At 38.2% G+C, this 72,089-nt stretch overlaps 1 protein-coding gene and 1 pseudogene across 1 annotated transcript; both read right to left on the minus strand.

Moving 5' to 3' along the window:
* Positions 1 to 5,957: 5,957 nt before the first annotated feature.
* LOC145575460 (uncharacterized) lies at positions 5,958 to 8,134 on the minus strand (annotated as a pseudogene).
* Positions 8,135 to 30,490: 22,356 nt separating this feature from the next.
* Positions 30,491 to 56,481, minus strand: LOC145574741 (uncharacterized). Its single transcript, XM_081632595.1, has 9 exons — positions 56,421 to 56,481; positions 56,164 to 56,263; positions 53,900 to 54,080; positions 45,649 to 45,721; positions 45,376 to 45,555; positions 33,908 to 34,005; positions 33,669 to 33,757; positions 33,407 to 33,580; positions 30,491 to 30,968 (listed from the first exon to the last, which is right to left on the minus strand). Exons 1-9 carry the CDS (start codon positions 56,461 to 56,463, stop codon positions 30,797 to 30,799), a joined length of 1,110 nt encoding a protein of 369 aa, XP_081488721.1. The 5' UTR covers positions 56,464 to 56,481; the 3' UTR covers positions 30,491 to 30,796.
* Positions 56,482 to 72,089: the final 15,608 nt, after the last annotated feature.

The following is a 72,089-nucleotide window of genomic DNA, read 5'->3' on the forward strand; positions in this document are numbered from 1 at the left end:
CCGTCGTCGGGGAACATATCGGAGAAGAAGGGGAGTGAAAAATTTTGGGTGATTTTTGAATAAAAAGTGGGAAGGATAAGGGATTTGTGGTGAAATCGGGGGAAAAATCTACCTTTTATTGAGGTAGATTTATCCGTTACTATTTTGTATAACTGTAAAAATATCATATAAAGTCTAATGTACTAGCAAAATTATGGTCCAAATATAAATAGTTATAATTGTATAAGGTTATCACACTAGGAATACAAGCCATAGTGTTCCGAGAGCCCTAATATCTATAAAAGATCATGGATTCGAAAACGGAAAGAAACACAAAAACTACGTATAAGATCAAAAAATAATTAAGTATGGAAAAGGCTGCATCTTTTTGTCAATTTAGTTAATAATATGCATGCAAAGTTACTATTATGCAATTATAATAACTAAAATCAAATTTTACGTAAAAGATGAGCATGTAATAACAACGTGCATGAATCAAACAAAAAAAAACAAGATACCAACATGAATAAAACAAGGGAGGATAGTAATTAATTCATAAGTAAGAGATTTTTTCATCGTTGTTTTTGAGATATATGATACAGTAAATGTTTGAGTTTCTGGTATAAAGGATCCCAAATATGGGCAACTATAGAGCATGCTCCTCAATACATTTAGAAGTACATAGTATTTATTTGTTATAATTTTGAGAAGTAGATATAAATGTACTTGACTGGAAACTAGTGCTGATAATGTGTTAAATATTTTATTAGTAGAATAGATATTTGAGAGTAAATGTAGGAATGAAAGTAGTGTAATATTATTACTCTGGTTATTTTTACTCGAGCAATTTACACTTACATAGCATTCTTTATATAGCCATGAGTAATCTACTAAGAGTACAATAATTACATACTCATACATAGCCATATGAGTTCACAAGGGTTTGGACTTATATGAGCATTGTAAACTCAAATTAATTAATAATTGGCAATTTGGCATTCACCTTATCTTCTAACATACTGTTTTTTTCCACACAAACGTGATGAAGATCCATGCACATTCGTGCCGAAGTTGCCACGTCCGTGTAGGCATGTTTGCGGGCTCTCTCTTTGTTTTCTCCGTCCTTTTCGGGGATCATATAAATACCACCTTAGCTCCCAATGTACGCGAAAGGAAATTTTTCTAGGCTTTTCTCTAAGATTATAATTTAGAACTTCAAAAATTCTCAAATTAGTGATTAGATTTTAGCTCTTAGCTTGAAAATTTCAATTTCAATCATTGTAGAAGACAAGTTCCACCAATTTTATTCAAGTTTGAAGCTTCTAGTAACTATTTCTTTTTTTCTTCTTATATGTTCTCTCTATTTTAATTGCTCTTTGTTGCTTAGTATGTTAAATTCCTTAGTTTTAATCTTTGTTTTGTTCATTAATTACTCTATATTGCTAATTTCTTTCTCCTTCATGAATAGTAAATAGTTTAATTTTTAAGGTTTGGGTAAAACCCTCAATTTAGTCACAAATTACTTGTTGCATGCGCTAATAAATTTGGTTATTTTGGGGGTGTTAATTAGTTGAGCTTACAGGGTTTCATTGTTAGTTCATGTATATAACCATTGCTAGAGCTATTTATTCAAGCTTTCTCAATGAATGATGGAGAGATGAAGTTGAGTTAGCTCCCTTATGCTTAATTGACTTAAAATGGCATGAGAACATGAATTTCTAGTCAAGGGAGTGTTCTTGTCATCGTGCTAATAATTTAACACTCATTTCATGCTATTGGGTATTGCAGTTAGGTGGGGAAAGGGTGGGAAAAGGCTGGGGTTTGGGCAGTGGCGGTTGAACGTGGTGGTGTGGGTGGCTTTTTTTTTTATTTTTTTGGTATAAGTTTCCGACGGATTTACATTCCGTCGGAATTTTCCGACGGACTTTTACGGGCCGGAAAATCTCTTCCGACACATAAATTCCGTTGGAAATTCTGTCGGAAAAGGTCATTTTTCCTATCAATGCTTTTTCGACGACAATTTCCGACGGAAAATAGGGTGTTTTCGAAGAAAAAATTCCGTCGGAAAACGCTATTTTTCTAGTAGTGGTGCCATATATGAGTTCCCCTAATTTATCTCCCAATTTACCTTATCATGCACACTAATTGCGATATGTGATGAATTTGAGTGGTGCAATCCAAGCTATGGGTAATTTTAACCTGTCTTATAATAACTTAACGAAAGGTCGCCTTAATTTAGAATTTGTGAAAATAAATTATCTTAACCAAAGAATGATGAAACAAACTTATGTGAAGTTCATTTTTTAATATACTTCCTCCGTTTTCTTTTAGATGCAACACACCCTTTAGCGCGGTAATTAAGAAAGGCGGGGTTTACATGATATAATAAACTTTAAAATAGGATGAGTGGTTGTTAGGAGTGTAATTTAGTGGGCCATGTGCTTTAAGTAAGGAATATAGTATAGTTTTTGCCTAAAATATCTTTCCTTCTATAGTGTGTTGCAAGTATTGTGACATTTCCTTTTTAAGAAAGTGTTGCAAGCAAAAGAAAACGGAGGAAGTATATTTTATTTTTAATGAAAAAAATTTACTATCTTCATTTTTTTTTCTTAATTGCACCATTTGGTATGGGTACAAGATTTAAAAAAAATGTAAAAAATGGAGTATGTCAAAAGTGCCCATATGGAAAAAAAAAATAAAAATAAAAAAAAATAGAAAAGGTAGGGTAATAATAGTTGTTATCACATGTGAACAAAGGTAAAAAAAAAAAATACTAAATAAGGAAATTGTGCAATTAACATAACATGTAACTTCCCAAAAAGAAAAATGGTGAATTAAATCAAAACGGAGGAAGTATTACTCCATATAGTAAAGTTAGTTTAATTTCTTGAAGATATAGGGAGAAATTTTTTTTTTTATAGGGAAATATAATTGTCTGATAAAAAAGTTGCATGAGGAATTATTTCTAAACTCACTTATGTGTAATTTTATTTGATAAATATATAAAGAACTATTTATTGACTTGGATGATGCCTCAAATCACAATAAATTTGTAAATTAATTGACTTTGTAGGTTTTTGTAATCTTTAGAATATCATCCCTTGTTATGCAGATGCACGGGATATGACCTGACATTCTCGTACTTCTGATTTGGCTATTTTCTTGGAGGCTAAGACGACCTTTCGTCGTTTGGGCATTTAGCTTTGTGGGGAGTGTTTCAAGACGCATACTCTTCGTACGAAGTGTCGACATGGTCCTGGTTTAGATGATTTTGTGGCCCCATCGGACTTGGGCTATGGTGTTTTTCGGTTTGTTCTTTACGATTTTCCTAAATCGTAGGGTCTTTTGGAGGTATCTAATCTAGTTCCTAGTGTGCCTCGTGAGCCTCATTTGCTTACAATGTTGCTCTCCTTGATAGTTTACTCTCAAAGTCGTTTTGTTTAGTAAATTTATCCCTCCTAAGTGTCGCTTGGGTTTTTTGTTCTAGGGTTCTTAATTGAGCGCTTGATAAGGTGATTTGCAAGCCTGATGACATCTCTTTTTGGGTTCAATTGCTTGTGTTGCCTCTCTGTGTCCTTAAAACCTTTTCTTCGAGGAGTAGTCGGGAGTGTTCTTCGGGTGTCAAGCGACAGAGGTGGGAAGAGAGTATCACCGCTGCTATTCGTTCTTGGTGTGAGTCTGGTGATTATGTGCATCTTGTACGGGACACGTTGGCTGATGTGTCTTCACCTTTGTCGGATGTTGATGAGGACCATTATTTGTCCGAGCGTAATACTAAGCAATGTAAGAGAAAGATTTCTGACGGACATTACATTGTTGCGGTTAGGGTTCTTTCGTCTTCTGCTTTTACCCCTTACAATGATGTTACTCTTGCAGATTTGCAAGCTAAGCACCCTTCCTTTCTAGCTCCTATCTTACTGGATATTCCCATTGATCAGCACCTTAGTGCTACTCCTGCTGTTGTTTTGGATCGGATTAGGGGTTTTCCGCGAGGTATGTCATGTGGTAGAGACGGCTTGCGTGCTCAACACCTTATGGATTGCTTGAGTGGTACAACAGTTGCTATTTTGGACGAGTTGGTGGCCTCTATTACGCAGGTGTTTAACCTTTTTCTCGCTGGGAAATATCCTGCTGAGTTGGGATAATACATTGCTAGTGCTCCTCTTACGCCACTTATTAAGCCTAGTGGTGGTATTCGGCCTATGTTTATGGGTACCGTTTGGAGGCATCTGGTTTCAAAGGTTGGGGCTGCTTTAGTTGGTCCGCGTCTAGGAAGCTATCTAGGAGGTCTTCAGTTTGGTATTGGGGTGCCGGCGGGTGGTGAGGCTATTCTTCATGTTGTTAATCGTTTGGTTGAGGCACGTGGTGGTGATGTTGGCCTCTCTGTGTTGCTGGTGGATTTCAAGAATGCCTTTAATTCAGTTGACCGTACGACTTTGTTACGTGAGGTTCGTCTCCGTTGTCCAGCTCTCTCGCGGTGGGTTGAATTCTGTTACTCTACTCCAGCCAGGTTATTCTATGGAGAGCATATCTTATGGTCATGTCAAGGTGTGCAACAGGGTGATCCTCTAGGCCCATTGCTTTTTGCTTTGGTGCTCCATCCGTTGGTGTGTCGAATAAGGTTTAAAGGCTTGGTATTTGGATGACGGCACTATCATTGGTGACACCTTGGTAGTAGGGAAGGTTTTGGAGTTGATTTTGGTGGAGGGACCTCGTCTCGGCCTCCATGTAAACGTTGAGAAAACAGAAGTTTTTTGGCCCACGGAGGACCTACATAGCCGCCTTGTCGGTGTCTTTCCTCCAGATATTGCTCGTCCGGTGCATGGTGTTAAGTTGCTTGGTTGTCCTGTTAGTGCAGATTCCACTTTCTATGGTGAGCTTGTTTCACAAAGAGTGTCGAAGTCCTGTTCTAATGGATGTTTTTACTAAGCTTGATGATCTCCAATGTGAGTTGTTACTACTTCGTGTGTGTACTGGGGTTTCAAAACTCTACTTTGCTATGCGCACTTGTCCTCCTCGTCTTTTTGAAGTGGCCTAGATTTCTTTTGATGTGGCCCTTCGTGCATCTTTGGAGCGCATTGTTATAGTTTTGGGGCCTAGTTTTGGTGATTAGCAATGGCGTCTTGCCACCTTGCTTTTGCTTATGGTGGACTGGGTGTTTATTCAACAGGTGATGTTCGGCACTATGCTTTCCTTGTATCACGTTTGCAGTCTACTGGTCTTCAGGCTACGCTTCTTCGCAATTTTGGTATTGTTGGTCCGGGACCGACCTTCGATGGAACTCTTAGTCTTTTTCATAGGACTGTGGAGACTAACCTTAAGTGTAACCCTAGTGAGATTGTTGCCCCCAAACTCATGAAGAAATTGGCAGATATATATTTCACGAAGGTTACTTCTTCTACAACATCCACTTTCTCCTTATCTCCGAGTCAGGTTGCCTTATGGAAATCCCAGCAGGGGGATCACTCTTCTGCCTGGTTGCGGGCGATCAAAATATCGGGGTTGGGTCAGACTATGAATGGTAAGGCTTATCGTTCTATTCTTTGCTACAGATTGGGCGTTCCATTATTCTCAATTTCGGCACTGTGTTTCACTTGCTCAAGGGCAGGCCGTCCCGTTAAATTTCGGGGTCCTATTCTAAACTATAAAATGGGGCCCTAACGGAAAAAATTTTAATACTTAAATATCATGTTACAAGGATATATATATATATATATATATATATATATATATATATATATATATATATATATATATATATAAAGAAGTCTTACATATTCAGACTATTATTTGAATAATTAACAGCATCATATATAACTTCATGTAATCTAAACCTTTAAGTTATTTAAAAAGAGCTTTCTTCTAACACTTTTGGAAGCAAATTCATCAACCAAGTCTTCATATTGTATCGTCTCCAAAAGATCGTTTTCGATCGCTATTAATGTTAATCCATTAAGCCTTTCTTGTAGCATAGTAGATCAGTGGTACATTTTCAACAACTTCAATTTAGAAAAGCTTCTTTCTGCGGAAGCAACAGTCACAAGTATAGTTAATAGAATTCTATACGCAATAGTTGTATTAAGAAAACAGTCTAAACCTTTCAAAAACTTTAATATATCAATGGGTCTTTCTTTTTCATCAGGCAATATGTCTCTTAATAGCTTTAGCTCCACAAATAAATTATTCCCACTAATATCAGATTGCTCATTATACTTCAAAGCAAGTTCAAGATGACTGCAACATGACTTCAACGTTGCCTCATCCAATGATTGCAACCTGTGAGAGCTAAACATAAAACCAAATATACGTTCATACTCTTAATATTGCTCAAATATATTGTTTAGAGAAACAACAGCTTGGTCAACAAGATAAAGAAAATAATTAATTCTAAAAGAACCCTCTCCAGATAACTCCACTGATGAAGTATTGTGAATATCATCCACCTGCTTTTTTATCCGAATTATACGTCTTTGAGGGAATATTGGATCAACATCCTATTCAATAGCAATTATCTTAGAAATATACATTGCCTTGTGAAAACCAGTTTCCCTATACTCTTTGAAAAATGAAATATCATGGATAAAATATCAAACCAAATGACTATTGCCATAAAAAATTCAAAATCACCAAGCTCATTAGTTGCTAAGGATTTAGCTTCACTTTGAATTTTTGAGTCAAGATCTTTTTCTAACAATTCAAGTAAAGCCTCTCTAAAATCAGCCAATTGATATTTGATAGCTTTGACACTTTCTATGTGGCTCTCCCATCAGGTGGATGACAAAGGTTTTGGTGTCAAACCTTTTACATTATCTTTCAAAATGTCCCATCGTTCTGTAGAATTGGCAAAGATTGTGTAAATGCGTTGAATAACTCCAAAAAAATCTCTTGCTTTAGAGCATGAGTTAGCCATATCACACAATGCTAAATTTAAACTATGACAACCACAAGGAGTATAAAAGGCTCTCGGGTTTAAGTCTAAAAATCTTTTTTTCACACCTTGATGTTTTCCTTTCATGTTTGATCCATTATCATAACCTTGTCCCCTTACATCAAATATGTCAAGATCAAGATTTTTCAATTCATTTTGCAAAACATTTAAAAGTCCTCGACCAGTTGTATCATTCACATTTAAAAATCCTATAAAGGATTCTTCAGTGCAAACAGAGTTTGAAGACACATCCACATATCTAATGATCAAAGACATTTTCTCTTGATGACTAATATCGGGTGTACAATCAAGTATAATTGAGAAATACTTTGCTTGTCTGATTTTTTTAATGATTTCTGTTTTGATGGCAGAAGCAAGCAAAAGTGTTAGCTCATTTTGGATTCTATGTCCAAGATAATGAACGTGAATTTCATCATTTGTAATACGTCTAACATGTTCTTGGATAATGGGATCAAACTCTGCTATCATTTCAATTAAACCCAAAAAATTACCATTGTTATCTTGATACAATTTTTCATTAGTACTACGAAAGGCCAAAGTATGTTTAGCAAGGAATTTCACTATAGATATAATTCTTTTCAAAACCTTTTTCCAGTGCTCCTTTTCTTTCTCAATCAAATTTTGAACAGTTTTATCAATAGTTTCATTCTTTTGGAGCCTTAGACGCAACTCATACCAAGTGGTCATATTCTTAACATGTTTCATGCCCGACTCATGCTCCCTAAGCCTCTCACCAACATGTTCCCAATCACCAAAGCCCTTGTTTGTTAATAGGCCTCTACCAATCCCTTTTTTAAAGACTTTACAACAAAAACAAAATACTCTTTCAAGTTCTTTAGAATAGACAAGCCAATCTCTATCACATTTCTCCCCATTTGATAAAACTCTAGTATACAAATTAGCCGTAAAGCGTCTAGAGAATTTATCTTTAGGGCCCTTCATAATTGAAAACTCTCTTTTAGGACCTCTTGTCACTATTATATCAATCATTCTAGAATCAAGAGCATCCCAATTTCTAGGATCAAATATGTCAAACAAAAATTCAGATGTATTTGCTTCTTCTACATTGTCATTAGCATTATCTTGCAAATCATCATTTTCATTATCAAGAACATTATTGAAATCATCATTATGACAATTTTCAGGAAAAAGATTTTCAATGGGCTCATCACTAACATTCTCAGGTTCATAATTTTTATTCTCCATATTAACAGCGGTTTCTGTTTTGGGTGTTTTTATCCCTCGGGAGAGTTACGGCTCGAAGACTAGTCCAACTGCGCCTATACCTGCAAAACAACGGAGACTCGGGATGGTTGGAGCTCAGCCTCCGACGATCAAGTTAGAACGTGATGGAAAATACGAAAAGGTGCGGAAAAGTAGAGTGAGATCTTCTCGGGGTCCGAGATCAGGTGTTTTCTCTGATGTAAGAGAATGTAGGGTTGTTGTAATAAATGTCTCTGCCCCATAAATGGGGGAAATCTCCCCATTTATAGGGTCATTGGGAAAGGTGCCCTTCATTAGGTCATTCTGACCTAATATGGTGGGTTGCGCCGTAATACAGCTTTCTTGGGATTTGGGCCAGTAAAGCAGCCTTTTCTCCCATTTGTTTGGAGTGACATGTGGCGTTAGATGAGAGATCCATTTTGGGCCTCCTAGGGGCTAACACGTGTCAATTTCTGATAGGGCCACGTGTCTTGGGTAATTTTACCCAAAACATTTACCCCTCATAGATGTAATGTGGCTTGCCACGAGGCATCTGTGACATTTGCCGCGCATGCATTGGGTGGTTAGTTTTACTGATCACCCATCTGGGTAATTTACAGGGTTTCCCCTGGATTCATCCTCTATAAATATAATCATTGCCCCTCATTTTTCGCATATTCACGAAAAAACACTTAAGAGAATCTTTGACTTTTCCTTAAAAGAATATTTTCGCATGCCGCTTGTTTTCGTCCGCTTGACACAGCCGGCTCGAACAACTTTCAACAGAACCTTCACAAGGTAACCGCCTGCTCTTTCTCTCTCTCTTTACATTTCGTTTTTTCTGCCTGTGTTTGCTCTTCCCTTTTTATAAATGGTATCACAAACACACACGGCACGGCCTAGAATAGCTGTCAGCCAGTCACTTGGGACAGCTGAATCTAGGACTAGGGGTGCCACCTGTCCCAAACTGCACTCGTCCCCGAATCCGGCTGTGTCTGTGTTTGTGCAGGACACTATGGCCAGGACTAAAAGGACAGCTCGGCCGCCTAGTGATGACGAGGACAAGAGTCATATTAGAGTGCCTAGGAGTGAAATCTCCTATTATCCGTCAGGCGTTCCAACTACGCCGGATGACTCTATTTTGGGAGAATTAGAAAGTGAATCTAACGAAGAGACATCCGACTCCGGATAAGGGTCGTCCCGGTGGAATGCTATTTCAAGCGGACCTACAAGCAAAGAGAGGCCGCCTGAGAGTGCTGAAGAGAAATCTGAAGGGGAAGACGCCTCTGTGGAGCGAGGCCAGGAGGAAACTTCCTCTTCACTTCAAGAGAAGTACACCTCATACTTCACCCACATATCCGGTGCCACACAAAGGCTCATGCAGAAAAACTTGGAAGAAATCCGGGATACCTATGTGATGGGAGCCGGCTACAGAATAAACGTCCCTACCCTTGACGACGCAGTCGTCTAGCCTCTTGACCAAAGCTATGGGGATTCTTGCTTTGGGTTCTATGCGGCCACTATACAGGCAGGCCTTAGGTTTCCACTAGATCCAACTATTGAGGAGATCCTTGACGGGTACCGCTTGGGGGTGTGGCCGTTAGTACCCAATTCTTGGTTTAATATTTTAGGATTCGTGTCTGCCTGTAGGACGTAGGGTGTTGAGCCTAGCTTTGAGGCCTTCTCCCATATGCATTACCTTAGCAAAGCTCCCAAGTCATCCGGACCCATATGGTTCACTTTATCTTGTAACAAAGGTTACAAGATGACTTTAGGGAAAGAGAATAAATGGAAGGACTGGAGGAACAAGTTTTATATCATCTCTTCCCCAGACACCATCCGAAATAGATAATTTAACTCCTGGAACTAGAACTCTTATCTTTTGGGTCAAAAGGCAATCCTCCCGCCTGTATCTGATGAAGGTTGGGATCAGATTCTGACGCCTGGGTTGTTTAAGGTTGAGATAAAAACTGTTAAGGGGGGATCTTAGAAGGAAATAATCCCGAACAGTTATATCCCTAAGTTTGAATGGCTTACGGATCCCTTTTTCCTGGCCGCCTGTGGCCTAAGCACTGAAAAGGGAAGAGGTGGGCAACCGAATGAGTATTTTGTTTCGCTTTTTACTTTTTTGTTTTACAAACCACCCATTCGGCCTTTTGCAGAGGAAGCGATGTCTCAACTAGACCCTAGCAAGAAGCCAGGCAACTCCGCCTCTGCCTACCGCCAAATGGTTCGGCAAAAAAGCCAAATTTTCAAAAAAGATCAGTTGGAGCATGTAAGCTCTCCGTCAATTTCTTTTTGGACTTGGATTTTGTTCTTTTTTCTAAACGTTGTGCTTTTTCAGGAAGGATCTGTGAAGCCGCCTGTTCTGCCGACTCTGGAGCACATGCCCCCCAAACGGCCCTCTTTCGGGGAAGTGCCAACGCCCACTAAGCAGCGGAAGACAATTGCTCACAAACCTTCTGCGAGCCAATCCGAATCCCACCCCTCAACAGGCGGCAAATCGCTGGCTGCTATGGCTGCCCTCAAGTAGGCAGAGGAGTCCAAGTCTTCAAAGGACAAACCTCCGACTAGTACTGCCGGCGCTCTAGGCGGTCTTTTCAGCAGGCCCTCCGCCTAGGATCTGGTCATTATTCCAAGTACCTCCGCCTTTGACTCTTTGCCTTACCCATGTAGGGTTAAGACTTATAGCCAGTCGCCAACAAGTTCTGAAGCCAGCCGGTCTATTGGCCGGGTCTATACCAGCCTCTCACCAAATGTTGAATGTGCAGATGCTCCTCAGACACCGGATGTGCAGCAAATCGCCAAGGACATTGTAGGGCATATTTCAAGCATTAACCCAAACTTGAACCCCACTGTGATCATACACTTAAGCATGGTGGCGTCCAAAGGGAAGGAAGCTAGAGCAAAAGAGTCGCCAACAAGTTTTAGGAAATTGTAAACCGTTCACAAGGTGAAGATTACACCCCTTAACGATCCAGGAGATCGTCAACTCCAAAAGGTCTTGAACCAAATAGGGTTCGGGGATGAAGGTACAAATCCAACAAAAGAGATTGAACCTGCCCTAAATAGGCCTCTACTTCATTCTTCTCGTATTCATGTGCGTTTTCTGACTAGCATGCAATCAATAGGATTAACCCTAAACCTGTTTATCTATGTTGGTTGAACTTAATGCACGAGCAAAACTATTATTGGCGATCACTTGAATTATAATCATATTAGCCTAAACAAGATTATTAATTATCTTATTAAGCGCGATTACAAATACAAATTCCCTTTAGGCATGCATAAAAGGCGTGATCAAGCAATAACAATAATAATATATATCAAGCAACATAATAATCATCATAATCATCATTATAATCATGTTAATAATAAAACTTAAATATAATAGCAAGATCCTAGGCATGATACTAACAAGATTAATAACAAACCCTAGCATGTCACTAAGCAATAAAGATCAAATCTTTAGCCCTAACATGGTACTAACATGATATTAGAGAAGAGTAAAAGGCACCCTAAACATGATACTAGAAAGCAATAAAGACATCCTAACATGATACTAGGAATTAAACAAATTTAAACATGCTTTCCACAAGAATAGAGCAATAAGATTACATACTTTGATGCCTCGTATCTCTTTCTAATAACAAAATACACACATTAGTAACTTCAAGGAAAATATAAAATCAAACAATCAAATTAAATAATTGAAATAGAGATTAGGGACCAAACCCTCAGAAATTATAACCTTTCACGTCTAGGGCGAAAGCAACTTCGAACTTGGCTAGGTGTTTCTAGATCTCGTGAATGCGGACTTTTGTAAAGAGGGAAGGTTTAGAAAAAGAGAGAGAGAAAGCTTCTAGCTTTAGAGAGAAAGAGAGAGATTGTTGGTGATTGTAGATGATTGTTAACGAATAAAAACAGAGGTTCAGGACCCTATTTATAAGAAAACAGTCCGGAAATAGGTAGAATTTTATAAGGAATAAAACTCCACGCTGTCGCTGCAAAACCGACAATAGACCTTGTCGTGGCGACAGGCTGGATTTCTACGTGCTTTCAACACGGAGTCCACATATGAATCAAAATTGATTTGTAAAGTCCATATGAAAACTGAAATCGTATCTTTCATAAAATAATATTTTATTCCAAATAAAACTTTATCAAAATATAATTTTTAATTCTAATTCTATTAGGATTAAAGAGAACCTTTTAGAGAATTCTAGAAGACTATAATCAATTCTAATAACTTTATGAATAATAATTAACATTGGGCCCTCCCCTAGATCATTGGGCCGCTTGTAAAGATCAAACCGGGCCCAGTTTAGTGTTTTGGCCATAACTTCCTCATTATTCATCGGAATTGGGCTTATAATATATCGTTGGAAAGCTCTTTGCAAGCCCCATCCAACTACACTATTATTTGACCCTTGTTGTGGACCAAACTAAATTGGATTGGCTGTTTTCATAAAATAGAGTTGTTTTCAAAAATAGAAAGAAAGAATTTAAATAAAAACTAACCGCAACACTTGACCTTTCACACTTTCACCTCGTTCGATAATCATTCGACGCAAAAAGTATTCATCACTGGGTTTGGTTTTGGGGAGACACATTTGGGTGTCTACAGACATGCTCAGCGCCGTCTCTACTGAGCAGCGTGACTCCATTAAAGGAGTCGGCTCCCTCAACTTTAATTCCATTCTGGCAAATCTGGCAGAGGTAACTTTTCTTTTCAAGTTGGATTATTTTTCAATTACTGATTTGGCCGACTGCATATTAACCATCTCTTCTGCTGACCGGATGTAGGCCATGTTGAGAGTGAATGGTCATAAAAAGCCATTTAACGACAAGCAAAAAGAGGTAAGGGCTGCCAACCTAAGGGCCGCTTCCAATCTTGACAAAGCCATGTATGTTGTAAATAAGACTGAGTTGCTGACTCAAGATATCCTATACTCACAGGCGGCTGCAAATTTGCAAGTCAAAAAAAATTTGGAGGCGGCCCAGAAGAAGGTGACTGAGATGAGGGCGGAGCTGAAGGCGACCAAGTCTGAGTTGGAGAAGATTTAGGATGTTGGCAGGGAGACGGATATTCTCAAGCGCCAAAATGAGAGACTGCAAAACAAGCTTGCCAACCAGGATAAGCAGCTCACATCCAAGTGGACCGCCCAGGTTGAGGAAGAAAAAAAGCTGCTCATTGAGGAGAATAAGGTCGACTGCATCACTCGCATGAAGATGGCGTGGAAGTCTCTGTTCCCCTATGACGATTACTCCATCAGGGAGTATCGTTACGAGCAAGCTACTGATGAGTTGGATGCACAGGTAGACCAGGGGGCGGATGGCGGAACGAATGAGGATGAGGTCAAAGAGCATGATGAACAACATCCGACCAATGAGGAGATGGCGAATGACAATGAAGTCGAGTCCTCTCCAGAAGCTGATTAATTTTAGTTCTTTCTGAGGTCGGATGGCCATTTCAAATACATTTTCGGCCTGCGTACCGAGTAACTTTGTTTTTGCCGACTGGGGAGTCGGGTATATTCAACTATTTTTTCTTTCCCCCGGATGTATTCCGGGTAACAATATTTGACTTTACTGGCCAAGGGGTTAGCTTTCCATTATGAATCAACCGGCCATCTGGTCGGCCTTTGTTTAAGAGTTGATTTTTTTTATAAGTTTTCATGAATGACTGCATCTCATTAGATACAGGCGGCATACCGGATGTTATTTGCCCCTGGACGGCTGTATGCTTTGGTTCTAAAGTGGGCTGATTGACTTGGAAATTTTTGATACTTAAAAGAGTATGACGAATTTCTAAGTCGATTAATCACTATGGTGATTGCCCCAAACCAAGTGTACAGCCGGCCATTGACCATCCGGCTTTTTGAAACAGGCGGTCTTGAACCTTAAACGTATGTTATGCTTGTGCCTTATCCCTTAAGTTCTCACCATTACGCTCAAAAGGAGCAGGCGGACTTAAATGTTTTATCTGCTATTGCCCGCCTGCTTCGCATTGTTTCAAAAGCAGACGACTTTACAGCGCACTAGATGAAGCTGGCGGTCATAGAGGGGTCGCCTGCCTCACTTAAACAGCTATGAAGGTCATACTTAACCCTCACAAGTTGCTAACTCAGACAGCTATGAGTGAATCGTTTTGGCTACTTAGTCTAGGCCATCTGAGTATACATGATGCATTAACACCACCCGAATGTTTTTCTAACATTCAGATCGCTTACTCCAAGCGGAGTAGTTATTATCCAATTATAAACCTATTCGTCCATCCCACTGGGAATAATTGTATAGGTTAATAATTTCAAGCCGTAATCTAGGTAAGGGCATTATGCAGGTTTTGGATGTCTTATTGGACACGGCCTCACTCAATAGTCCGCTTGTGTTCCCTTTAGATTACTTTTCGTTAGATGGCTATGAATCGACCAATTTGATCGTTCAATCTTTGTCGTCTGTATGTGGTTGTAGAGCACTTTGTCACCCATATGGGAGTTACTCTCCGCGACGATTCCACCCGGATGGGCGTCGTCAGACGCCTTACTCATGTTGGAGAAGACGAATTATAAAATTTAATATCATCTGACCATAGGCCTCGTGCAAGACAGTTGTTTAGCCACTGAGTTTTTGATTCAGTTTATCATCCGGCCTGTGGCCTTATTTCATTCGGTTATTAGCAAGGTCCGTCTGTACCTTGTATAGGCGGTGCTTAGAAAGTCACGCATGTATAAAGAATAAACAATTTACAAAAAATTTACAAATCTCAGAAGTAGTACTTTTTCAAGTTGTCTACATTCCAAGTTCTGAACAGCCGTCTGCCGTCTGGAGTTTCCAGACGGTAGGTGCCATTGCTTACTTCTTCATAGATCTGGTAGGGGCCTTCCAATTAGGAGTTAGCTTTCCCTACTCATTGGCCCTACCGGTTGCCTCCATTTTTCGTAACACGAAGTCCCCAACTTTCAAGGGCCATTTGTATACTCGTTTGTCATAGGCACAGGTCATTCTCAGATAGTAAATTTCATGGCGCAAGGCGGTATTACCCCTGCGTTCTGGGAGCGAGTCTAGTGCTAGCCGCATGGCCTCCCAGTTTGCCTCTTCATCATATAGCATGACTCGTAGAGTAGGCTCATAGTGTTCGATGGGCAAGATGGCTTCAGCACCGTATACCATGAGAAATGGGGCTTCACCAGTCGCCCTTTTTTAGTTGTCTGGATGACCCATAGGATATGAATTAGCCCTTTAGCCCATAAACCACCGGTTCTTTCAATTTTCTTCTGATACCGTCTGAGATGAGTTTGTTGAAGGCTTCAACTTGGCCATTAGCTTGGGGTCGGCCGACTGATACAAAACAATGTAAGATCCCTTGATCTCCTAACCAAGTTTTGAGCTGAGGAGTCTCAAACTGAGGGTCATTATCAAACACCATAGACATAGGTACCCCATGCCGGGTGATGATGTTCTTCCAAATGAAAGAGATGACATCCTTTGTCTTGATGCCTTTGACCGCCTCTGCTTCCACCTACTTGGTGAAATAATCCACAGCCACCAGAATATAAAGCTTTTTGCCTGGTGTAGGCGAATGAGGACCTAGAATGTCCATGCCCCATTTAGCAAACGGGACCGGGCTGTGGATTGCTGTCAGGTCAGTTGCCGGCTGATGGATGAGCTTGCCAAATCTTTGGCACTTGTCACATTTTTTTACCATCTCCATAGCGTCTGCATAAAGAGTGGGCCAGAAGTAACCTTACCGCCTGGTCCTAACAGCCAGGGATCTGCCGCCTATGTGAGAGGCGTAATATCCCAAGTGTAGTTCTTCGAGAACTTATTTCCCCTTTTCCGGGGTAACACACTTCAACAAAGGTTTTAGGAAACCCGCCTTGAAGAGCTCTCGGTCTTTCATCTTGAAGCTTGCAGCATGCTTCTTTAATACGGCCGCCTCCTAGGGTGAATCAGGAAGCGTACCGTCTATAAGGTATGCCCGGATGCCATCCATCTAGGTAGAACTTTGGTCAAGTACTCCAATGGGCTCTTCTTCAGTAATACTTCGTTTTTCCATAACTTCCTAGAAGACTCACCGAGGCGTATCACAGGAGCGCGGAGGATGCCAATTTTGACAGAGCATCCGCCTGGTTATTTTCAGATCTGGGCACTTGACTTAGATGAAATTCTTCAAGTGTCCCATCCTCAGCTTTGACCGCCTGCAAGTATTTGTTCATTGCCGGATGGGTGGCTTCATAATCACCATGGTATTGGCTAACGACCAGCTGAGAATCTAAGCAGGCGTCGATTTTTGTTGCCCCCTGCCGCCTTGCACATGCGGATCCCGGCTAGCAAGGCTTCATATTCCGCCTCATTGTTTGAGGCTTGGAACTTAAACTGTAGTGCATATTCATATGTATCTCCTTCTGGAGACTGACAGATTATACCTGCACCACAACCGTTCATAGTAGAGCTCCCGTCTACATACACTTTCCAAACCTGATCAAGGTTGTCCGGAGCAACCGACCTTGTCATTTCGACAATGAAGTTGGCAAACGCCTGACCCTTCACTGCCTTCCTTTATTCGTAGGTGATTTCAAGACTTTGCATTTCAATAGCCCATTTGAGCATTCTGCCGGATGAGTCCAAGGTTGTCATTTGCCGCTTGAGGGGTTGATCTATGTAGATTACCACCGGATGTGCCAAGAAGTAAGGCTTCAACTTCTTAACAGCCATGAAGAGAGCAAGGCCAAAATTTTCAACCATGGGGTACCGAAGTTCAACATTTCTAAGAACATGGCTAATGAAATAGACCGGGAGCTCAATGCCGTCTCTCTGAACAAGGAGAACGACGCTGAGGGCATGATCTGAGACGGCTAGGTACATGTAAAGCGTCTCCTTTGGCAAAGGGCTAACAAGCCTTGGCAAGGAGTGTAAATGTTCTTTCAGTTTTTGAAAGGCCGCCTCAACATCATCCCCCCATTCAAATTTAGTCTTCTTCCTGATTGCTTGGAAAAAATAGAGACACTTGTCACCTGACCGGCTGAGAAATCTTCCCAATGCCACCAGGCAACCGGTTAACTTCTGAACTTCCTTGACAGTGCGGGGTGAATTCATGTCAATTACCGCTTGTATCTTCTCGGGGTTAGCCTCTATCCCCCTTTGATCAATCAAGAATCCGAGAAACTTCCCAGACTCAACACCAAAGACGCATTTCTTGGGATTTAACATAACCTTATGCTGCCTGAGTGTGGTGAAGGTTTCTCGGAGATCAGCAAGGTGATCTGTCTGTAGCTTGGATTTGACTATCATATCATCAATGTACGCCACTACATTCCTCCTGATTTGATTAATGAAGACTGTATTAATCATTCGTTGGAAAGTAGCAGGCGCATTCTTCAAGCCAAAAAGAATCACAGTATAACAGAATAACCCCTAAACAGTGACGAAGGCCGTCTTCTCTTGATCTTTTTTCCACAGGGGTATCTGGTGGAAGCCGGAGTAGGCATCCATAAAACTCATCAAGGCATGACCGACTGTAGAGTCGACCAGACTGTCGATCTTTGGGAGCGAGTAACTGTCCTTTGGACATGCCTTGTTCAAGTCAGTGTAATCTACACACATGCACCAGGTACCATTCGGCTTCTTTACAAGCACCACATTCGCAACCCAATCGGGGAAGTTACATGGCCGAATGAACCTAGCGTCTAATAGCTTTTTAACATTGGCAGCTGCTGCTTGACTTATTTCCTCGCCGTGATTTCTTTTCTTCTGCCGGATGGGCCTCTTTTTAGGATCCACGGTGAGTTTGTGGATAGCAAGATCCGGGCTGCTGCCTGGCATCTCTTCCACTTCAAAGGCAAAAATGTCTTTGAATTCTTTCAACAGGAGGTGCAAGTCTGCACCCAACCTTTCAAAAGCAGTCGTCCCCACCTTAACAATTCGCTCTGGACGGCTGTCGTCCAGAGGAATATCAATGTGCTCACCAGCCATCTGGGGACGGAGCTCATCTGACCGCTCCCCGGTCAGTGATTGCTATTTCTTCACTTTCATCACCTCCACCGACTGATCAGCTTTTCTTTTCTGTTCAGCTACTGGTGGGGGTGAATCAGAGTCCTTGACATCGTCAAGGTCTATTGGCTCCTTCGACTGACCAGCTGCAGCAGCCGTTGGTTTGACGTCTGAGAGGTAACACTCCCTTGCCGTCTTCTGATCCCCATTAAGGGAGCCAACGGAGCCATCATCCTTTTCATACTTGAGCAGCATGAGAGCTGGGATGATGACAACCTTGCACTTATTCAGAGTGGGTCGGCCAAGAATGATGTTATAAGAGGTAATAGATCTTTAACCACCAAAAACCGGACAATTATGTGGGGGGATCAATCTGTCCGACTGGGTGCACGACTCCTCCCCCAAAGCCAACTAGTGGATGAGAGACGTCGCGCAGGTTATCCAGCTTATAGCTCAGCTTGGACAGACACTTGTAGCTAATGAGGTTAGAGGAGCTACCAGTGTCTATAAAGATCCGTCCAACCAGCTGGTTGGCGACCTTACATTCAATGACGACCAGGTCATCATGCGGTCGGCAGACTTTGCCCTAATCCTTCTAAGTGATGAGGACGTCTGGGAATGTACCACTAGTTGACGCCTGTCCATCATCAACTGAGTGGATCATCTTCTTCAGATGATCCTTGGTACCCCGAATGGTCGGGCCACCACTGGCAAAACCGCCTGCTATTGTGTAGACCGGATCCTTGTCAGTATCTGAACTACTAGTGGGCTGGGGGGTCTTTTGGACGACTGCCCCTTGTTCGTCTTCGAGGTGGCCTTAGACCTGAGGATGTATGAATTCAACTCCCCTTGATCAGCCAAACGATCCAACAACCGCTGGAGGCTGAAACAATCATTGGTGTCATGACCAATGTCCTCATGGAACTTGCAATTTTATTCTTGTTACGATTCTTCGCGGAACCTTTCATGGTCGCGGGCTTCTCAATAGTCACCCGGTCCCGTATCTCCATGAGCATGGAGTAGCAGTCTTTATTAAATTCGTACCTTGGGGAGTACGGTTTGAATTCCTTCTTTTTCTTCTAGGACGGTTGATCAGAATCTTCAACCGCCCAGACTTCTTTTCTCTTTTTGCTCTAATCAGCTTTGGGAGCCGGCTGAGCAGTCTGACTCTCCTTTTGTTTGTCAATCTTCTTGGAGTCTAACTAATGGCTAGACGTGCAGAGGTTGGTTGCTTGTATGAAGCTTTCCGCCTCTATCAACGCCTCTTGAAGGGTTAAAACCCTCTTTCTGATGAGGTCAAACTTGAAAGTCGACCCGTCCTTCAGACCCTTAAAGAAGTCTGTATAAGCAACTTCATCAGACAGTCCTTGAATCTGGATTCTCACCAAATTGAACCGCCTGACGTAGAAGCGGAGCCCTTCTCTCCCCCCCTGCCTAATAGGGCTCAAGTCAAGACTTGTTTTCTTGGCAGGGATGTTCATCGAGAAGTTGGAAGCAAACAAGAAAGTAAGCCTCTTGAAGCTATCTATACATCCGGGTGGCAAGTTGCCAAACCATTGTTGGGCTATGCCTTTTAAGGTAGCTGGAAAACATCTGCACCACATAGCATCCTCCAACCCCTGCATGTGCATAAGGTTGGAGTAGGCCATGAGGTGGTCCTCAAGGTTGGAGGTGTCATCATAAGCACCAACCAACACATTCTTAACCTTGGCCGGCTGTGCCGCCTCGGTTATTTCCTTGGTGAACGCAGAAGTCTGTTCACCAAGTTTGAGCAGACGGAGCTGCCAGTCCAAAGGTTGGACATTGAATGTTGCCTGTCCTCCAAAAAGGGCTGACTACATGAAATGAGGGGTGTATGGCTCGTATGCCATCTGAGGCATATACGGGGCATTCCCAATCATATGAGGGCCAGAATGGACGGACTTGCCGCCTGTATGGATCCCATGCAAGGATTGAGTATTCCTTGCAGATGTATTCTTGAAGCTGTCCGGAAAGCTTGACGTAGAAGTTGACTCAGACAGCTGCTGATTTCGATTTTTCTCGATGATATGCCGAGCATAGGTGAATGTTTTCTTGCTACCATATGGCTGAACTACACGGATGACCTTCCTTGTGCCTGTCTGGGGCATAAGGATCTTTGTCCAATCAAGGGCAAGCGTAGTCTTCTCCTTGGGATGGGGAGTAGGTTACGTGTCCCTGACTGACTTCTTCCTTGCAGCTCGAGGGGATTTTTTAGCCGACTGACTCTTGCTTGAGCCAGCCGTCCTCTTTTCGATCAGGTCCTTGATCTCACCCTTGAAACTTGTCATGAATTTCATGATCTTGTCTCGGGTTACTAGAGCCTGACCTCCGGTAGTAACAGGTGGTGGTCCAGCAGACCTGCTAGTACCGGCTTCGTTGTTCACTCGCTCCAACTTATCCCCGAAACGAATGTGCTTAGCAATGAGTGACCCGTCAGAGGCCACATATGTTTCGACGTCCACATCGTGGTCGTCTTCCTGGTCTGTAAAGACTTCCCCATCAACCGTAGGACGGCTGGGGTCTGGCGGCGGTACAGACTCTTGAACCATCTTTGAGGTACTCTCCCCACAGACGGCGCCAAATGTTTTGGGTGTTTTTGTCCCTCGGGAGAGTTATGACTCGAAGACTAGTCCAACTGCGCCTGTACTCGCAAAACAACAAAGACTCCGGGTGGTTGGAGCTCCGCCTCCGACGATCAAGTGAGAACGTGATGGAAAATACGAAAAGGTGCGGAAAAGTAGAGCGAGATATTCTCGGAGTCCGAGATCTGGTGTTTTCTCTGATGTAAGAGAATGTAGGGTTGTTGTAACAAAATGTCTCTTCCCCATAAATGGGGGAAATTTCCCCATTTATAGGGTCATTGGGAAAGGTGCCCTTCATTAGGTCATTCTGACCTAATATGGTAGGTTGCGCCGGAATACGGCTTTCTTGGGATTTGGGCCAGTAAATCAGCCTTTTCTCCCATTTGTTTGGAGTGACACGTGGCGTTAGATGAGAGATCCATTTTAGGCCTCCTAAGGACTGACACGTGTCAACTTCTGATATGGCCACGTGTCTTGGGTAATTTTACCCAAAATAGTTTCAACATTAATATCCTCAACAATTGGATTTTCAGGACAACCTTGTAGCTCTTTTATCACAAATTTATCAAGAGCCCCTCTTTGAGATTGAGTTAATTCCTCTAATTTTTTCTTTTTCTTCTGCTTCTCATATCCAGAATTATACTTTTTTGTTATAGGAGGCATAATTAGAAGTAAGAAAATTATTCAGTAATCAAACAAGTTATAAATTTAATTAACAAAAAAACGCTGAAAGGATAGAAACAACCTAAAAAGTCCAGCAGTATCGATCAAACTCCACAGTCAAACCCAGTGTTGAAAATTGCTATTTGTTGCTTGACACAATAGAAATCGAACAATTGGTATAGTGGTATGTATGACTCTTTTGTATTCTCTTACTTTAAATTTGTAAAAAAAAAAAAACATACAGTATTGTTAGTTTTTACTTCAATTCTACAAATTCCTCAAAAATCTAAAACTCAATTAGATCATAATAATCAATTAATCATAATGATCATATCAATTAATCATATATGTATATATTAAAAAAAAATTGCAAACCTTAGTTAGAAATCCAACTATCCCAAATCCCAGCAAGTTAGGTTATCGACAACTCCACAACCAAAACAGAAAGATCAAAGCTCATCAAACAATATATAAATCGTATTTTTTTTTCTCCCAAAAATAATTTTGAGTAGAAGCTATAGATAATGCTGAAATTGTTTTAAAATTTATAAATGGTAAAAATATTAGTCGTTTGATAATAAACGAAAATCAAGAGAAGTAATGGTAAAGACTGAAAAATTAATTCTTCCATTGAAAATTGGAAGAGGAAGGTGAGATAATTACTAATTATTTTTGGGTAAAATAAGAAGGTTAATGAGAATTTAGCATTGAATGAGATATGGAATAGAAAAAGTGATGGAAATTTCATATTCAAAGTAATGAAATTAAATTGGAGATTGGAATTTGGAAAGTTTGATATTTAAAATGGAAGGTAGATTGATTGGAAAGTAGATTGGAATTTGGAAAGTAGATTGATTGTGTCTTACAGAGATAACGGATGGTTAACTTTTGATTTTTTTTTTTTATTTTTTTTTACTGTGGTTGGGTTTTAATTGAAAATGGGCCCCATAAAATTGGGGGCCCTGTGCAAAAGGTCTGTTTGCACAGGGAGAGGGCCGGCCCTGCTCAAGGGTTTTCGATGGGGATATATTTGGAGATCATGCAGTATCCTGTGCTGGGATGGTGGGTATTAAACATCAGCATAATGTTGTTCGCGACACCCTTGTTGATATTTATTTTTGGTCCGGGATTTCTGTAAGAAAGGAGGTTAACGTTGGGTTGACTGGAGGCATCGATGGGGCTCTTCGACCTGCAAATGTGTTTCTTTATTCTTGGGATAGAGGCCTTGATGTGTGTGTTGACTTGACGGGGTTAGGGTTGTCTGAATTTGTTCCTGGTCGTGTTGTGTCGGTTGTTGCTCAGCGAAACGTGACAAGTATGGGGCGTGTTGCAGGGCTATTGGTTATGGTTTTCTTCCCTTCTCCTTTTCTTCATTAGGGGAATTAAAAAAGGATGATCACTACTATAAAACAGGTCATTTTCGATGGAAAAATTCCGTCGAAAACACCCTGAATTCCGTCGGAAAACCCGTTTCTGACGGAATTTCCGTTGGAACTGGTTGTCGGAAACGGGTTGGTAGGAAAAACGACCTTTTCAGACGGAAATTCCGTCGTTGCCAAATTTTCCGGTACCGGAAAAATCTGTCATAAATTTCTGACGGATACAAATTCCATCGAAAATTTCCGATAGAATTTCCGTCAGAAATTACCTTTAGAAAAAAAAACACGCCGCACCACCTCAACTAACCCTAACCACCGCCACTATCCCCTACATCAGACCACCACCAGCACCAACGACCACCACGAACCCACACCAAACCCAGATCTACCCACCTAAAACACCTAAACCCTGACCGAACCCACACTTAAACCCACCCACCTAATGACCCTCAACACGAAAGACCACTACCAACGAACCCAAACCCATACCCACTTAACCCAATCCCTGACCGAACCCCCACCAAACCCCACCAAACCCAGATCTACCCACCTAAAACACCCAACCCTAACCGAACCCACACTCAAACCCACCCACCTAAAATCGTCAACATGAAAGACCACCACCACCACTGAACCCGAACTCAGATCCACCCACCTAACACACCCAAACCCTGACCAAACCGACACTCAAACCCACCCACCTAAAACCATCCACACGAACGACAAACCAACCAGCACAGCCCAAAAATTAAATAAAACAATCAAAAACAAAAATAAAAACGTTAAAACGTACCTTAAAAATCAAAAAGCTTCAAAATTCACCTTAAACTTGGTTTAATAAGGCCAAATTCGACCATGAAAACCCTAGATCTTGCATTTTCATGGTCGAATTTGACCTTAAAAACCATTAATTTGTTTGAAAGAACCAACATAAACGACTTTAACCTACCATTAGAAAAGAGGAAAGGAGATGAGTATGAAAAAAAATCAGAGAAGAGGAGAAGAAAAGGGCCGTGAAAAGAGAAGAGGGAGGAGGAGAGGAGAGAGAAAGAGAAGATGAGAGGAAAAAAGGAGAGGAGAGAGAAGTTGAAGAAAGGCGGAGGAGAGAGAGAGAAATGTGAAATGAAAGGGGGAGGGGGAGGGGCGCCGATTTAATTAGGGTTTTGGGTTTTTTTTTACTAAATTCCGTCGAAAAGGGGATTAAATTCCGTCGGAAACTTCCGACGGAACTAATTCCGGTCCGAAATTCTCGACAGATTTTATATCCGTCGGAAAATATAACATTTCCGACGGAAAATCCGTCGAAAATTTCCGACAGATTTTCAATGGAAATAAAATCCGTTGGAAATTTTGTATTTTCCGACGGCTTTTCATGTCTGTCGGAATGGTCCGTCAGAAATGGTCTGTTTTCTAGTAGTGGTTGTTGCGTTGCTGAAGTGGGTTCAAGCGTTCGCAAGGACTCAGAATATAGGTCCTCGTGCAGCTACTAACATCTTTAGCAGGATCATGTTTGCTATACCTAGAGGAGTGGAGGCCCAGATTGTATCTCGGCTCCCCACTAATTTCTTGTAAATGATTGATTTTGTAGGTTTTTGTTAATATTTATAATAATAATAATAATAATAATAATAATAAATGACACATTGACACATAAAAATAAATCAACTAGTATTATATGTGTGACTCACCAAGTTAGATATAGAAAGAAATTAGGTAAATATTCACTTCCATATATAGGGTACTTGTATGATCTCTATCGTTCTATGAGAGGAAACAAATCATTTATATCTCGCTTAACTATAATTTTAGAATATCATCCCTTATTAATTATGGACAATAATTATTTATATGTTATTTATGTTTAATTATTGTAATATTTTCAAGCTTTGACGTATTTCAATGTAATTTCCCAAAAGTAGTTTAAAATTCTTCTTTATATATGATATGATTTTTATGAAAAAAAAATTAATATTTTTTGACGATTCATAACAATTTTTGAAGCCAATTTTTCTCACCAAAAACTAGAGTAGAGCGAGATGTGGAAATCCTTTTGGTTATGTGTGATTTTCATAATTATTGCTTCAGGTATTATCTTCAACTCTTCCATTCAAGAATCATATCATTGATTTTTTTTTTCTTTTTCTTTTTTTGTGTATACGTTGTTCATAATACAAATTATAAACATGTCACAAAAAAACTACTTCGTGTTAGTTTAATGAAAGATTTGAGGCTTTGAGATATGGAATATTATTAAAGATAGATTGAAGTCAATATTTATTCTTAATATCATTCTTTTTTCTAGAGAAAATTTTCCATATTCAATTTCATATTTTAAATGTAAGAATAGACACATTGATTTTCGTCAAAAATAAAAAAATAAAAATAAAAAAATGATCATTGTTAAAAACCAAAATTACCTAGCACAGTTGTCATTTTCTTCATCGTAAAGGTACTATTTTCTACTGAGTAGTCGTTTGTCTAATTTTGAGATTAAAACATGTAATTTATTGCGTTAATGTATTATTGAAATCACAATTCAATCATAGAATCTTACTATTGAACTATTCATGTATGACCTGATTTGATTTACAATTCTATCCAATTTTACATATTTTTCTTAAATAATGAAAACATTATGAATTTAAAACATGCCTACATAGTAAAAATATATGTAGCAACTATTTTCTAATTCACTTCACTTTTAGTTTTAAATCATGAATTTTTTTCACAAAATAGCCGAGTTGGACGTTTGGATATATACCCGAAACACATTTTATAAAATTTGACTATTATGCATGTTACGATTTTATGATTCGATCCTTAAAGGCCCTTTCTATTAAAAGTAGAATCCCGATAACTTAATTTAAACTAATTACACTACTATTTTGTATAGAGAAAGCAAGCATGAACATGATGATAGTGGAAGGAAAAGAATGTGTGGAATATTTCCCTTGGATTACACCAGTTTGCGATCATGATAAAGTACTTGATGCTCCTTGTAAAGATGAGTGTTACAAGAGACATGGTGTAACTGCTTCTGTGCAATGCTTTATACCAATTGAACCACCAGTTATTTGGTGTGAGTGCGATTATCCATGTTAATTACTATGAATTTTGATGTTTAAACTTAAGAGAAATAACTTTATTATATGAAACACAATATTATAAAGGTTATATTGTTGCATTTTTGAGAGGAAATAATTTGTCTTTATTTAAGTATTTTGTTTACAAGTATAAGAGCAACTCCAATTCAAATTAGCTTGTCATGTCACATATACTTTTAAGCTTATTGTCATTTTAGCTCTAATGGCTAGCTAATAACTTAGTATTTAAATAGACCATACCTCCATAATTTACGTTGATAAATTTCATTTTATTTATTCTAATTTGTTTTATTTTAGCAATTTTTTTCCAAGTAAATTAGCTTGACAAAACTAATTTGCATGGCCAAGCTAATTGTATTTTCTAACTCCAATGGTTAAGCTAGTAGTTAGAGATTATTTAATATTTCAAGCAAGTCCCCAACTACAACTATTGGAGTTGCTCTAAGTATCAATAAACTACTCCGTAATTTTTTGTAGTTTTTCTACTATTTTATTTCTTGTTTCTTTTTATTCTTGTATGTTATATGACAAAACGACTAATTCTGTGTAATTGAAGCACTGGAATATGTTTTCATTTGTTCATTAGTTAACAATTTCTTCTTGTACTCTAAAGATTTTATAATGAAACTTAAAGGATAAAGGAAGAAATAGAAGCTTTGATCTGTACTTTTTTTCACGACTTCTGGTTATTTATGGCACGGTGACGAAGTGTCGACACCTACATTTTGCTCACTAAACAAAATTAGAAATATATACACAAAATATGACTATTTTTCCTTATATAAATTATAAAGAGGGTTAAAGAAGTATGTAAATAAGTGTCAAATTCCAAATATTGCTATTAAAAAAGAACAACGAGCAACTATGTGATGAGTGACATTTTATGTCACTCCTAGGATAGTGTTTATGCCTTGTTTTAGCTAGTCTTAGGGTGTTCTGCAGTTGTTTTGTTCAAATAATGCGTGCATACATGTCTCGATGTATTTTTAATGAAATCGCGTATATTGTTGAATGCTTGCCTTCATTGCGTGTTTGCACCGTTCCCTATACCTTATTGCTTCCCTTGGTGTTTGTGCTTAGGTATTTGAAGTCCTGGATTGCAAAGAAAAAGCCAAGGAAGCATGAGAGAGGAATCGAAGAAAGCAAGGTGCAAGGGCGCGAATAATGTGCGGGCGCGCAGCCCTGTGAGAACCCGCGCAAAATTGGCGAAATTGCAGAATCGAGGCAGAAAGTTTTGCGCGGCCTGTGCGCGACATGTGCGCGGGCGCACACCCACAAATGCGCAGGTGCGCATCCAGCAGCACGGGCGCACACACCCAAGCACAAGCCGCGCAACCCACAAATGCGCGGGCGTGCAGCTACATTGCGCGGGTGCACAAATCCTTGCGCGGGCGCACAACGGGTCCTGTTCAGCGTTTTTGCGCGATTCTTTATGTATTTCGGGGCTTGTTTTGTACGGGAGAACTTCATTCTTTTAGATTTTTTTTCCCTTGTTTTAGGAGAGATTCTCTCTCTAGGTTTAGCTTAGGATTAGAGTAGTTTAGAGAGAGAAAGTGAGGGTTTCACCATTGTTGAGCTTGGATTTTGAAGAAGAAGATTGATCATCTTGTTTGTAGACTTTCATCTTCAATCAATGAGAATCTCTAACTCTCTCTCCTCTATTTTATTTGCTTTCTCTTGACTATTGTTTTTGTTGTTGGTATTGCTTGTTGATCATCTTGATTCTTGATTATTTGTTAATTAATCTTGTTATTATCATGATTAGTGAGTAATTTCCCCATTAAAGGGATGGTTGTGGTGTAGTTGGATCTTGAGCATGTTCTAGGTTTAGAATTGATTTAATATGTGATTAAAGTCTTTATATGCTTGATATTCTTTAATCTTCTTGCAAGTGCACATTGTTGGGTGATTAAAGGTGAATCTTTGCTAACGAGAAACAGAAGTTGACTTAGTTAAGATTCATTGCTATCGATAGTTCATTGATTGCACCTTCTAATATATGGTTCTAATGTGGAAACATAGAGGCTATGTTAGGAGAAGCTAATTGACCCTGGAAGGCGGCTAGATTGGATCCTTTATTTCGATATTTGAGCATGTTTAGTTCATAATTAATTCAACTTCTATGCTTTTGTTTATGTTCAAGTGAATGCTACACCTAAACCATTTCCCTTAATGTTTTATTTCTTGTTTTAGCATATTTAGACTTTAGTTTATTTATCTCCTATTCCGGACTAGCTTAATTGTCGATAACATTTGATGGTGTTTATCCGTTCTCTGTGGTTCGACCCCTATGCTTGCCTTATACTCGTATTAGGTTTGTTTAGGTTGTATAAATTCCATCTTGTTCTCTTTTGCCTTAGCTTTGCTCGAGGACGAGCAAAGGTTTAGCTTGGGGGAATTTGATAAGTGACATTTATGTCACTCCTAGGGAGTAGTATTAGAGTCATTTTCGTGTTTATTTTCCCTTTTTTTCTTTTTATTCTCTTGTTTTCTCTTTAATAAAGTTTCTAGTTTATTTTGGTAATTTTGGTGTGTTTTAGTTTATTTTCTTTATTTTATTAGTTTTAGTCTATTTTCCTATTTTATTTTATTTTATTTTATTTTATTTTATTTATTTCTATTTTATTTATTTTATTTTATTTGTCGTGGTTTTGTTTTATTTCGTCCTTTGTCTATTTTCATTTTATTTTATTTTATGTCCCGATCCTCTCCTCGGTTTTCTTTGCATGTGTAGGTTTGCGTTCGGATTGAGGTTTGAGTGTCAAGTTATTCTTGTTCGAGGTTCAAAGCTCAAGTGTAAGCAAAATCTTGACCTTAAGTTGCTGTTTTGTGCTGCCCCTTATCCATCACCACAACTTTCCCTTATCCTCCACCACACCAACAAAGCACCAAGCTCTCCTGCTCCCTCACCTACACAACAGCCCACCAAACTCACAACACCAATAACCCACTACACCAGCCACCTAGCAGCTGCAACCAACACCAGCACCTCACCTCCCCTGCCCTCACACAACCTGCCAAACCCCAACATCGCAAACCACCAGTGCACCTCCTTCAGCAGCAACATTTTGCAACCAACCTCCGCCACCTTCCCCTGTTTCCACTCGCAACAACAACAATAATCAGCAGCAACACCACACACACCAGCACCAACCACCGCCAAAACCACCACAATTGCCACGCCATACACCCACAGCGCATCCCCACAACAACTCCAATTACAGCAGCAACGCTGCTTCCCCACTCCGCAACACCATAGCAGCAACCAAACAAGAACCCCACACCTGCTGCCACCCTCACCGTTACCGCACTCGCAACAATCAGCAGCAGCAGCCACAAACCGCATCTAGCAGCCCTGACCCACCTTCAACTACCACCGCAATCAACCTCCCTCAACCAATTACAACAGCCACGATTTCTCCCAACTCCTCCCCGGCAACGGCTCCAATTTGACAAGGGAATAAACGCGTCGTCAATTGTCTATCCCTAGATCAAATACAATTTATACAACCTAAACAAACCTAATACGAGTATAAGGCAAGCATAGGGGTCGAACCACAGAGAACGGATAAACACCACCAAATGTTATCAACAATTAAGCTAGTCCGGAATAAGAGATTAATAAACTAAAGTCTTTATATGCTTGATATTCTTCAATCTTCTTGCAAGTGCACATTGTTGGTTGATTAAAGGTGAATCTTTGCTAACAAGGAACGGAAGTTGACTTAGCTAAGATTCATTATTATCGATTGTTATTTAATAGTACCTCCTAGTATATGGTTCTAATGTGGAAGCATAGAGGCTATGTTAGGAGAAGCCAATTGACCCCGAAAGGCGGCTAGATTGGATCCTTCATTTCGATATTTGAGCATGTTTAGTTCATAATTAATTCAATTTCTATGCCTTTGTTTATGTTCAAGTGAATGCTATTCCTAAACCATTTCCCTTAATGTTTTATTTCTTGTTTTAGCATATTCAGACTTTAGTTTATTTATCTCCTACTTCGGACTAGCTTAATTGTCGATATCATTTGGTGGTGTTTATCCGTTCTCTGTGGTTCGACCCCTATGCTTGCCGTATACTCGTATTAGGTTTGTTTAGGTTGTATAAATTGTATTTGATCTAGGGATAGACAATTGACGACGCGTTTATTCCCTTGTCACTATGTTTATTGGACAATTGGACCTACATATGATCAAACGTGTTCACAAATTACTAATCAGTTTTGCTCATTTGACCTTAACGAGCACAACTCAAATCTTAATTTCAAAGTTCAAAACAAAGTTTTCTGGTCTAACAAAGACTACCACGAAGTATATATATTAACTCAAGTGTGGTTCCGCAGCTTAAGTTGCATGTAAAATATACTCGTATAACTAGAAGTGAATAAAAAATATTACTGCACTTGTCAATTTATAACTCAAATATGGTTACTTATAACATTAGTGCGTCAATTATTTTTCTATGATGAATTTGGTTACTTATAACATTACTTGTAACCATGTAAAGTAATGTCAAAAAGTTTTTTTTTTTTTTTTTTTTTTTTTTCTTTTTTTTTTTTTTTTTGAAGAAAAGGGAGTGGTACAATCTAAAATTTACTATAATGAAAATTTTAAAGAATATAGACCTTTATCACACTTTTTATAATTAAAAAGAATAAAATTGTAAAACTTTATTGAACTACAAATTTTTACAAATCTTTATTTATACGTAAACCCCTATAATACAAACCCCTTTGCAATTAGGACTTATGCTAGTTCGTCCTATAATACAAACCCCTTTGCAATTAGGAATGGTAGACTTTTAAGCTTATAGTTGTTATACAAAAATGCCAAATGCCACCAGTTGTACATGCTACAACCGGTTGTATAAGCATGAGCTAAAATCACAGCCATAATAATTACAGATATCACTTCCGAAATACTATATGCAGCTATGCATTTTCATAAACTTTGAAGCTGCAGCCAAGCCACTCTCAATAGCACCTTCCACGTTTGGACTAACGCAGAAGTCTCCACAGACAACTAATGGCTTATTTGTATCCCACAAGCACTTTTCTTCTCTGGCTACGCTCGCAGCTGGAAAGGCACTTCCCCTTTGGAAATTATTTAAGTGGTTACAACAATCTTCAGTCACAGAATTATCAGGTTGAAAAGAATTATAAGGATTTTAGCTGCAAAATGACTTGAAGTATTTATAGTAAGAAACTGAGAACTGAGAAAATCCTTTGAAATCTTATTAGTATAAGTTCCAAGGAATGTCAAGTGCATATGCTGATTGCTGAAAGTTTTAATTCTATGCAGCAGCTCTGCGATGAAATTGGACTTTTATTATGGTGTGTGTTTTCTCAGTAATGCTTCCGTCTTTTATATTCATTACAATTTCGAGTCGGGTTAGTAACAGGTCGGGTTAGGAACGGGTCGGGTTGAATTTAGGTCGGGTTAGTAACAAGTCGGGTTAAATTCGGATTTTGACGGGTTAAAACGGGTTTGGGGCAATTTCGGTTCAAGTCGGGTTTGGTTCAGGTCAATAATTTACGGGTTACATTCGGGTCGGGTCATCTCCAGGTCGGTTCATGTTCGGGTTAGGGTCTCACATACTCGGGTCAACCGGTTCTAGGGTTAGTTTCAGGTCGGGTTTGGGTCACCATTTTTTCGGGTTCAGATGGGTCAGTTAATAATCGGGTTCGGGTCGGTATTTCGGGTAGGGTCAGCTTTTGACAGGTCTAGTGGTAAACCACATATAAAAATTTGCCTTTTAAATGACTATCTCCATCCTCTAACTCAATATATTTTTGGAAAAGTTTACCATTATTATAACAATATGGTCATTATATATTGTACTTCGTATATCACAAATAATTTCGTATCTTTTTTCTCCTCTATGGCCTCTAAAAACAATTAAAGTTTGACATGAAACTTTTAAAAATAGGATTTTTGATCCCATCACTACTAACTTAATTTTATAACATGATGAATTCACTTGACCATCACCACACACCTATTGCACCTTCTACAAACAAAAATTTACATGTCTAAAATTAAAAGCTTAGTACGAAATATAATTTATTTTTTTTCCTAAAATTTTAATCTCAAAATGATGTTCAGGCTTGGCAATTGCTTGATTATCTATCTTTTTTTAATTATATGTAATCATTTAATATTTTTATTGCATATATATAAGAGTAAATAGAAAAAATTAAATATACAATGCAAGCATATGAGAGATGCAAAAAAATGCATATCATTCTTACATATCACCCGTGACGACATATACAAAATTTACAACATATTTTCTTTACCGTTGGTCATACATTGTGTGACTGGGCTATGACACTAACAAACTAACCCCTATTATATTGATAGAGTAACTTCTAAGCCCGGTCCACTTCACCATATATTTGTTTAAATGAACTAAAATTATTTTTGCTGAACTAAAATTAATTTTACAAATTGATATTATTTTTGTTGATAATTTTTTTTTATTGTTTCTCTATTATATTTCTTCTTTAAAGTAATTGTTTTTTACTGAAATGAAATTAAATATACCAAACAAAAAATATTGATACTAAACTAAAATTATTTTTACCAAAAATTATATCTTTAAGAGTTTAAGGTGAAGTGAACAGAGTCTTATTATACTTATTTAGTAACCCTTAAATAACAAAGTAAAACATTGACAAAGTAACAAATATAACCCTAATTGGGTAACCCCTATAACATTAACTGAGTAACCCTATGATGGTTGGCTACACACATATAGAATTAGTACCAAAATCTATACTAAAAATGAAAATTATAGTTCTTCTTATAGGGTGGTACATATAAACAAATCAAAATATATGTTTTGTTTTTGTTAAAGATATAATATTTATTTGACAAAGATTTTATACATGTTTATATACAGTTGAAAAAGATTATATAGTACTCCATAGAATAAGTATTTTACTAATATTTTCTTATGTAAAAATATGCAATAATATTTATGAAAAAGATTTTTGAAAGAAATACACCGTAACAATTTTTAACCAAAAATAAAAATTCTAATAAACTAAAATAGGGACATGTGTTATCTTTGGAAAAGATTATGTAGTACTCCATAAAATTAAGTATTATAATATAATATTCTTATGTAAAAATATGCAATAATATATATATATGAATAGGATTTTTGACTAATACACGTAACAATTTTTAACCAAAAATAAACTAAATTAAAACAGGGACACGTGTCAACCATGGAGCTAGTGTACCCTGTTTTAGTATAGTATATAGATAGATAAGTTACTTGTATCATATACTGTACGGATTTAACTTGTTTAGTATTGTTCTCCCGAAAATCAGCATGATACAGGTTGGACTTAAAAACACTTTGTTGTATCACCCAAGTGTAAACATTGATCCCACTGAAGACAAGGCAAGTGCAGGTAAAAATGGATACAACCTTACCCAATGACACATTAATAGCCAATTGATCCAACAGAATATCTTTATAGAATTGATTCTTTATTGAAGGGATCACTCAGACACTTACCACCGATGAGCTTTCATGAAATAAGGCTGGGAAGTGCATAGTCCAGTCCTTTGAAATTCCTGCAGAAGTGCTTCAGCGACTCTTGCAAATGTTGCATTAGAAGCCTTTTGAAGCCCAGTGTCGGCTATGACTTTCTTAGCATATTCCTCAGTGGAATGCAAGACCCAACATTCACTTTGTATCACGGAACAAAAAGACAATCAGGAAAGCTAACAGAGAGAGAATCACACAGACAAGTTGACATTATCTGACCAACACAAACCTAGCTGAAGAACGGCCTGGCTTACTGCTCTCACAAAAGGCAGAGCTCAAAACTTCAGAGTTTTTAAATGAGAATCCTTTCACAGAAATCTGGAAAGAATAGTTGAAAGTAAGACATGGTGACAATATTTCAGGCAAAAAATTAACACAAGATGGGGCCAATAACAAGAACAATTACAAATTGAGAGCCGAGCAAACACGACTTTCAAACGACATGTACAAGACATTTAGAAAACTCACAGTGGGTAAAGGCTCACTGAAAGCGAGCATGAGAACAAAGTAAGATCTGAAAGGTAAATGTTCTATCTTCGATACGATTTGTGGTGCCAGATTCATATCTGCACATAAAATGAGAACCCAAAACTATTAATGACGTAATGACAAGGATGCCATCAACATTCCCTCTTGAAGTATAAATACGGCAAAGTGCTTTTTACTATTGTTCTATCCCATCCTCTACCAGTATTCATAAGTGTGTTTCAGTTCAGAAAAATGTGCATAAAATAACTTCATCACAAAGATAAAGAGGCTAATGCAACATAAGCAGCATAGGAAACTAAGGCTTCTAGCAGAAGCACGAACCCAAGAATGGAAACTCCTATCCTTTGGTTTGACTAAGAGGTTATATATTCCTATGTCACCTAAAAGTTATATCATGTTACAACCATCTCTAGTCTCTACAGCATTAAAAATAATAATAAGCTATTTTCTACTCTCTTTATCCAATAATAATCACAAATCCAATTATATTCAGAGAAGAATTTAAAATGATTTTACCAGAAGAATTCATTGGTAAAAGTTGTCTATCTCTATTGAATAATGCCCCTGCTTTTCCTCTGTGCAACAAAAGTATATAAGAGGCCTTTGCTAAGGGTCGTCATATTCGTTCCTCTCAACAAAAACATTGCCATATCTCCTCAAAATCCCTTTCCCACTCTTTTTTCTCTCGAGGTCAGCATGTCCTTACACCAATATAACACTCAAACAGAAACTGTTTAAACGTAGTTTTGCACTATGGTTACGCTTAAATAATTAATATTGGACTACTTTAACAAGTGAGACCAACATACTACATTCACAGATGCCAGGTGTGGACCTACTGCTCATTTGCAGCAATGTCACATGCTTTCCAAGAAAATGTGTAGATATTAAGCCAAAATCTAATTTGGATCTGCTAGCCAACACAGCCAATTATAAATTACTCCATTCTGTTGCATCTGGTAGCAATATGCTGATATCTCTAATCATCACTAAATCCATTTCCTTGAAAAAATAAAAAGAAAGACAAATCTTTTTCAGAAGACGGAGAAGTCTTGTTACTCACGCATGATGGCACGACTTTACAAACAGACAACAGACAAGAACTTACTAGAGCTACAACATGTATCTTAGAATAGTGGAAAGAAAAAAAGGCCTATATAGCTCTTATATTAAGCCATATTCATCAAAACAAATTCTAAAATAAAAATAGAATTTTGAGAAGTCCTACAATTTATCCATGACGAATTGACCTATGTTACTCGGACTCTTCATTTCACCCTACGTACCCGTGTCGGACCCTCGACACTCGGACATGGGTATGACACCGGACACTTCACTTTTAGTTCAAAATCATGGAAATTTTTTAAAAAAAATCCGAGTCGGACACTTAGACACATACCCGTGTCGGACATGGGTACCCGAGTCCAAGTAACATAGGAATTGACAACACACAAGATATAAATAGATTTGTCAACCAAAAAGTCAAAAACATTACACAGGAAAAGAAAAGAGCACTCCAATAACATTCTAGAATTCATCAACCATGAAAGAGGAAGAATATATTGATGAGTGGTATTTATACCACTCTTTTATCCTTTTCTTTAAGGATTTTTCCCTTCATTTGGCACTTGTTTGAGCCTTTTTCAAGCACTTTGTTTTAGTTTACTTTGCCTTGTTCCTTTTTGTGTTTTTCCCCTTCTTTTCCTTTGTTTTTGGCCTTGCTTTGTCGCTTTCCCTCTTTTCAATACTTATGTTTGTGTATGAGTGTTTGAGTAGGTTGAATGGAGTGCTCGTGTGATCCTGCTCGAGGCTTAGTTAACCTTTTTGAGTGCATTGGAATAGCGGAAGAGAGGAGCATGGACTTGGAGAAGAGTCCGGAGCTTTCAAGAGGAGCGGCCGCTCACCAGAGAGGAGCGCCCGCTCCATTTTCTCATCAGATCCCCTGTTTTCCAGACTTATGGAGCGTCCGCTCCACCAAATAGGAGCGCCCGCTCCACATCTGGAGCGCCCGCTCCTGTCTGGGAGAGCGCCCGCTCCAGTAAGGCGGCTGTTTTGATTAATACCCTCTAGAGCGTCCGCTCACCCTCGATGGAGCGGCCGCTCTCGTGGTTATTTCCGTGCATTTTAATCTTTCTTTTGAGTAATGTGTGGGCCATATAAATACCCCTAGGTTTGTAATGAAGAGATGAGGTACATTTTAACCCTAATCTTAGAGAGAGAAAGTGTAGTATTACTCAAGTTATCTTCATGTATGCAACTTTGTTCAAGTTTCATTTCAATCAATCAAGCAACCTTGCAAGTTTTAATCTTTCTACCTTTGCCTACTTAGTAATCTCTAATCCTTTCTCTTAGCTTAGTTTATTTGCACTCTAGTTGTTTATTTCTATCTATTTTGTGGATTGATATCTTTTGGTATTTTCATTGTTTTTGATCATGTTTGCTTCCATGTCTATTTTGTTTTCATTTAGTTTTATCATCATGTTTAATCTCCCTTCTCTAGGCTAGTTTCTTAGCTAGGGGGAGGGGGTGGAAAGTATGTGTTGAATGTTGGAAGAATGATGATGGTTGGATTGAATACATGCCTTAAATTGATGAAAGATTTGATTTTTAATGTCTTGAGATTATTGTTGCACTTTATTTGATTGTCGTCTAGTTTAAATGCATGAAAATGATTTGAACTAGATCAAGATCACCTCTATTTTGATGATTGCATGAAATTGAGTTGTTAAAATAGAGTTTATTGATTTGTGCCTCTTTATTCTCTTGTTTTTGCTAGTGTATAATAGGATGCATGAGAATGATTCTATTAGCATAGGGCTTTTTCATTGATTTGCCTAGACCATTGCATGAGAATGAATTGTTTAGGTAGGATCTTGTGTTCTTTGGCATGTTCTTCATGATAACTATCATTATTCACCTTTTTCTAATCATGTTTGACACCCTCGTACCCCTAGCGTCGTTTTCTCTTGATTTTTAATCTTTTTTATATTTGCTTGTTTGTAGTCTTAGTACCTTTTTATCCAAAAACCAACAAAATTATCATTTCCTTGACTCTTGCATAGTGAATTTGATATTTAGCTTGCATGCTTCCCTTGGGTTCGACCCTATACTTACCCCTATATTTGTATTAGGGTAGTTTAGGTTATAAGTAGTTAATTTGATTTGGGTTGGTAGTCCCAACGACCTACTAAATCCCGATCAAATTTTGGCGCCGTTGCCGGGGATTGGAGTTGGTCTGGGTCAAATTGATGTTTCTTGGGGTGGTTAGTTGTTGCTATTGTTTTCGTGAGGAAGCAGGGGAAGGAGATGGTTGGTGGTTTGTGTGAGCAGGGAGTTGCGTGGTGGTGATTGGAGGTGGTCTGGGTGTGGTGGTTGTAGTGGTTGTGTTAGTTGTTGTTGGTGTTGTTGGTGTTGTTGTGGGGGTTGAGATGGTTATGCGTTGTGGGTTAAGAAGATGGAGCAGGGGAGGTAATGAGGAGTGTGTGGTGTAGGTTTAGATGGTTGTGCGGTGAAGGTTTAGGGAATAGCAACAAAGGGGCAGCAGCTTCCTTAGTTCAAATTTTGTGCCTCAAATCTCGGACCTTGAACTCGAATATGACTTTGACACCCGAAACACCAGACTCGACCTACAACAAAAACACGAGGGTATTACCAAGAGATAAAAAAAATAAAATAAAGATAAATTAAAATAAAATAAAATAACTTAAAAATAAAATCAAAAGAAATTAAATAAAATAAAGAAAACAAACATGAAAATAAAATAAAATAAGAAAATGAGAGAAACTAGGAACTTATTAAATAACAAGAACTAAAAACTTAAAATAAAAACAAAGAAAATAAGATAAATTAAATAAATTAAGAAAATAAGAAAATAAGCTAAAAACTATTAAAAACTACTAAAATACTCGAAATAAAGATAAAAGACGAGAATAAGTAAATAAAAGAAATAAAGGACAAAAAGGGTTAAATTATTGGAAAAATAAGCCGAGAAACGACTCGATAAACACCCTAAAAGTGACATAAAAGTCACTTATCAAACTCCCCCAAGCTAAACTTTTGCTCGTCCTCGAGCAAATTAACATGATACACGGGAGAAGGAGAATGATTTATTCAAGCAAAGCTAGAACACTAAAGGAGACAAGAATGTACACTAACTCACTTTCGTAGGAATCACAGTCACTTTTAGCAACTAATGACAAGCCCTTTAAACCCCTAGATCGCCCTAGAGGACGAGTGTGCTCTCATGAGGGTGTCCTAAGAGTTTAACCCACAACTCTAGACAAAAATCAAGGCAAGGCAATAAAAAAGAAAAGAAAAAGAAACATAAAAAGGGAAAGCAAAACACAAATTCATATATGGACAAGAGATAGGAACAAACACAAATTCATATATGGACAAGAGATAGGAACAAAGCCTCCTCACAGACCGCTTCCATGAGACGCAACTTGGTGTCTCCCTCACTGGTGATATTCAGTTGGGGGGATGATTACATGGATAGCCTACAAGTTAGGCTATGGAGCGGAGCTAGCCAAGCTTACCCCAGTCGATGAGCAGCCCTACCTGAACCTAGGGGCCCTCAAGACGGCCGGGATGATTCGCGAGGTACCTACTCGCATGGGAGGAGATGAGCGGGTTTGGATGGTCCGCGATTCTTCTTGGTGCCTCCTCCCGAATGACTACATCACCAACCCGCCAAAAGATGAAAATCAATGGCGCGTTCCCCGAGCTAACCTTGAGGAGGGTAGCTTGTCATTGAGGGAGAGAGCTCCCCGGGCCCCAAGGCAAAGGCGGCAACAAGAGCAGCATTTTGACCAACAAGAACAACAACAATTCCAAGAACAACAGCAATTTCAACAACAACAACAAGGTTTTCAGCAACATTTCGAGCATCAATCCTTCCACTATGGGGAAGGGTCTCAACAAGTGAACGTCCCCCCCTTTAGTGGGGGAGGTATGGCTTCTTCTTCTTCTTCCTCATTTAACATCGAGTCTGCTTTTCAAAATTTATCCATGCAAGTAAACCGGTTGACGGAGGCCGCCGATGGGTACTCGGTTTACAATGCCAACATTTACGATTGGCATGTAAACCAAGGGCATTTTGACCCACCGGTTAACTATCCGTATTTTCCGCCCCAACAGGGGCCGGTTCCTTCTCATGAGGAACCGCATGCTGACGGCACACCCCGTCAACCAGTTTGGCCCTATTGGCCCGGGCCTTCATCTCAAGGGGCCCCCCGTGTGAACTACCCCACCTCTAAGGGGTACGATTACAAGGCACCGGGGGGATGTGATTACCGTGGGGATCCCAACTACCCCATGTACACATCCGAGCCTCTTGAGATGCCCCCTCCCTTTAACCCTCTTCCGGACTACCAACAAGAGTTGTACCGGAACCGTGGTTTTCCACAGGGTTACACCGGTGGTTGGGACCCCCATGGCCCTCCTATTGACGTCGACTACGAGTGGCGTCCATATGGAGAGGGCTCTAGTTCTCACATGGAGGACTAGGGCCCTCGGGCCGAGTTTAGCCCTTCCTCCCACCCTATTTTCCACTTTGTTCAAATCGAGGACGGTTTTTCGTTCAAGTGTGGGGGGGTGCTTATTCATTGTTTCATTTAAGGGCTTTGTTCTACGGGGCATATTCATGGCCAATAGGTGTCTTTTGCATGCCTTTTTTTTCTCGATGTTGGTTGATGCTCATCTTCTATGTTCTCTAAAAAAAATTTTTTGATGATTTGATGATAACCTTGTGTTGTTTTTGCTCCTAATTTCAAAAATCCAAATTCCCCTTTAATCTAAACCTTTTCTTCTTTTCTTTGTTCTTTTTCTTTAGTAGTTTCTTTTCTCTATTTTGCTTTCTTTTCATTTCATTTTATATATTTCTCTTGCTACTAACTGAATATTTGCCGAGTTGTGTTGGATTTTGACATTTTGTAGGGCTTATTGGCGCATTCCCTAAATTTTTCCAAGCAATGGAGCTTCATTGATAGTGGACTTGCGTTTTCTAAGCGTATTTGGGTGACAAATTCCCCTTCTCAACTCTTTAAATATTTGATTGGTTGCATAGTTTAGTTTAGATTAGGAAGGAGTTGAATGGTTCGAGGTTGTTTGATTTGGTTCTAAGGAACCTGGGATCGTTGATGTTGTATTCAACAATCATTGTATGTCGATTGGGATTTATGTGATTTACATGCCTCTCTTATGAACCCTTTTGATTTCTTCCTTTTTCCTTTGTGTGTTGATTTTCTTCTTTTCTTTATGTGACATTCATAATCATGACAAGAGAAAATTTTTTGAAAATTAAGAATTTGCTCGTTCATTTGGACATGTGGACTTACATGCTTACGTTATGACATATTTTTGAATGCTTACCTTCCTAGTTGAAGAGGGTCTTCACGGTTTGAGAGTGCTTAGGGTTGAACTAGACACATTTTTAAGCTAAGGTAGCCCGGGTAGAACTCTTGAGGACGTTTGAACCCCTAGTTCACGGGAAAGTGGTAAGATGGTGTTGCTCTCCGTAGTGAATAGGATTCGCTTGGTTGGTATTTGCTTTATTTTATGTCCCATGTGAGCGTCAATTGTTCAAACCTCCATCACTTTTGTTGAGCGGCATTTGGATCCTTAACTATGCGTGTCTTAATCCTTGTGTTGGTATCTAGCTCCCAAGATCGTGATCATATAACTCTAGAGGAGGAAGAGGGCATTTCTTCTCATTTTTCTTTGTTTTCCTTGTGTTTTGTTACAAATTTGGTTTTTATTTTACATATACCTTCTTGCTAGCCATGTTGAGCCTTACTTCCCTTTCTTGGTTAAACCACATTACAAACCTAGCGGCCTATGTTCTACCAACCCTTGTAGTTACTGAAGCATCGGCTTGTGAGGTTCGAGTTTGAGAGTCTTGATTTCAAGCAAGGAAGTTGTGTAATTTGGTTCAAATGAGGTCTTGAAAGTCTATTCATGAAAAAGTGTGCAAAAGGTTTGGCAAGGAAGTTATAATTTATGAAAACCAAACCCCTTAAAAAAAATGATGAGGAAAGAAAGAAAGGAAAAAGAGAAGGAAAAATTGAGTTGAATGAAAATCTTGCAAAAAGAGTAGTATTGTCATGTAATTTGTATTGAAGGTTGTGATTTGAAATTTAGGTTAGATTCCTATGTTGTTAATGAGAGATGGCCACTCTTATGCTTCACTTAGGAGTTTCCACCAAAGTTTTCAAATTAATTCCCTACCTTAACCTTTAGCCATGACATTACAACCTTAACTAAGACCCTTGGACTTTAGAGGGGCGTGGTCAAGGAAACGGTGGAGGGAGATGGATTTCAACCCTATGGAGAGAGTATGCATAGTTGAGATGTCGGGATAGCCTCATTGTTCCACATAGAATTAATTTTTTCGGTTCCCTCGCGGAATCATGAGGAGCCAATTAGGGGATGAATTGAAGCTAGCGGAGAGAACGTGGACCGTCTTGGATGGGGCTAGGGCGGAGGATGAAATCATTAGTTCTCTATGCTTAGCTTAGGCTTGTCTCTTTCAACCTTGAGCATCTTAAAGCGTGTTTTCCCTCTTAAATTGAGAAAGGTAGGTAATCTTTGATCAATGTCATTATATTTGAGTCCGAATTGAGCATTTCTCACCGTGGTACTTGATTGATTTTCATAAACCTTGTCATGTTATGTTTGTTGTGTTTGCTCGTTGCTTTAATTCTTCTTGCTTGAGGACAAACAAGAGGCAAGTGTGGGGGATTTTGATGAGTGGTATTTATACCACTCTTTTATCCTTTTCTTTAAGGATTTTTCCCTTCATTTAGCACTTGTTTGAGCCTTTTTCAAGCACTTTGTTTTAGTTTACTTTGTCTTGTTCCTTTTTGTGATTTTCCCCTTCTTTTCCTTTGTTTTTGGCCTTGCTTTGTCGCTTTCCCTCTTTTCTATACTTATGTTTGTGTATGAGTGTTTGAGTAGGTTGAATGGAGTGCTCGTGTGATCCTGCTCGAGGCTTAGTCAACCTTTTTGAGTGCATTGGAATAGCGGAAGAGAGGAGCATGGACTTAGAGAAGAGTCCGGAGCTTTCAAGAGGAGCGGCCGCTCACCAGAGAGGAGCGCCCGCTCCATTTTCTCATCAGATCCCCTGTTTTCCAGACTTATGGAGCGTCCGCTCCACCAGAGAGGAGCGCCCGCTCCACACCTGGAGCGCCCGCTCCTGTGTGGGAGAGCGCCCGCTCCAGTAAGGCGGCTGTTTTGATTAATACCCTCTAGAGCGTCCGCTCACCCTCGATGGAGAGGCCGCTCTCGTGGTTATTTCCGTGCATTTTAATCTTTCTATAGAGTAATGTGTGGGGCATATAAATACCCCTAGGTTTGTAATGAAGAGATGAGGTACATTTTAACCCTAATCTTAGAGAGAGAAAGTGTAGTATTACTCAAGTTATCTTCATGTATGCAACTTTGTTCAAGTTTCATTTCAATCAATCAAGCAACCTTGCAAGTTTTAATCTTTCTACCTTTGCCTACTTAGTAATCTCTAATCCTTTCTCTTAGCTTAGTTATTTGCACTCTAGTTGTTTATTTCTATCGATTTTGTGGATTGATATCTTTTGGTATTTTCATTGTTTTTGATCATGTTTGCTTCCATGTCTATTTTGTTTTCATTTAGTTTTATCATCATGTTTAATCTCCCTTCTCTAGGCTAATTTCTTACCTAGGGGGAGGGGGTGGAAAGTATGTGTTGAATGTTGGAAGAATGATGATGGTTGGATTGAATACATGCCTTAAATTGATGAAAGATTTGATTTTTAATGTCTTGAGATTATTGTTGCACTTTATTTGATTGCCTTCTAGTTTAAATGCATGAAAATGATTTGAACTAGATCAAGATCACCTCTATTTTGATGATTGCATGAAAATGAGTTGTTAAAATAGAGTTTATTGATTTGTGCCTCTTTATTCTCTTGTTTTTGCTAGTGTATAATAGGATGCATGAGAATGATTCTATTAGCATAGGGCTTTTTCATTGATTTGCCTAGACCATTGCATGAGAATGAATTGTTTAGGTAGGATCTTGTGTTCTTTGGCATGTTCTTCATGATAACTATCATTATTCACCTCTTTCTAATCATGTTTGACACCCTCGTACCCCTAGCGTCGTTCTCTGTTGATTTTTAATCTTCTTTATATTTGCTTGTTTGTAGTCTTAGTACCTTTTTATCCAAAAACCAACAAAATTATCATTTCCTTGACTCTTGCATAGTGAATTTGATATTTAGCTTGCATGCTTCCCTTGGGTTCGACCCTATACTTACCCCTATATTTGTATTAGGGTAGTTTAGGTTATAAGTAGTTAATTTGATTTGGGTTGGTAGTCCCAACGACCTACTAAATCCCGATCAAATTTTGGCGCCGTTGCCGGGGATTGGAGTTGGTCTGGGTCAAATTGATGTTTCTTGGGGTGGTTAGTTGTTGCTATTGTTTTCGTGAGGAAGCAGGGGAAGGAGATGGTTGGTGGTTTGTGTGAGCAGGGAGTTGCGTGGTGGTGATTGGAGGTGGTCTGGGTGTGGTGGTTGTAGTGGTTGTGTTAGTTGTTGTTGGTGTTGTTGGTGTTGTTGTGGGGGTTGAGATGGTTATGCGTTGTGGGTTAAGAAGATGGAGCAGGGGAGGTAATGAGGAGTGTGTGGTGTAGGTTTAGATGGTTGTGCGGTGAAGGTTTAGGGAATAGCAACAAAGGGGCAACAGCTTCCTTAGTTCAAATTTTGTGCCTCAAATCTCGGACCTTGAACTCGAATATGACTTTGACACCCGAAACACCAGACTCGACCTACAACAAAAACACGAGGGTATTACCAAGAGATAAAAAAAATAAAATAAAGATAAATTAAAATAAAATAAAATAACTTAAAAATAAAATCAAAAGAAATTAAATAAAATAAAGAAAACAAACATGAAAATAAAATAAAATAAAAAAATGAGAGAAACTAGGAACTTATTAAATAACAAGAACTAAAAACTTAAAATAAAAACAAAGAAAATAAGATAAATTAAATAAATTAAGAAAATAAGAAAATAAGCTAAAAACTATTAAAAACTACTAAAATACTCGAAATAAAGATAAAAGACGAGAATAAGTAAATAAAAGAAATAAAGGACAAAAAGGGTTAAATTATTGGAAAAATAAGCCGAGAAACGACTCGATAAACACCCTAAAAGTGACATAAAAGTCACTTATCAAACTCCCCCAAGCTAAACTTTTGCTCGTCCTCGAGCAAATTAACATGATACACGGGAGAAGGAAAATGATTTATTCAAGCAAAGCTAGAACACTAAAGGAGACAAGAATGTACACTAACTCACTTTCGTAGGAATCACAGTCACTTTTAGCAACTAATGACAAGCCCTTTAAACCCCTAGATCGCCCTAGAGGACGAGTGTGCTCTCGTGAGGGTGTCCTAAGAGTTTAACCCACAACTCTAGACAAAAACCAAGGCCGAGCAAAAAAAATTCTGTATTTTCTTTTTATGGAAAAAAAGAATGTGGAAAACAAGGCAAGGATTCTTTACAATTATGCTATATAAAAACGAATTGAATTGAAAGCTATACGTGCTAGTACTCAATTTCTTTGATTTGAATTTGATGAATATAACAACCCAAAAATAAGTTTACATTTTAATAATTTTTTAGTGAATACAACCTAAATATTGTATCTAATATATTGTTTTTGTACATGTCTGCAGGAAAATCCGTTTGATCTTTCCTTTAACAATGACTTTTATGGGCTTTGTCATTGAATAATTTTAAACCGAAACACTAGTCTTCAGCCCTTAATGAACATTCATGAAAGTATTTCTGTTAAATAAGCATGATTAATGCAATGTATATATGATCGGGATTTAGTAGGTCGTTGGGACTACCAACCCAAATCAAATTAACTACTTATAACCTAAACTACCCTAATACAAATATAGGGGTAAGTATAGGGTCGAACCCAAGGGAAGCATGCAAGCTAAATATCAAATTCACTATGCAAGAGTCAAGGAAATGATAATTTTGTTGGTTTTTGGATAAAAAGGTACTAAGACTACAAACAAGCAAATATAAAGAAGATTAAAAATCAAGAGAGAACGACGCTAGGGGTACGAGGGTGTCAAACATGATTAGAAAGAGGTGAATAATGATAGTTATCATGAAGAACATGCCAAAGAACACAAGATCCTACCTAAACAATTCATTATCATGCAATGGTCTAGGCAAATCAATGAAAAAGCCCTATGCTAATAGAATCATTCTCATGCATCCTATTATACACTAGCAAAAACAAGAGAATAAAGAGGCACAAATTAATAAACTCTATTTTAACAACTCATTTTCATGCAATCATCAAAATAGAGGTGATCTTGATCTAGTTCAAATCATTTTCGTGCATTTAAACTAATATCAAAATTAATAGGATAGAGCCAATATACCAAGAGGTGGAGGATGTCTAGTTAAGTTACTGAACCCAGAAGAAGAAAGAAGCTTGTCTGTGGCAACCAAACCACCAAAATGACCAAGAAACATTCCATCTACGCTGGTTAATGACCATAGTTTCTTATTCATTAGCCATTCTATCTTTTCCACACCAATGCCAAATTTGCTTTCAATGCCTGTATAAAGAGGCTGAGTTTGAGAATGAGAAAAGAAAAACAATAAAGTCAATATATATTCCATAATTAAATTATATAAATAAAACCCAATACCAGGCTCATTGCATAATGCTCTGCATATTGAATTCATGCCTGGAATGCCTACATATTTCTTGCCCAATGATTCCTGAATAGTTTGTTCAGAGCATTTATAAATAACTGGCATATTTTGGTAGTATAAAACATAAAAGATGATTTAAGTTCACATATAAAATTAAGAAGGGAAGGGAAAGGCAAATGTTGTTATAATATATAAGTTTCCACCGTGCCCCAAAATATATGTAACCAGCATCCTCTGGAAAATAAAAAAAATGAAACTTGCATCCCTCCAAGGCCCTAAGTCTCTTGATCTCTATGTTCTTGTTCCAATCGCAGCACCTCATCATCAGAGGTAGCTTAAAAATAACTTCTACCTTCAACAAATTGGAGAATAGGGCTGTGCATCAATCCATATTCAGGTTTCTACTGAAACCTTGCATTTAAGTTCTACTTACAATTATAGCCCAAGTTCCACTATTTTAATGTTCAATGATAATTTATCTTCCTGAATTGATTTAAATTTTTTATCTTCCACTTCGAAGAGTGTAAGAGTGGAACCATGCAGGGGTTAAACGAGGGAGAGGGAGACAAAAAATGACTTGGTTGGAAGGAGTTAGGAAGGAGATGAAGTATATGGATGTGCATGAGGATGAGGCATTGGATCATAAGGGATGGAGGAGGAGGATCTTTGTTGATGATTACACGGGATAATCAAATTTGGTTCATGTAGCCGACCCCACTTATGGGATTAAGGCTTTGATTGATTGATTGAAGGATGCCTTGTTTGAGGATTCTCTTATTTACTACTTAGCACAGACAGACACCATCAAATTAACATACAAGTGATATAAAGATGATTCATTGGCATTTTCTAAAACACAGTGTGTTACCCATTTCCTTTAACCATAAATTATGACATATTTTTATGTAAATTAGAAAAGTTGCCACAGTATTAATTTATGAGGTGCTTAACACTGCTTAATGGCCAAAAAACCTTCCTAAAATTCAGTATTTTTATCAAAGTGTACCTAATAGTGTTGGTGTGAAAGTAAGGTTGTAAGTTGATTAAATCATTTGGGAATTTGTTTCACAAAAAAAAAAGAAAAAGAAAAGAAAAAGAAAAGAAAAAAAAGAAAACAAGGGTTTGATTTGAAGGCTTTCATCCTACATCCTAGTATATAGCAACCCCCAGCATGAAATTACATCCTCTAACTTCAATAACTTTCATGTGAGGGTCATGAACCAGTTAATGCACAGCAATTTAAAGATTGTTCAAGAGAAACAGCTTGCTCTTAACATTAAAGTTGATGAGTTGAAAGACACAAAATTTTAGTTGGTTTCACTCAAATTGACCAGTTAAGTGTTTTATGTTCTATTATGTTTCTGCTCCATCCTAACATGTCTAAGTGTTACCAGATTTAATTGCGTCTTTGAAACAAGAGAGACTGATCCGGGAGATGAATCAGAAGTAGAGACACAGTATGGGCCACGAATCTTCAGCCATGAAAAATTATGTGAGCTTGCCTAGCCTAATGCATAAAGCTAAAGGATCCAAGGAATGGACCTAAGAAAGTTTCCTATAACAGCCTTGGTGTGAATGCTAGTTTATCAAATCACAAGGGAGTGCTTTTTTGAAAAATAAATAAACAAATAAATTAATTTTAAAAGACCAAATTTTTTTTGTAACACCATTAAAAGAAATTAGATTAACATGACATAAAATTAAAAAAAAAATGGATTTCACCACTACTTAACGTATTCTGTCATAGAATCCGTTAATGGGGCTCGTCCCTTCCATTTTCCCCCTTCTTCACGATTCCTTCAACCTTCCTTTACACCTTCCTATCAACCTCCATCACGCACCACCTTCTTTTCATCACCTACAAAAGTTTTAAAATGTTGGAAGAAGATTTTTGAACACTTCATACGGTAGCCATATCTAAAAAATTAGTCAAGACACTCTTTTGAACGTGTTGAAGTGTCAGCCAAAATTTTGAAGTAGTGTGTCACTGTGTTGGATCCTCCAAAACCAAATATGTGTTGGAGTAACATAGGGAAGATGTTTATCATGTGCCTTAAGAATTTATCCAGTCTCAGTTCTTTATATACCCATTTCCTCCTAATATTTCTTACAGTAATTTTTTTATATTATAGAAGTTGTGAGTTTGTGATTATAGAGAGAATTCCCGAGTGCACCTAGTACACCACTATTTAGAATTTTGCATGAATGCCTCAATGCCATAATTTGCTAAATAATTTAGAGCACAACTTCACCTTCTCTCAATGACAATAGATAGAATTCCCGAGTTCACCTAGTATACCACGTCACCACTATTCCCTGCAATAGACTGACTATCCAAGCTCTAAAAATACTGAATATAGGAAACAGGGGAAAGTTGAGGGCTTTTAATTGAAAGATTGAAACTTGGCGGCTACAACAGAGTACCAGCCAGAATACTCTCTTGGAGGCTACTCTACTGTTCTACTGCTAGGCTACACTCTACTAATCACCAAAATCAACTCCCATCACTATTACATTCCCTTTTCTTTTATACCCTCACTACTTCTTACAAAAATGCCCTAATCATTGAGGCCTTCGTTCTTTTCTGTGACAAGGTGACTGCAGTCATCCTTACAACCAAAATCAGGAATATTAATTTGTTTTTTCATTTAGCTGTGGTCCTTGTTTCCTTTGTTGCTGCTCTTGATCTTGCCCCCTGACTTGTTGTAGTTGTGCCTCCTTGTATACACCTTCATAGGCTGCTGTACCCGATTCATCACATTACTCCCCCCGGAACATTCACCTTGTCCTTAAGGTGAAAGGATGGAAACCTGAGGTTGATAGCATCAAAGTCCTCCCAAGTGGCTTCAAATTCAGGCAAATTCTGCCATTTCAGCAGCACTTCAGTGATGGTTTTGCCACCTACTATTCTCTCTCTTACACCCAAGACTGCTTCAAGTTCAGCCACTAACTCCAAATCAGCAGTCAACTGCTGAGTAGGAAGGGTGGGCTAACAGGAATGTTACCAACAACTTTTTTTAGCTGGGACACATGAAATACAGGGTACACCCTGCTCTCTTCTGGCAGTTTCAAATGGTATGCCACCTTGCCAACCCTCTGCAAAACCTCAAATGGACCGTAGAAACGTGCAGCTAGCTTCTCATGTGGTCTTTTAGCAATGGTCTGTTGGCGATAGGGCTGCAGTTTGAGGAACACCCAATCACCCACTGAGAACTCCACATCTCTTCTATGGCCATCAGCATTGGCTTTCATCAATTGTTGGGCTCGATTGAGGTTCATTTTCAGTTCATCCAAAATCAGATCTCGTTCAAGAAGCCCTTTCTCCAAACTCCTCACTCCAGTTGAGCCTTGCTTCACTTTCCAAAGTTTCGGGGGGTCTCTACCATAGACCACCTCGAAGGGTGTCATATTAGTAGAGGTGTGGGGAGATGTATTGTAAGAATATTCAGCCCATGGCAACCATAGAGCCCAAGATTTGGTTGACTAGCCACAAAACATCGAAGGTAAGTTTCCAAACATTTGTTAACCACTTCCGTTTGGCCGTCCGTTTGAGGGTGATAGGCGGTGCTCCTCTTGTGGTGGGTACCTTGTAAACGGTAGAGTTCCTTCCAAAAGATACTCATGAATATCTTGTCTCGGTGAGAGACAATTGAAGAGGGAAACCCATGAAGTCTGACCACTTCTCGCACAAATATATCTGCTACCTTCAGAGCATTGAATGGGTGTCTCAACCCCAAGAAGTGACTGTACTTCGACAATCTGTCCACCACCACTAAAATAGAGTTCACCCCCTTCGAGAGCAGCAACCCTTCTATAAATCCATGCTAATCTCATCCCATACAGCTTCTGGGATTGGGAGTGGCTGAAGTAATCCCGCGGATGCTTGCTGTGAAGGCTTACTTTGCTGACAAATCGAACACTGTTGAACATGCTCTCCCACCCTTTTTCTCATCCCTGACCAAAACCAATCCCCTGCTAACCTCAGGTAGGTCTTCACTTCCCCTTCATGCCCCCCTTAGGTGTATCATGATACTCTTGTAGGAGAATAGGAATGAATTTCGACCCTTTTGGGAGGACTACCCTACCCTTGTACATCACCCTGTCACCTTCTAAGTGATAACCTTGGCAGCTGTCAGGTTCTTCTCTCATCCTGCTTCTCAGACCACTCAACCACGGATCACTAGCAAGCTCCTTCTCAAGTTCAGCCCAGTCCACTAAAGAAGTGGATATTAAGGCTCAAATTGGGCTGTCACATTCCCTTTTCGAGAAAGCGCATCGGCCACTTGATTGGACGGCCCGGGTCTATATTGGAACTCAAAGTCCATTCCCATGAGCCTTCGCATCCACCGTTGATATTCACTCCCTATCTCTCTTTGTTGTGTTAGAAACCGTAAGCTTTGTTGGTCAGTCCTAATAATGAAGTGCCTTCCGAGCAAATAATGTCGCCACTTAGTCACCGCCAAACTCATTGCCATCAACTCCTTCTCATATATGGACTTAGCCTGATTCTTCACCCCTAATAGCTTGCTATAGAATGCTATGGGCCTCCCTTGTTGCATTAACACCGCCCCAAGCCCAAATCCCGAGGCATCCGTTTCTACTATGAACTCAAGCTGAAAATCCGGCATCCTCAACACTGGGGCTGATTTCATGGCAAGCCTTCAAGGCAGAAAAAGCTTTGGCCGCTTCATTTGTCCACCCAAAATTATCCTTCTTGAGCTGTGAGGTAAGAGGTCCGGCGATTTGTGTATAGTTAGCCACAAATTTTCGGTAATATCCGGTCAACCCAAGGAACCCACGTAATTCCCTCAAGTTCTTGGGCTCCTCCCATTCCAAGATAGCCTTCGCCTTGTCCATATCCATGGCTACCCCTTCTTCCGAGATCACATGACCCAAGTATGCTACCTCTCTTTTCCCAAACTCGCATTTCTTCCAATTCGCATACAACTTATACTTTGCTAGTTGTTCCAATACCAATCGGACATGCTCCTTGTGTTCCCCCTCCTCCTTGCTATACACTAGTATGTCGTCAAAAAACACCAAAACAAACTTCCTCAAGTACGGCTTGAATACTTCATTCATAAGAGATTGGAATGTAGCCGGTGTTTTTGTGAGCCTAAAAGGCATCACAAGGAACTCATAGTGTCCCTCGTGAGTGCGGAATGTCGTCTTATGCACATCTTCCGGTTTAACCCTTATTTGGTGATAACCGGATTTCAAGTCCAATTTCGTGAACAATTTGGCTCCATGCAATTCATCAAATACCACATCTATGACCGGAATTGGGAACTTATCTGGCACGGTTTCCTTATTCAAGGCCCTATAATCGACGCAAAACCTCCACGAACCATCTTTCTTCTTTACAAGTATTACCGGGCTTGAAAAGGGACTAGTTGATGGTTGGATAATTCCGGCTTACAACATCTCTTGTATCAATCTCTCAATTTCATCTTTTTGCACTTGTGGGTACCGATATGGCCGTACACTGATCGGATCACTGCCATTCTTCAAAACAATCGAGTGTTCATGGTTTCTTTGAGGAGGCAGTCCGGAAGGTAGTTCAAAAACTCCCGGGAACTCACGCAACAAGTCAGCCAGGAACTTGGGAGGTGGTTGTTGCTCCCCTGTTTCTGTCTCGGTCTTCCCCACCTTGCTCATTTCCACCATAATTCCTTGTCCCTCCTTGCACAAGCTTCGAATCATTGCCTTCAAGCTTACTTGCGTGGTTTCAAGTGCCAGATCACCGGTAAGGGTGACAGGCATTCCTCCCATTCGAAACTTCATAATGTGGGACTTCCAATTTGTGGTGACTTCCCCTAGTTTCTCCAACCACTGAACCCCGAGAATCACATCAGCATTTCCAAGTTCGAGCAGTAGAAACTCTTCAACAATGGTGACTCCACCATTCAACTTTAATCGCACTGCTTTGCAAACCCCTTGCCCCTTAATAACCTCTCCGTTGCCCAGAGCCACTGAAAATTCGCCCCCTTTTGTCACCGGAATGGCCCTCTCGCGCACCACCTTCTCCACAAGGAAATTTGTGGGTGGCGCCGGGGTCAATCATCACCACCACCGTACCTCCAGCTAATTCCCCTCTCAATTTCATGGTTTTAGGGTTCGAAATCCCTATTACCGAACACAGCGATACCTCAGCCACCTCTTCGCCGCCGTCTCCTTCCTCCTCCTCAAGAGGCGTCTCCTCCTCTCCTGCCACTAGCAACACACTCATCTCTTTCCACTTACACCGGTGGCCTACCGCCCACTTCTCATCACACCTAAAACACAAATTTTTTGCTCGTCTCTCCTGTATTTCCACGTCGGTGAGGCGTCGGGTGTAGCCGGAGCTGCGCCCTTGGGAGTAGCCCGTGGAATTAGAGGGTGGATTAATGGAAGCTTGGGACTCGGCAGGTTTACTCCATACCTTAGTTGGGCTGTTGTGGCTTGGGACCCCGTAGGTCTGGACTAAACTTGGCCCATTTGTTTTGTTGAAGTAGGGCTTGTTGGAAATTGTTTGGGTCGGCCCAACTCGCTGGAGCCCTGGTCCAGTCTTCTTGGCAGCACAAACCCTATTCTTCTCTTCTATTCGGCCTGCTAGTTCCATAGCAGCTTCCAAGTTAAAAGGATTCAACATCCTTAGCTCTGTCTTGTCTTGATCTCACTGTTGAGACCATTGATGAACTGCCCTAACATGAGGGTCTTAGGAATTCCCTCTAAGGGGGTGGCCCGCTCGATGTACCTCCGGCGATACTCCTCTATTGTCCCTTCTTGCTCCACTGCCAGCCATTGTTCATACAATGAGCCCGTATGAGATGGTCGGAACTCGTATAACAGGCGGCTCTTCAAATCCGGCCACCCTACCAACGGACGCCGATTTCTCTCCCATTGATACCACGTGAGGGTCGCTCCATCCATAGCCACCACCGCCGCCTCAAGTTTCTCACGCTCCGAGAGTTGGTAGAAGTCAAAAAACATCTCGGCTCAGAGGATCCAGTTATCCGGGTCAGTCCCTTCGAAGACTGGCATCTCCAACTTCCGATGCTTCCAGTGGTTTCCACCACCGCCGAGTCCATTGCCTTCAGGTTGCCACTTCCGAAACTCGAAGGCATCTTCTTCTCCGTTGCCTTCTCCCCTCCACCCCCTCCTGAGTAGGTTGCGAGGTTCATTCTCACCCTGGTTAATGTTCTGACTGCCTTCTGCTTCCAAGTTCACCACGGGTTAGTTGATGAGTGGTGGTCTGTTGCCTTGTCCACCAGCGGCGGCTCTCTTCATTTCCTCGCGGAACTTAAGATTGTTCTCCTTCTCAATCGCAGCCAACCTCTGATGGTTGATTCGAAATCGATCGATTCTGTCCTCCAACCTCGCTGTGGTTCTGGCTAGGACATCCTCCGATCGCTTCCGCTCAGCTTCCACAACACTGGCCACCGCCGCCTGCACCGCCCTTTCTATAGTGGTTTCCTGGGTCCCAAGCTTGTCAGCAATACTCTTAAGGTGAGCTTCCTGCAAATCGCACTTCCCTTCAATGGCTACGAGTTGCGACTCCACTGTCACCAGCCTTTCCTCAGCGGCATCCACTCTGGTCGAAAGATTGCTTACCATGGCTAAGATCGAACTGCTCTGATACCAAGTTTGCAATAGACTAACTATCCAAGCTCTAAAAATACTGAATATAGGAAACAGGGGAAAGTTGAGGGCTTTTAATTGAAAGATTGAAACTTGGCGGCTACAATAGAGTACCAGCCAGTTTACTCTCTTGGAGGCTACTCTACTGTTCTACTGCTAGGCTACACTCTACTAATCACCAAAATCAACTCCCATCACTATTACATTCCCTTTTCTTTTATACCCTCACTACTTCTTACAAAAATGCCCTAATCATTAAGGCCTTTGTCCTTTTCTGTGACAAGGTGACTGCAGTCATCCTTACCACCAAAATCAGGAATATTAATTTGTTTTTTCATTTAGCTGTGGTCCTTGTTGCCTTTGTTGCTGCTCTTGATCTTGCCCCCTGACTTGTTGTAGCTTGTGCCTCCTTGTATACACCTTCATAGGCTGCTGTACCCGATTCATCACATTCCCAAGTGTGCGAGTGTATGCATGGAAAAAAAGGGAGGAGGGGGTGGAGAGACTATGGGACTTGCATCAACAATTCAAAACAAATCATTGTATACTATTCATCATCAAATGACAATCTCTAGAGAATACGACGCTATAATCTACAAGGGGAATTGTAGCAGAGAAACTGACCTCCTCGGAATCAGTAAAGCTCTTGGAGATGCAATCAAAAGATCCAAATGTTTCTTTCCACTCTGCCACTAGACCTTTTGACTCCCACTCCATGACAACATCCAAAACAACAGATTTTGAAACAGTAAAGTAAGGAGCACCGTGGTCAAAGAACAAGTCCATCCCCTCCTTGGTAGTTTCCCTATGATATCACATATTAAGATTGGCAGAAAACATCAATAAATTAATAAATGAAATTAAAGAATAAAGAATAAAAAAAATTAAAAAAAAAAAAGGAAATTAGCTTTATAGCCAATAGCACAAATAAATAAAAGGAGAACCATAATAGAAGTTGTATCCGTGCATAAAAGTTTGTATCTACTATGACACAGCATATACCTAGCTGAAAACAGAATCACTACCAATAATAATAATAATAATAAAATTATATTTGACCAATTTGCTTTTTGTATATTTTTCAATTCAACAGTTGGTAATTAAATCAGATTAAACTACGTACTACGTATATCAAATAATTATTTTTTTAAAAAAAAACATTTGGAAACTAAAAATCAAGAGAATCTAAATCTCGCATGATTATGTTTTGAAAGATAGGATAATGGTTACAGTTTTAAACTTAACTTGCACTCAATCTCTAAAGGTTCTGAGTAAAGAAAAAAAACAAATTATATACATACATCAACTAAACACCGGACCCTATTTGCTGACTATAGAAGCTCTCCTAATTTAGAAACAACTCTGGATTATACTCAGCATCAGAAATCTCATCCAATACAATTGATTAAATTGTGCTGTTATTACATATTTCATAAAATGCCGATCACGAGGAATGTAGGATGGACTAATAACTCAGAAAATATGCTAAAGCTTTGATATTTGAAATCATATGATCACACTCCCTACATCTTCTATTTTGGGATATCAGAATCTTTTTCTTTTAATTTATGTTTTGAGGGTTTGAGACGCCAATCTTGCATGCCTACACAATTCATGGTGAGGGCATTAACAAGACAATTTATAAACATTTAAAACCAAATATTCATATACATTCAACCAATAGTGCGAGACAATATAAAGTAAATTACTATTACTATTAATTTAATGAAACAATATCAACCACCAAAAACCTTAATGGGTCTTTCTTCTATGAGATCTATACTATACCAGTCAAGTTACCATTTTAGTTGACCATTTTTTTTTTTTTTGGTCAATCAAAGCGGTATATGTAACAATAATTGGAAGAAAATCAGGATGTTCATGATCATCCTATGCATCAGGATGTTTACTACCAACCTTATGCATAGAAAACATGAACCACTAAAGTAGGTATCCCCTTCTAAACATATTCCCTCACATTTATCTCTATGCTGCAAAAACATATATGCTCCTATATAGGTCAATCTATAATTGACTACTATGGAAATTAAAGTGTAGTTGATTATTTTCAGATTTCTTCTTTAGTTTTTATATACAGATTCAAATAAAGCATAGCTCGGAAACTAGTACACTAGCAAGTATTATGGTAGTGACATTGTAAGAGTTCCAAGAATACTAGATATGATATTAGGACTATCGCCCAACCTTGAACAAGACAATCCATAAAGATTCAAAAGTAATTTATAGACATCAGATAGTGTGAAACTAGAATAACTTACTAATAAATCCAATCACTTTCCAACAAATAATCCGATAAAACAAAGATTCTCTGACCACCAACAATCTGAAACCATAATTGAAAACTTCCCAAGTCAAAAGTTTCTCATGTTTCAACACCGTACAACCTCTAAACCCCCTCGTAATCATAAGACTAACAAATATATACTTGTATAACTTACAGTTTGAAAATAAAACAGCAAACTTTGCTTAATTTGAATTTTGTTTATTTAATCAAAATCGTTTTTCTAAAACCTTGACGTCAATTTCAAGCTCACATTAATTGAATTCTTGTATGGTACTAATTATTCGTAAAATAATAATGTCAACGTTTAAGACTAAGCAAATCCAAATACTTCGTAAACTAAGAATTAACTAATTCATACGTCTCTAAAAGTTATTCCTTTTCTGACTTTTTTTTAATGGACCAACATGTGATTGAGTATCGGATATTCAAACAAATCCAATGTAAAGTCATTCAAAACAAAGAAGACATGTGAGTAACTAACGAACAACTAAACTAAACTAAACTAATCCGATCCGATGTACGAGTAATTATTATTTAAATGATTGTAATTAGCACGCATATCTGAAAACCTATGATATAATACCTCCTTTGAGACATACGGCCGCCAGGACCTCTACCAAAATCAAAAACAGTGACTGACATTCCATTTTTAGCCAGAGCTGAAGCACATACTGCTCCTGAAACTATTAACCACGCAAATTTCAAAAATTAAATTCAAAATATAATCAGAAAATGGTAAAATTACTGATAATTACAAATATCAGAGATTAAATTCATAAATTGAAATTAAAAAAAAAAAAAAAATTATTAGGAAAGATAGGGTGAAACGATGGAGCTTACTGCCACTGCCAATGACGGCAACTTTGGGAACGACGGTGGTCATTGTTCTTGAATCTTTCTCTACGTTGGACACAGAAAGTAGTTGGATGATTTTTTAAAAAAAAATAATAAAATTTAATCTAATATATATATATATAATAGGCATTTTTGGAGAGCATTTAGAACGCTGCGTAAGAAATATAGTTATTTTGACCAATAAGTATATTTTATTTTTGAATTAAAAAACTATATAATCACCTAGATAAAAGTACGAATTAGATGATTATAATCAACGAATTATTAAATTATTTTAATGAATAACTAAGGGGTTGTTAAATATCGTCCTCGAATCTCCAAGTAACGCCCGCAAAATAAAATTTATTTTACAAATTTACCCTTATATAAAAATAAAATTACCCCAAACATAATTTACCCCTAAACCCTCACAGCCTCACTCCCTCTTCTCTCTCTTAAAAACAGTTCTCTCTTTAAACCACCACCTCCTCCTCCTCCTCCTTTTACCACCCACCACTACCACCACCACCTCCTCTTTTAGCCGCAGAAATGACGAGGAAGGACAAGGGGAAGGCAGTCGGCAGAGACAAGGTTTTTTTATTTTTTATTTTATGAAAAATTGGGTTCAAACGCCCAAAAATTTCGATCAATCTAGGCTCAAACGCCTAGATCTTTCGAACAATCGTGTGGTTTTTCGAAATTTCTGGGCGGTTGAGATGAATCGCCTAGAAAATTTGAACAACTATACGGTTGTTCGAACAAACTGGGTGTTTGAGCCTAGGTTGTTCGAAAAATCTGTTCGTTTTCCTGGGTTTATGGTGTTTAAAAAAATGGGTGTTTGAAATTTGTTTTGATTTCGTAATTGCATAAATTTCTTGTGATACAATACGAAACGAATTTGTAAAGAAGGACAACATCTAACTGGCAATTGGCACTTTTCTATCCTTGTATATGAGCCCTTATTGTAATTCTGTAAATGTCGAACATCACTCATTTATATTATTGTTGTTGTTGATTATAATGTTTATTATTCCTTATTATTATAGTTGTTCTTGGTTTTGTTGTTGTTGTTGTTATTATTGAGGAAGAAGTTTTGGACAGCTCTATAACACTAAGGCCCACCCCAAGCTTGCTTAAAAATGTAAACATTATAATCATCCGAAACGAAGTTCCCACTAAATAAAAGATTTATTGTTGTTGTTTATATTATTATTGGTGTTGTTATTATTATATTTGTAATTGTTACTCATAGAGTTGTTCTTGGAGACCGTAAAAGTGGTAAGTTGAGGTAAATTTAATTTTTTTAATAACAAGAGTAAGAACGTAATTTCAAATTATAAATGCGGGAGTTAGCTGGAGATTCGAGGGCTATAGTTTAGCGTTTCACACAAATAAAGTAAAAACAAAGGAAAATGATAAATTTATTAAATCAATACTACGAGTATAAGAAATCCAAAAAAATATACTACTAGGAAAAGATAAATTTTCAATAATAAAAAATATTCAAATGATAAACGCTTATATTAAAGTTTGATACCTACCACTATAAGATAAATTTTGACACCTATCATTATAAGATAATTTTTTAGCTTAATCTTTAAAATCCTATGTTTAAATTTGTATTTGCAATTTTTACTTACATTGTTGTAATTTGGGGTACTTAACAATTATATGTTTATGTTTTATTTACTTTTTTTTTTACATGCAGATATAACGCATCATACGACTTAAACAAAATTTCGTATCAATACAAAACCCCATCAAGCAAATTTTGGGTTAGTTTTAAGTCATCAGTGCCCGGGTAATTTTTAAAATATTATGTTTAAATTTATATTTGTAATTATTACTTACATTGTATGTATTTGGGATACTTAACAATTATCTGTTTATGTAATGGCACACACGAAAAAACCCTAGCCTCCTTTGTTGAATTTTGAAGGGGCTTCCATCAGTTTTAACCGGTAGAAAGCCCTATTCTTGTTTTTTTAAAGTTTTTTTTTAGGTTTAAGAGGAACTTTTCTCCCTCAGAAGAAAGGGTTTTCAATCTCCTTCGAAAGACAAGGTTTATCTCCTCTTTTCGGGGGAGAAATTTCTTAGTTTTGAATTCATAATATTAGATCTAATGGATTGTCGTGAAATTAGTTCGTTGGAGAAAAAGTTAACAGACAGATGAATCAGAAGGAAAACATCCTCACGACTACAAAGGATCGTTAAATTGTCTCTCCAACAAGGCTGTATTTTCCAGCGATATAAGCGGGAGATATTCCACAATGCAAGATCTACTCGACAAATCGTAGTTTTTATGAAGGAAAATTTTATTTGATTCAATATCTTATGTATTGTTAACGTCAAATCTCTATTGTAGGTGTCGTATGACTTTTAATTAATGAAATATTTTTGCTATTAAAAAAATGTAATGGCACATGTAGGCGTCGTTTGAAGTGCACCTACGTTAAGCATGTGTGAATATGCTTGGCACTCTTAGGAAGTGGGAATTAACATATACGATTAGGGACAAGGAAATTAGGGAGCCGCCAACAAGTTTTTAAGAACTTGTAAACCGTTCACGGATCATAAAATGCAACCACGATAAAGGGATAACGAAAGGCAACAACGATTGACCCGTGAAGGTTACACCCCATTCATAAACTATGAGATTACTAACTCCACATGGTTCGAAACCACGAAAGGAGGATCAAGGATGATGGTACGAAGTGAGTCATGGAGTCACATTCACCCGTATTGGCATCTACTCGATTCTTATAGTGAAAAGTTATTTCTGCGATCTCAAAGGCATGCAAACAAAGATTCAATTTGCTCCAAACTATTATTATGCTTAATTGGTTGAATATTAATGCAACATATAATTCTAAAATATTTGTGAACACTTGATTAAACAACAAGATTAAAAAGGAACCTAAACCAGTTGTCCAAATTATCTTATTAAACGTGATATTCAATTACATATTCCCTTTAACATGCAATATAGTGATCATAAAATATAATATAATCAACATTAATATTGGAAGCAATTTAACCATAATATCGTTAGTCAAATCAATTAATAATAAACCTAATCATGATACTAGCAATATTAAAATAAAATAAGTAATTAAAATAATTAATTACTCATATTACGCGTGTTCCTTAAAATTGCTACATCATGAATACATTGTTAGTAACTTCAATAAAAATATAAATCAAATGAAAATTAAATTGAATTAAAAGTAGAATTGATTTGTTCTAAACCCTTAGTTAATTTTACCTTTCACGCCTTGGTTTAAGGATGGAACCTCAGGTCAAGTATGGACTCCTTGGAGTGTTTAAGGGATGTATGATGTAATTAGGAATATAGGTTTAAGGCTTAGAATATGAGAGAGAGAGCGAGAGAGAATGATTTTTTTTGTGTATAAGAGAGGGAGAGAGAATGATTTTTAGTGATCAAGCTTGTTGATGATTGAAAAAGGGGTGATATGACCTCTATTTATAAAGAAAAAAGAAGGGTCGAAAAATCAAGAAAAGATTCGAAATTGAATCGAAATAAAACTCTTGCGATAGGCAGCAATTTTTGCGGTTTTTGTTTTTATCATATTTTCTGATCCACAAATCGGAATAAGATAAATAATATTTCGTTGAAAAGATCTTGAAGTCTAATTCATAATTCAATTAGAATCAGATTAAAATCATAAGTACAACAAAAGATATGGCCGAAATAGTGGGACAGTGTCAGTTTTGGATAGAGTTTCATATTTCGTTTATATCTTTTTCGTTATATCTCGGAATTAATAATATAATATATAATTAAAAAGATAATTTCAAGAGCTATCCAACCATATAAGACTTGGATAAAAACTATGAGGCATAAAAATCATATCTGACTATCTTTGAACGTCTTTCAATTCGAATAGAATTAGGTTTTTCAAAAGGAGTTTTGTTCAATTTCAAACTCTTTAATCTTACCTTTTCAAAAGGGATAGTTAAGATCTTTTAGAAAATTATAGAAAATTCCAATTAATACTAATTGGTTTAGGAATGGGATTAAATCCTTTGGACCCACCACATGATCATTGGGTCGTAGGTAAGGTGGGCTTAGGTTTGGTTTGGGCTTAGTTTAGTATTTTGGCCATAACTTATTCGTTATAACTCGAATTTGAGCTTATAATATATCGTTTGAAAGATCTTTTCAACTCCTATCCAACTATTCAATCATTGGACCCAAATTATGGACCAAATTAAGATGGTCTAAACATTTTTATAAAAGGACACGAAATGAATGATTTTAAGGGACACGAAATGAATTATTTTGGGTTTAAAGGCACGAAAAGAGGAAAATAAGTTATGGTTTGGGAAATGGGCTAGGAATTGGGTTGGTTTATGAAATGTATTGGGATTGAATATCGATTTAAGCACTCCAAGATTAAATACTCAACCCGACCAATAATGGCGGTGAAAGGTTCTTCATCGTCGGATTTGGTTTTGGGGAGACATTTTTAGGTGTCTACAGCACACGATTTGATGTTGTATACTTAGGGCTTGTTCTCTTTAGCTTAATTTCATTTCAGTTCAGTTCAATTCAGCTCCAATCAGTTCAGTTCAGTTCCTAATTTCCTTCTATCATAAAATATTCAGTTCAGCTCAGTTTAGTTCAGCCCAGCTCCAATCAGTTCAATTTAACTTAGTTTAGTAAATCAGAATAGATCCTCATTATATGGATGGCTTTGGTTATTATTGGAGATGATAAAAAAATTCCAAAATAGATTTGATTTCATATTGCAACAATTTTTCATTTATTGGTAATTATGATTTATTTTATATAAATGTAAAGATTTAGTTTATATCAATTTTAGTTTTGCTAAAATTTCACGGTTCAATTTATCCATATATGTAGTAGGTTAGTTATGGACAAAGTTGGTGATTCTATCGAGATAAAAGATAGGGTAAAACAATGAATAATGATTTAGGATTTCAATTATTAAAAAAATAGGAAAATTTGCAAGAAGGACCTTTTAAGTGTTTGACCTTGTGAGAAAGGTTCTTTTATAAAAAAAAGGTGGCACAAAAGGTCCTTATATCATGTTTGGGTTGTGGGGAGGGTCCTTTGACCAATTTCCGGCGTTGATCAAATTTTTCCGGCCAAAAATAGTAACGGGCACAGCACGTGACCACTTGAATGAACTTTTCTTATAATTTTTTCCCTCTTTTTCCCTCGATTTCCCTTTTTCCCCCTTTCACCTTATCTTCTTTGATTGGTGTTAAATGACTTTGGTTATATTGGCCTTCAATTTTAATTTGAGGGATAAGAATTGAAGATTTGGGATTAGTTTGTATGAAATTAGGGTTTCATAAGGGGGAAAAAGGGAATCGAGGGAAAAAAACAAGAAGAAAAAAAAAAGTTCATTCAAGTGGTCATGTGTTGTGCACGTGACTATTTTTGGCCTAAAAAATTTGGTCAACGCTGAAAATAGGTCAAAGGACCCTCCCCACAACCCAAACGTGATATAAGGACCTTTTGTGCCACCTTTTTTTTTTTTTTTTTTTTTTATAAAAGAGCCTTTCTCACAAGGTCGACCATTTAAAAGGACTTTCCTCGCAAATTTTCCTAAAAAATATTTTAAAAAATCATCTTTTCACATTAAATATTTTATATAACGGATAAAATATCATATTTATAATTTATTTATATTTAATAAATTCATTATAAATTACAGTAAAAAAATTAAAATTAAACTTTTAAAATTTGTCTGAAATTATTAAATACAATAAATCAATTAATTAAAACCTTAGACGAAAAATCCGTGCATCACATGAGCTTTCATCTGGTAATAAAATAAGGTTATCACAAATTCTTATATATGGTTAGTTAACCATTATAAGATTACTTTGTTAGTGCTTCAGGGGTTACTCAGTCAGTGTAAGGTTGCTTCATCAGTATTATAGGGGTTAATCGGTTAGCATTATATGGGGTTAGTTTGTTCTTTTACAAACAGCCATATGGTGTGCCTAGCCGCACACAAGACACGCTGAGAAATATTAGCTAATAAGGAAATAATAATAAAAGATAATAATTTTTTTTTGACAAGATAAAGGATTTCATTAATGAAAGATAGCCAAATGATACTTACAAACAAATCCTAGGAAATCTAAGATTCCAATACAAGTACAAATCACCTTAAAAACTATTTACATCCCAGATTTGATCAACGATGGCCTTAATAAAAATCTTCATCCGAAACAATACAACTTGTGAGTTAGCACTAATTCGGTTGAGATCCATGAATGATTAGTTGTTTGGGTGAAAAAACTCATATGGCCTTCTAGATACTTTTGGAGACGATGAAACCCTAAATCTTCAATCTTTAGCACACGAACAAAAAAAAAAAAAAGCCTAATTGAATAAACACCATCATAAAGATGGGATCCATTTATTGAAAGCAATTAAAAAGTTTTTTGGGGCTTACCATCAGTAAAAAAAACACCAGTGGAAGCCCCTATAAAAATTTACAATTGAGATCAGAAGAAAAGTGATGGAAGAGAAAGAGAAAAAAGGAGAAGAGTGAAGGAAAACTTTCAAAAAAGCAGAAAAATTCTAAAAATGGAGGCTAGAAAAACCCTCCTAAGGGAAAGCCCTAAAGGGAACCAAAAAACCTTCCCAAAGAGAAAAGTGGTGGAAGAGAAAGAGAAAAAAGGAGAAGAGTGAAGGAAAACTTTCAAAAAAGCAAAAAATTTCTAAAAAGGGAGGCTAGAAATACCCTCCCAAGGAAAAACCCTAGTGGGAACAAAAAAACCTTCCCAAGAAAAAAAACATAGAGGGAACTCAACTAAAAAAGTAGTGATAAAAAAATAAAATAAAATAAGTTGAAGGATCAAGGTAAGTTTCGTTTATGAATTTCATTTATGATTTATGATTTTTTTTTAGAGAGTTTATTTGTCCCAATATTATACTTTGTATTTTATTGAAATAATAAATTGAGAGATGAGAAAGGAAAAGAACATTAAAACTTGTATTCAATAACAGAACTAACACCATACAAAATCTCATATATACGACTCTAAACACACCAACTAGGCAACTACTAACTTAAATATAGGAACATGAGAGCAATGTTACAAGGTATGAGGTACGATTTGAAACGCGATATAGAAACGGATGCGTGGTACATTACCATGTATGAATCCAGTACGATGGGTACTGTGTGTCAATTTTTTATTTTTTTTATATATATTAAAATCAAATTAAATACTGAAACTATAATTGCAAAAATAATGCTAACATTTTTGCATGGATTTTCTGAATGTTTAATTGCAATCATTGTAGCAAAAAGTTACTCAAAAGACATAACCATGAGCACATCAACACATGCTCTTACATTTTTACATACAAACTTTACTTGGCTCCAAAAGCCAAAATGGCCAAAATGACTAAAGTGCAAATATACATTTTACTTGACGCAAGGAAAACCTAGGTTGTTGATTTCTAAGTATCCCCGATCAAAACCAAATTTATAAAACCAAACCCAACCCTAAGTATAGGGGTAAGTCCGGGTCGAACCCAAGGGAATGCGGTACAAGCTAAAGTCTCAAGTTAAGCTATTTCGAAGCCTAGGTGAGGGTTGGTCTAAGCAAACTAAACAACGCTATTAAATGAATTCAAGAACGATATTAAAGATGCTAGGGAATTAGGATCCACATATACTCATGACAATCATACTAATTGGGCAAGAATTCAACCAATCGAACAATGTGAGGGAAGGTAACAAATGCAATAAAAATCACTTAAAGAATTATTTCCTAGGGTCAAGCTAGATGTCTCTACAAATGACTTCAAAGGAAAATCGCAAAACAAGATCAATCGATAATAATAGGTTCCAAATCAATTTTTCGTATCAATGAAAACTATTATGCAATCTAGCTTGATAGTTAAGGTTGATCATTCCTCAAGATATCAAACACATGCACAAATTTCACCAACCAATTTAATTACAATCATGATCAATCAAAATCCCCCAATTAGCTATGAATTATCACTCATACATGCTTCACCATATGCCTAACAAGCAATCTACTCACTACACATTGCAACATTGAATAGCCAAACTAAACTAATCACCAATTTTATCATCAACATTGTATTCAAAATATACTTAAACTTATCAAAAATCAAATCAAACAAACAACAAGTAATTCAATCAAATATCAAGAATCGAAAGCTAAAATTGCATTAAAAAGTAAAGAAATCTTACAAAACTTTGATCAAAATCAAAGAGGAAGAAGATTGAAAGTAGCATTTATCAAATTCACCAAGTTTCTCTCTCTAGAATCTAAGAACAAAAATTTCCCCAATTTAAGCTTCTCTCTCTAAAATTTTAATCAAAAGTCTAGTTCTAAGCTAATTCCCTTTCTAGAAATGAAGAAATTCTATGTATAGTAAAACTAACAAAGGAGGAGTTAGTTAAACATCCAAAAAGAACCCCAATGGGCGCGCCCTCCCTTCTACATGGGCAGCCGTAATGAAATGGGTACGGAACAGGAGGAGGAAGGCTCACGCCCTCCTTCTCGTGCGATCGTTGATGCTCCCGTGCGCTCCACTTGATACATGTTGGGGGTGGCAGTCTCCAAAGGTCTTCACGGTGGGTTCAACACCGATTTTGATGTCCACGCAGCATGAGAGCACGGCCTTGAAGACTTGACTTTTGCACTCCTTCACTTTTGAGCTTCAAGGGGAGGAACCGGCTTGCACCTTAAGCTTTGCAAATCCCGAGTGAAGGTCATTTGGATCCTTAGATGTCACCAATTTCTTGAAATCAAAGAAAAGCAAACAAATAAAAGAGAAAAAATCAAAATAAACCAAGAAATGTAAGAAAACGGGAAAACAACTAAAGAAAACACAAAGTAGAGAAAAATCAAGTAAAATTAAAGAAAAAGAGATAAAAGAGACATAAAAACAATGAAAATTCATCCTAAAAGAGGCTTAATGAGTGTCATAAATGACACTCATCAAACTCCCCCAAGCTAGACTTTTGCTCGTCCTCGAGCAAAACAAAAGCAAGAAGAAATAGGATGAAAAATTTATTCAAACCAAGAAAAGGAAAGAAAAAGATAAGAATGTACACTAAAACTCACTTTTGTAGGAATCACGGTTGTTTTTTAGCTACAACAAGCCCTTTAAACTCCAAAGTCGCCAATGAGGACGAGTGAGGTCTCCTAAGGGTATCCAAAGAGTTTGACCCATTACTCTTGAGGGTAAAAATGAGGCAAATCATTGAAAGAAAGTAAAATAAAAAATTCAAACAAATATCTTTTGAAATGGACTTTTACAAATGATCAAATGCAAGTGAATAAACAACTTTCTATACAATAAGGGTATGCATGTTCCAAGATTTCCAAGGTTGAATGAATTATAAGATATGCTAAGCATAGAAAATGAGACACAATTCACCTTCATCCCAAACAATCTTACCACGTTCTCCTAACTAGTTTCAAATCCACTCTAGTGAGCATCTCAATGATTCCTCGAAGGAATCGGAAAAGAAAAGGTTTTTAAGGCTACTCGACATCTTGACTATTGCACACCGCTCAATAGGCTTTACTCACACCTCCCTCCACCGACTTGTGACTCAACCACAAAGGTCAAAAGGTCTTGAAAAGGGTTGTAATGTAAGGGCGAAAAGGGTGAAGGTAGGCTAAAATTTGAAATTTGGTGGTATACCTAAATTGTGAAGAAAAGATTGTCCAAATATCAACACCAAAACTAAGTAATCACCAAACAAAAACACCAACACCCCCAAGCTTATTCAAAGCCAAAATCACAATCATATATACAAAAAGCATAAGAACGCTTCCCCTAAAGCCATAATGAAGCATTGTCCTCAATGCTTAAAATAGGGAGAAAAAACTTACATCAAAATATTTTTGAACTTTTTCATTTTTCACAATTTATTCACTTTTTCCAAAGCATTTGAATTTGCTTTGCTTTTTGTCATTTTTTAATTTTTTCAATTTTTCACTTTATTGCATTGTCCTTGCCTCTTTTAACTATGGATGGCTTTTTAAACATGGCATTTGCTTTATTCACAAGATATTTACAACACAAACTTGCTTACATTAAAAGAACCAAACAATCAATCTCCTCCACCAAAACTCCAACAATAGAGACCAAATGCTTCATAAACACCAAAGATAGGAACAAGAATGAAACAAAAGGCTTAAAAGCTAAAGATATGGCTTGAAAAGAAAGGAATAAGGCTCAAATGGTTAGCAAGAAGGCAAATGTAAACCCAAAATAAAGAAAAGAAAACTATCCTAGAAAAGTAAAAATTACCACCCCGAAAAGATGCCTTTATCCTTCCTAAATGGCTCGGTCGCAATCTCGGGAGATGAGAGTCAAATTCTAGATAAAGCATACAATAGTCAAGGATCCATGCTGCTCATGAAAAATATGTTGAAAGCAAGAAGAATTAAAACCTCACACGGTTGTAGCAAAAACTCACCATTAGCTTCAAATCCACGAAAGGGAGCAACTCCTTCTTACCACAAACCAATGGAATTCGGCTACAAGGTCCTAAAAGGTCTAAACCGCTACCTTAGCATACCCTATCCTAGAATCAACCAAAGATACTCTCAAAACATGCACAGTGATACGATATAGGAAATTGTTCATTCAAAAGTAATAGCTTGGATGGTATTATGTCCAAATGCAAAAGCAAAACAACTAAAAAGATGAAAACAAAGCCTCAAAATCTTTTTGTCTTTTTTTTTTTTCATTTTTGATTAAAAAATAGAAAACAAAAGGGTAAAATAAGAGAAAGAAAAGGAAAGGAAAAGAGAAAGAAATGCGAAAGAATGCATGCAAGACATGTAAAACCCAATCGACATACAAGCGGTCATTCAGCAACATCGCCAATGACCCAAACACTCTATGGTGTTACAAGGCAAGCATCCTCGAACAATCAACTCATCCTAGACTAAACCTAAACTAAGCAAACAAGAAAGAAAAAGGGAAAGAAGAAATAGAAAGATCTCACCGAGTACTCCAAGCAATGCTAAGGTAGAGAAATAAGAAGAAGCATAAACCGTCACGATGCTCCAAAAGTAAAAGCAAGGATAATATGCCAAGTAAGAAATAAAATACTATGTACACAGAAAAATTGTTAGTAACTTCCACGCAAAAACTCGAAACAACTATGATGAGACAGAAATGATCACAGAATCAGAGAAACAAAATGAAATGGTAGAGAAAAACTCATCCAACTAGAAAACCAATCAATTAGTAGGAAAACAACGATCAATAAACAAACCAATATCATATCATCATCATCAGACAGAAATCATCATCATAAATCATCATCAGAAATGGGACAGAAACTCAAAGACAGAACCACAGTAAACCATAGAAGCAAGGGGGAGACCAAAGCAGCACAACAAATCATAAGAATACTCGCCCAAGCCTAAAGTGAGCTCCCCCCCAAGCTAAATCCTAGCAAAAAACAGGCAAAAGAACAACATCAATGCAAATCAAGCATAAAAGGGAGGGTAGCTAATATGGTATCACTCGGCGCTATGGTAAGGGGTAGAATAGGTACTCCCCTCACCAACCTCAGAAAAGACTTGGCTAACAACATCATCGACCACCATCGGGCCTTTACCTCTCAACCTACACTCCTCTAAACCTTATCTCTAGCAAAATAGTGAGACCAATCATCAAGAGTTGGCTCACCTGATAGCCCCCATCGACCAAAGGTTTCGGGATTAGGGAAAGGGTTAAGGTTAGCTGGGTCATAGGTAAAATCACAACCTTCGGGCCTCTTATAGTCATAGGAAGCTGGAGTGGTCCTCTAATTACATTGGGGGCACATGGGGCCCCTCCCAATAAGGGTAGTACAAAGAAGGCCCTTAGTCTGGATCGTATGGGACCTATTGGGAGATGGGTCCTTGTTGGACCGAGAGGTAGGGGTAATTCAAATATTCTCAATCTCCCCTCTCCTCACATGAAAGTCATAGATTTTTCTAGCATGACAGTCATATCCTAGCACAAAGTCATTTTCTAAAAGGGAAGCATTCAACACATTAGCAATGGAATCAATTTTTGCATGCAAACTAGACAAATCACATTGAGAAGTAGAAGAAGAAGAAGAAGAGATCATAGGTGTACCTCCTCGAGATACCGGGGGCAAATCATGAGGGAAAGTATGAATGGGAGCAAGCGAGTTGATGCGAAGGTTAAGCGGAGGAGTCCTCTTGAGAAAAGGGTCGATAGGCCATTTGTTGGGCCGCCAAGGGAGAGAAGTGCCCAAGCACCGAGCGATGGCCTCCGGATGAAGGATAGGGCACCAATTAGTAGTACGAGAAACTTTCCAAATGAACAAATCCTCTTTAGAAGTCTGCTCCAAAAACTTTTGGTTGATCAAAGCATACGTGTTGAGGAGATAGGACGGAGACTTCTCTCGACGGTCCCGGATGGGCTCAAGAGACAAGATCATCTTCTCATACTTCTTGTTGAGAAAAAGAGCAATGATGGTGATCAAACCTCCGAATTGGATGCTTCTAGATTGAAACACACCATCACGAATATTAACAAATCGATCAAGCAATTGAATCCCAAAATCAATAACACCGATCTCTTCAAATGGTTGATCCGCCAAGCATAACCAACTAAACTCCTCCTTAGAGATGGCACCGAGGGATTCCTTTGAGAAGAAAGCATAGGTAAGTAACCTATTGAAGTACCTCAAGGAAGGATGAATGATTGAAGCCGCTTTGGAATACTCAGGTTGATATGACCCTACGACCGAGATATGCCTCCACCAACGACCCTCGTTATACCCATGATTGTTTTGCAATTCCTTAAAGGCCAGGTAGATATACACAGATTCTTCTAGATGCACGGGAAATTTGAATATCTCATTGAGGTAGGAAAGTGGGATGAAGTGGTCATTATTGAACATTTGGAACTTCAAGGTACAAACAAGCTCACCACCCTCTTTCTCTTCATGTACCTCGAGAGAGGAGAGGAACTCAAAAGTGAGACGGGCGTAAGTTGGAGCACTTAAATCAATGAAATCCTCCAAACAAAGATTTCGGGCCAAACGCCTCACATCCTCATCTATACCAAGCATTGTAGTCGTCGATCGATCATAAAATCTTGTTGATAGAAGTTTTCGGGAGGAAAGCCGGATAAAGTTCTCCCAATGCTCGCTCTTTGTAAACTCTATTCCGTAAGTTTCCACATTTGGCGGGGGTGGAACCACCTCACAGGAACTAGAGCCGCGGGCTCGTTTAGGATGTCGGAGTGGAGCCATCTACACAAACAAACCAAAACAATATTTCAAAGGGATGAAAGATATGGTACTCACAAGAAGTTGCATAACCAAAATGGATGAATCCACAACCAATCATTTAAGTAGAATGAATAAATTGGCAACTAACAAGTATGTAAGCACATTCAAACCATAATTTAAGCAAGGATTCATAAGTCATTTGAGAATAAAGAGTGAGCAACAGCATTCTTACAAGCATCTATGACCATTTCAAAAAGGGTGAAGATCAACAATGGTGGTAACAAAAATATAGTTCAATCAAGCAAAACCATAGCATCACAAGTTCATATGTTTGCCAATAATCACCATGAATACAAAATTTGGGGACATGAAATAGGCAAAGTAGGAACACCATTAGAGCACACACCATAACATTCAAATCTAACAAAACAACATAAGGTGAGAAATTTATCATGAAAATCAAATGAAATAGAGAATCCATACTTTAAATGAGTGTTTAATTCAAATGAAATGGAGTAGAAAGCACAACTGCTAGCTAACAACCCAAACTTGCAACGTCCAAAAACCCCAATCAATAATACCCAAATTTCCAACTTTTGGAGAGAGAAAATCAATTAAAAAGCATAAAATTGGGTATTTGAAGTGATTATCAACCAAGAAAAATGAATAATGATGATCTATTGATGAAATATAGGAGTCAAAATAGGGAAAATGCTTGAACACTACAATGAAGAATGAAGCAAAATGAAAGAAGAGAGAGAGAGAGAGAGAGAGAGAGAGAGAGAGAGAGAGAAAAGAGAGGGGTGCGTTTAAGGGGGGCACGCAGCAGACCAGCTCACCCGCGCAGGCCTCGCTCGCGGCCGAGCAACTCCAGGTTGCTCTTTACCTCTTACAATTTCTGTGCGCACACCAGTGCACACAACACCTATGATGATGATAAACACGAACATAGGCAGTTTCTAAACCCCTTGGCAATGGGTTCAACATCCATATTTCATGAACCCACGATCTTGTACCCATCAAAGTTCAATTCTTACTCAAAACTTCCAATAAGCACAAAAACACTTCATCTTCAAAATTTTTTACCAAGATTGTTGGCAAACTAACCTCCATCATATTAATACTACCTAAAATCATAACAAACAAAGAAAATTGGTTAGTCCATAAGCATAAAGAAGAAAGATAAAATCAAAGAAAAATGGAAAGAAAGTTAGAAAGTCGGGTAGCCTCCCGAGAAGCGCTTGTTTAACGTCTTTAGCTTGATGTTCTCCACCCTTTATCAAGGTGGATCATAAAGAGTCATTCTGTGAATAAGGCCAACAAAAACACCATCAAAATACTTCTTGAGCCGATGACCATTGACTTTGAAAGGAGATAATGAATCCATCGAAAAAATTTCCACAACTCCATAAGGAAAAACATCTTGCACCATGAAAGGACCACTCCATCTAGACATGAGTTTTCCGGGGAACAACTTCATCTTGGAATTGTAGAGGAGGACCTTGTTACCAACGCAAAACTCCTTTTTCTCGATAAGCTTGTCATGAGCTTCCTTATAACGCGCCTTGTAAGTGCTATCACAATCATATGCATCAAGTCGAAGCTCCTCTAATCTAGCCATCTCTGCTCTCCCGCACTTGCTAAATTAAAATTTATCTTCTTGATCGCCCAAAGAGCACGGTGCTCAAGTTCCACCGGAAGATGGCAAGATTTTCCTTAGACAAGACGATATGGAGTGGTGCCGATAGGAGTCTTAAAAGCCGTTCGATATGCCCACAAGGCATCATCAAGCTTGTCCGCCCAATCTTTCCTATTTCTAGCAACCGTCTTCTCTAGAATTATCTTGATTTGAAGATTTAACACCTCAACTTGTCCACTTGTTTGAGGATGATAAGGAAGGATAAAACTTTGATGAACCCCATGCTTTCGCAACATCTTTCGAAAGGTATTGTGTACAAAATGTGAGCCATTGTCACTAATCACCGCCTTGGGAACACTGAATCTGGGAAAAATAATCTTTTTGAACAATTTCATCACCACCTTGTGGTCATTTGTTGGTGAGGCAATGGCCTTAACCCATTTTGACACATAATCCACCGCTACAAGCAAGGATGTATTGGTTCCCAAAAGAAAAGGAAACGGTCCCATGAAATTAATTCCCCATACATCAAATACTTCCAACTCAAGGATAAGTTGTTGAGGCATCTCATTGCGCTTTGAGATGTTCTCGGTACGTTAACATTGATCACATGACTTGAAAAAACCCCATGTATCCTTGAAGAGATGAGGCCACCACAAACCACTTTGAAGAATCTTAGTAGCGGTTTTAGAAACACCCATATGACCACCACTAGGATCCGAGTGGCACATCTTCAAAACACTTGGCACCTCCTCGTTTGGA

This window comes from Chenopodium album, chromosome 13 (genome assembly GCF_948465745.1).
Source record: "Chenopodium album chromosome 13, dcCheAlbu1.1, whole genome shotgun sequence".
Lineage (NCBI taxonomy): Eukaryota > Viridiplantae > Streptophyta > Magnoliopsida > Caryophyllales > Amaranthaceae > Chenopodium > Chenopodium album.

Bases quoted from the DNA above. Each gene is read 5' to 3' on its own strand.
- LOC145574741 (XM_081632595.1), bottom strand. From the start codon at position 56,463: ATGACCACCGTCGTTCCCAAAGTTGCCGTCATTGGCAGTGGCA. The intron at 56,264-56,420 runs GTAAGCTCCATC...CGTGGTTAATAG, and splicing joins TGCCGTCATTGGCAGTGGCA to TTTCAGGAGCAGTATGTGCT. The intron at 34,006-45,375 runs GTATATTGGCTC...TTTTATGTGCAG, and splicing joins TAGACATCCTCCACCTCTTG to ATATGAATCTGGCACCACAA.